General features: G+C 33.3%; 5 protein-coding genes and 2 pseudogenes across 6 annotated transcripts in view; 3 read left to right on the top strand and 4 right to left on the bottom strand.

The window, feature by feature from the left end:
* LOC18107115 (mitochondrial phosphate carrier protein 3, mitochondrial) overlaps positions 1–3,654 on the bottom strand; it is a 3,759-nt gene extending 105 nt beyond the window's left edge. Inside the window, exons 1-6 of the mRNA XM_006373044.3 lie at positions 3,158–3,654; positions 1,967–2,328; positions 1,835–1,878; positions 675–889; positions 474–598; positions 1–386 (exon numbers count right to left, since the gene is read on the bottom strand). The exon at positions 1–386 is cut by the window's left edge and continues 105 nt beyond it. Coding sequence (XP_006373106.3) covers positions 317–386; positions 474–598; positions 675–889; positions 1,835–1,878; positions 1,967–2,328; positions 3,158–3,466 — 1,125 coding nt within the window. The 5' untranslated portion in view covers positions 3,467–3,654 and the 3' untranslated portion in view covers positions 1–316. The remainder of the gene's footprint in view (positions 387–473; positions 599–674; positions 890–1,834; positions 1,879–1,966; positions 2,329–3,157) is intronic.
* A 3,685-nt stretch (positions 3,655–7,339) lies between these two features.
* Positions 7,340–8,386, bottom strand: LOC18107112 (pentatricopeptide repeat-containing protein At3g26782, mitochondrial-like; annotated as a pseudogene).
* Positions 8,387–13,663: 5,277 nt separating this feature from the next.
* Positions 13,664–21,184, bottom strand: LOC127903943 (pentatricopeptide repeat-containing protein At3g26782, mitochondrial-like; annotated as a pseudogene).
* Positions 21,185–22,700: 1,516 nt separating this feature from the next.
* Positions 22,701–25,679, top strand: LOC18107109 (probable glucan endo-1,3-beta-glucosidase A6). The gene is made up of 3 exons (XM_006373038.3): positions 22,701–23,845; positions 23,929–25,233; positions 25,526–25,679. Exons 1-3 carry the CDS (start codon positions 23,788–23,790, stop codon positions 25,561–25,563), a joined length of 1,401 nt encoding a protein of 466 aa, XP_006373100.2. The 5' UTR covers positions 22,701–23,787; the 3' UTR covers positions 25,564–25,679.
* Positions 25,680–28,013: 2,334 nt separating this feature from the next.
* On the bottom strand, positions 28,014–29,311 carry LOC18107108 (uncharacterized). Its single transcript, XM_024589308.2, has one exon. The coding sequence runs from the start codon at positions 29,173–29,175 to the stop codon at positions 28,264–28,266; it is 912 nt and encodes a 303-aa protein (XP_024445076.1). The 5' UTR covers positions 29,176–29,311; the 3' UTR covers positions 28,014–28,263.
* Positions 29,312–33,879: 4,568 nt separating this feature from the next.
* Positions 33,880–49,598, top strand: LOC18107107 (probable acyl-activating enzyme 16, chloroplastic). Of its 2 annotated transcripts, XM_024589339.2 has the most exons (19): positions 34,141–34,270; positions 34,996–35,113; positions 35,323–35,514; positions 36,755–36,869; positions 37,651–37,738; positions 38,431–38,642; positions 39,549–39,667; positions 40,794–40,943; positions 41,048–41,115; positions 43,508–43,613; positions 44,420–44,578; positions 44,935–44,988; positions 45,068–45,148; positions 45,590–45,727; positions 47,511–47,670; positions 48,207–48,286; positions 48,415–48,560; positions 49,150–49,207; positions 49,290–49,598. In XM_024589339.2, exons 1-19 carry the CDS (start codon positions 34,152–34,154, stop codon positions 49,380–49,382), a joined length of 2,256 nt encoding a protein of 751 aa, XP_024445107.1. In that variant the 5' UTR covers positions 34,141–34,151; the 3' UTR covers positions 49,383–49,598. The 2 variants fall into 2 exon arrangements, with proteins under 2 accessions (XP_006373098.2, XP_024445107.1); XM_006373036.3 differs by lacking the exon at positions 34,996–35,113 and having other exon boundaries at positions 33,880–34,270.
* A 12,358-nt stretch (positions 49,599–61,956) lies between these two features.
* LOC18107105 (selenium-binding protein 1) lies at positions 61,957–66,951 on the top strand. The gene is made up of 8 exons (XM_006373034.3): positions 61,957–62,085; positions 62,270–62,420; positions 63,207–63,402; positions 63,933–64,160; positions 64,415–64,646; positions 64,889–64,996; positions 65,105–65,377; positions 66,493–66,951. Exons 2-8 carry the CDS (start codon positions 62,288–62,290, stop codon positions 66,772–66,774), a joined length of 1,452 nt encoding a protein of 483 aa, XP_006373096.1. The 5' UTR covers positions 61,957–62,085; positions 62,270–62,287; the 3' UTR covers positions 66,775–66,951.
* Positions 66,952–72,089: the final 5,138 nt, after the last annotated feature.

The following is a 72,089-nucleotide window of genomic DNA, read 5'->3' as shown; positions in this document are numbered from 1 at the left end:
AGAAAATTGGACAGGACCCCCTCCCTATCTGTCCATTATTTTGGTTGCCCTGATGAGGGATGATGTGATCCCAACATCGAACTGAAATTCCATATATGATCTAGCTAGCAAAAGTTTTCATTATCTGTGAAGGATGAGAACAAAACCATCCCCCATGTCGAGAAGACAAAAATTGACTAGGTCTTTGAATGTGAAAGAATAATCTCTGTTGGCTTGGGAATCACTAAAGCAGCTCCATTTCTATTTTTATTATCCCTATAAGCTCTCCCAGGTTCCATTAGATCGATACAAACCAACCTGTCAATTGATAGAAACTTTACACCTTCGTAAGTTCAGCAGCTGCCACAGCAGGAGCGGCTGCGGGGGCAGGGCCACCAGTAGTAGGCCTGAAAAAATCACATCAAATCCTTTTAGCAGCAATGAAACCGCATATCAAGGCACAACAAAGCTTGACAATCATAGGAAATACTTACAATCCCACAAAGACTTTGAATGCATCATAGATACCCCACTGAGCTCCAGTAAGAGTTCCAATCATGACAATTCGGAGAGGCAACCCACGAGTGAACAGACCCCACAAACCTAGCTTCTTCACAGCCTGCAGAACCAAACAGTTAAAAAGGAGACCAGAAAATATTTTTTTTCCAGGGAATACACTTAAAGAAGGTACTCACATCACCAACAGTTGCCCCTTTAGAGTTGTTCAGGAATGAGACGAGATTATCGGCAGGATGAGACACAATAGCACAGAGCACACCAGCAACATAACCACCAGCAAAACTAACACCAAGTTGCAGAGATTTGCTGCACTGGTCCTTTGGTTTGGGGATGGAATACTTGTAGATCATCTCTACAATGGTCTCAAACGATGCAAACTTCATCATTGTATCTGCAATGAAAACAATTAACATTGTCAACAACCAGAACAACTAATATGACCAGTAATAAGTCAGATTGTCACACAGATAGCAACTAATAAAAAACTAACACTCGAATACAGCAAAGGTTCAGTGCTAGTGTTGCACATAAACCACAAGATGAAACCACACATGGTTTGCGAGATGGAAAACCATGAACCATGAACTTAAATGGTAGCATGAAAAGACAAATACCTCAACAAATAAAATCATAGTTCTCCCGAAATCTAAACACTTAATACATGATGCACACTTTCAGATGATTATACAAGTTCTTCTGACAAGCAGCTTGGCTCTGCTAGGCCTTGTGCTTACAAATTAAGCCGTTGTTGCTAATGTACACACAACCGCTGAAAATGAAAGCTGTATTAAAAAGCTGATGAATGTTTGGTTACGGTTATTATTTATGTGCAGCTAAGTTTAAAAACAAAACTTAAATATTTGGTTAATCCCATGTTTGAAATGCCATTGAAATACAAAATGACAAATAAGGACACAAGTAATTTTTTATCTATTAGGATGGATTATGAGATGATATAAAAAAAAAATGGAACATTAAAATTAACTAAAACAAATAGAAAACCAACATATTTTTGTTATTTAATCAAAACATCCCATCTAATAAAAACATTAAAATTACTTAACAAGAAGTGCTCATTTCAAACATATAGCCATGACCTAAAATGCAATGTCCTTCACAAGCCAAAAGAAACTATTGTCATAAATAATGTTGTAAACTTCAACATTTATAAAAATAAGATGGTCATAGTAGCAGTTCAAAAAAATTAAAATAGTATAAACAATTGAAAAAATCAACTGTACTGAACAGTAAAAAGCACACAATTATAAAATCTGACTTTCTTTGCCCAATAGAGCTTAAAATAACTATCAAAAAGTAAAGCAGACGTTAAACTTACATGGAATCTGACGACCCCAGAGGGGAACAAGACCTTTGTACAGCCTGAAATAAATGACAAGTTAGTTCCATATACAGCTTTACAGAAAATTAAAAATCAACAAAAAAAAAATCTTGACATTATAAAGCATACCCAAGTGCGCCTTCAGCTTTGACAAACTTAGGAAGTCCATCAGATAAACCTCTAGCAAACCCAGGCTGAGTTTGAACACGAACCTTCACTGCCTCAAAGGGGCAAAGAGCAATGTCAGCAATCACCTCAGCAGAAGCAGAACCAGCAAGGTAAATCAAGGTCTTGTACTTGGCTGCAAACTCAGGCCCGGCAAGATCAGAGTAGTACTTCTTGAAAAACTCATAGAAACCAAATTTGCAGGCCCCCTGAGCACTGTAACCAAGAAGGGTGGGCACCCAACCCCTGAAGAAGCCTCTCACTCCTTGCTCCCTGAGCAGAACTCCAAAACCAGATGAGGTGCTCTTGTACTTGGCAGGGTCTATCTGAAAAATCAACCACATAGATATTAGTTCATATCCTCAATATTTTAACATAACATTGCTAACCAATTTATCCTATGCTTGATGGTGCCACAAAATTGAAATGAAAAGATAATGCACATCAACTACTAGCAAAGATAAAACTCCAAATTCACATTGCTTCCAAATCCTGTTAACTTAGAACACTAAATAATAGATTATAAATTAGATTTGAGCACATGTAACAGTTTACAACGGATAGAACACAATAACAACAACAAATGAACCCCTTCAAAGACATTCTTCATACCACAATATAGTTGATAGATGGTGCACAACAACAAGAATCTCGAACCCCAGTTCCTAACCAGTTATCCAATAAAAATATCACATTTGCTCAAAATATGTATCAATGACTCTCCAGAGTGTTATGAATCAGAAAACTGAAAAACTCAAAGACACATTTAGAAAGTTTTCTAAAACAAGCATAAAAGATCCATGGAAACAAAGACGACACAGTTGAAAAATAAAAATATCAACAGAAAGCAACTAACACTAAAAAGCGCTCGACATTTCTCTCTATGCATCACAAAACAAGTCAAATGCTCAAGATGAAATATAGAATAAAACAGTCACTCTATATATACTTCAGTCACCAAAAAAAGATATAATCTAACACAAAAAAAACAATTAAACAGCATATCTGGAAATGTTAAATAGATTTGACTTATCAGAAACTCTAAGAACCACAAAAATCTATAAAAGCAAACAAGATCCAACAACAGTAAAGGTAATCAAAATCAACAACACAAATCTAAACTAAAAACGACAGAAAAGAGTAAAAAAAATGTACCTGCATATTGCACTTGACAAGGTCAAGAGGAGTAACAGTCATATGAGTAAGTCCACAGCTAAGAATACCACCAGCAGTGCAAGCAGCATAGAAAGCAGGCGAGTACATCTCGATCTTCTTCCCAGGCTCACTCGGTGTCGGGATCACAAATCCGCCACTGCTCTTGCTTCCCATAGTGACCGTTGATGACGGCGGCGGAGAAAGTGATGGTTGTTCGGAGTGGAGGCTAGAGAGGGAGAAAGTTTTAGCGGAGGAAGAAGAGGAGTAGAGGAATCTAGGGATTAGTGACTGTTGTCTGAGAGAATCCATTTCTGGAGACAAATGAGGGAACTTTTTTTTTCCTGCTGCAATAGAGAGTGAGAAACGAAGAAGAGAGGAGCAGCAGAGAGATGATTTTGGGGGGTTCTCTGCCTGTCTGCCGCCTGCCTCTCTCTCTCTGCCAACCAAATGCGCTGTATGAAGTGTTGCGGGGATCGATCGATTCCGGTTTTATTGGATACTTCTCAACAACCCTCGCTCCGTGGGTTTTTGTTTTTTAAATGGGCAGTCCTTTTCGGTTATTTACAACTGGAAAAGGCTAAAATATATATATATATATATATATATATATATATAAACACGATTACCCCTTGCATGTTTAATGAACAAACTCGAGAACAATGTTGGTAAAGCAGTAAACTGATATGCGGGCTTTTAACTATCAGGGAGGGGTGAAATTACAAAGTCTTATATTAAAGTAAATTTTATTTAATTTATATTGTTAGTAATATTTGCAATTATTTATTATGCATATTTATTATTTTATTTTGATTTTGATTTATTTATGTATTATATCTACACACACACAAAATATTAGCTAAAATTTTGTTTAATTCCTTGATGGATTGGAATATTGAAGTTCACTTGTGATGCATTAATATTTACTTTGAAAGATAAATTATAAATTGGTTCATTGATATTGAATGATGATTTTATTCATGTGAGGTGTTATGTTTATATTTTGAACTTGATAGGGTTGGGAATAATTAAAAGTAGAATTAAAAAAATCAGATAAAATATATTTTATTGGACAACTTCCCCTAAAATTAAAAAAAAAAGATAAAGAAAAATACTCGACATGTTACACTAGGCACCAGTGGTGGAGCGACAATGAATCAAGGCATGACTCATATGTTAACATATATATATATATATATATATATATATATATATATATATATATATATATATATAATTACAGCTACTCAATTTTTTTTCTTTTCCCTTTTGTTTCTTTATTTTTCCCTGTTCTGTCTTTTGTATACGCAAATTTCTCATCAATAAATTTTTTGTGCCTTTTACTTTATAATTTAGGTAATTTTTTTTAATTTTTTCTATTTATTTTATTGTCTAATTTTAATTTTATTTTTTTATAATTAGTTATTAAAAATATTAGGGTTTATGATAATTTAGGAGTTTCGTTATGAATATGTTTAAATATGTTCAAAATAAATGTTTAAATTTGTTAATTTAATCAATTAAGTGTTTTTTTTATTATTATAAAGAAATAAATTAATATTCATGCAAAACCACTATTCTTGACATCTCTTGCATTGACAGAGTAGTTTATTAAAATTCTAAGAGAACAATTATAATGTAAGTTTTTTCATTTTAAAAGTATTTTTAAATTAATTTTACTTGAATTAATATATATGTTTTGAATTGATTTCTAATGCATGTTTATATAATATAGTATTTGTTAATAATTTGCCCTCTTATTTGAAAAACTCTGACTCCGCTACTGACACTAACCATGATATGTTGCATATTTAATTAAGATATGATATCTATTTATATCTAAATTAGGATGTTCATTATAATTTTATTTTCTACAATCACGTATATAGATTTTTTTTATTATTAATATAGGTGTTCGGGTCAGTTTGCGCATATCTTAACTAATTTTACAGATTTTAAAGTTAATAACTATATAAATTTTCAATAATTATTATATTAGTAACCATAAAGTTCAAACCGTGTATATGATGTAGAGTATATGGCAAAGAAAATGAAAGAATTATTTCTAACTTGTTGGCCGTTACACGCACCACGTAAACAAATACGACCTTAAAAAAGATTTGTCCCATGAAAAGCAAATGTGTAATTTTCATGTAGAGCGGTGGCATATATTATAGACGGTTTAAAAAAAGACCGGCCAGCAGCAAGTGAGCGAGTGGCATATTCTTCACATATACTGGGAACACCAAAACTGAGTCAACTGTTTTCCAACTCTATGATCAACTTGTCAAATTATTTAGATACCATTTTCATCAACTTCTTTTCTCTACGGTTAATAAACAAGTGATGTGATTGAAATTAAAATTAAATTAAAAAAATGTTAATATATAAAAAAAAATATGAATGACGACCCATTAATTATTGGGCCACATGAAAAGAATATATTGAAAAAGGACGTGTACATGCACGCCTGCCTGCCCAGAGGAGAAGGCCCGCCGATGCCGAGGTTCCAACGTCGGAAATATCAGCAATAATTACACCCCATTAAAGGAAGATGGATTCATATCGACGGCGAAGAAGAGGCGTTTTACAGGTAAGAATAAATTTATATACCTTTCAAGATTCTTAACGTCCTTTTCGAAATCCAAGAGAGGTTCTGGTCCGAGAACACATCTGCTCTATGGAAATCATCGAGGCTTCATGTCCTTTTCGAAATCCAAGAGAGGTTCTGGTCCTTTTCGAAATTATCGTTGAAATATATTTCATTTCCGTTGCTTTTTTCCAATTCTCTAATAGTGAGGTGTGTCTTCACCTGCTTAAATTTCAGCAGCTAAGGAACCTTTGGATTCATTTACTAGTTCTAGAAATTTACAACTATGAACTAGACTTCTAAGAACTATTAGTGAAGGGAAGACAGCTAGCAAGTTCAAAACCTTTGAGCTTGAATTAGAAGTTGGCTAGTAAAACACATTAGTTCAGAAATTATGGATAATAACCGAGGAAACTCGAAAGCTTATTACAACTATGGCTTATGCCATTTTTTCGTACTCCCTAAATTGATGAGCTCAAACACTCCTCAACATTCCCTGCTATTTACTTTCTGTTGAAAAAGAAAAGAAAAACCGCTCCCTGCCGTGGAAGGGTTTTTTAAGTCACTTGGTATGTTTTTCCCATTATTGCAGACATGAACAAGGGAACGAAAGCCATGGTGACCTTTTGGAAGAAGATGGTGATCCTTCAAATAGAGTTTGAGTCATTACAAAAGGCGGCCGGAGCTTGTTGGAATGCTAGAAGGGTTCAACAGATCTTATCGCTGTTTAGCTGAAAAAATATGAAAGGGTTGAGGTCTAAATTCGATCGTGTGAACGATTCAGCATATTCTACAACCGACAGTAACAAGGATACATTAATAGAAAGCTCTAATAGTTCTAGCTTGGAGGTTTCAGATTCCGATCCTGAATATGTTGTTGAAGATCCTGAGATCCATTTTGACAACACAACTTTGACATAGAACGCCTGAACAAGATAGTGGATGAAATGATGTCCACTGAAGAATGCAAGATGAAATTAAAAACAAAAACTGAAATTGGAGAAAATCAAATGGATAAGAAAGCCACAGATTTTTGCCAAGTAGAAGATAACAGAACGAATATGAACGATAATGGGATAGTGAAGGCCACAGCAAGAGCCTTCTCAGAGGGTGGAAGTCATGAGTGGGAGAATATATGGTATGAACTCAAGTTTCAGATCACAAACCTTAGGGAGGAAAATCTGCGGCAGCAGGCTGAGCTAGCAAGGAGAAACATCGAAAAGAGACTGGTGATTGATAAGCTCTGGCTAGAGCTGGAACATTTTGAAGGTTCAGAACAGGTCCCTCCAGAGCTGCACCAGCTGTTTAAAAGTTGGAGGGGGAGCGCAACTCATTTCAGATAAGAGGACTAAAGGACTACTTTCGGGTAAGTTTTTTGTAGGAGGTTGTACATGATTTGACATTGGCTCATTTTCTGGTTAAGCAAGTATCTTATCATGTAGTTCATGCGACTCCATTTCTGAACATCAAAGCTATAAATACACATCCTGGACAGGTTACAGGAGCAAACTCTTCCCAATTACTCGTCGTGCTCCTTGTAATTCATGATATGTTCTTGTTCAAAGGGTAGCCTGTGTGCTAAAACAGAATGCTTCCTCGTCTCATGATTCTCTGCCTGAAGGGTCTAGTCTCCATGTCTGTCTCTATATAAATAAAACGTCCTTCCAGTAATTTCAGCAACAACCGCATCAAAATATGCATTTGGCCTCACCAACCTAGAACTATTTTTTTTTTCTTGGAAGTTCTCTCAAATCTGTAGTTAGGAGATAAACTATCAGCTACCTCCTTGGCTGCCTTTTTGATTGAGCAATTAGAGGTGATTGCAGTTCCAACTTACATAGTTGAATCGTCAAAGAATTCATTGTTGGAGCATGCTCATTCATCAGTGCCATGGCCTTGTTCTTCTCGTGTATAGATTTGTTACCAATAATCTCCACATGAACGCAAACGGTCCTTGAAGTGATGAAATCTCTTTGCATCTCTCACTACTTTCTCTACTAACAGTTTTGGAAATCAACTTAATAACAGAATGGCAGTCACCACAAACCCGAAGATTCCTGATAACATGAATAGTTGAACCAGGAACTGAGTTCATGACTCCAAAAGCAACAGCCAATTTCTCACTGTGAACTCGCACAACCATTTCCTTCTCCTCTTCATCAACATTATGAAGAACCGATGCCATATTAGGAACATGGGTAGTTTCTTGCAGCTTCACAGTGAGTTCCCCCAAATACTTGTAGATCTTCTCATGTTGAGGGTGCAATCTCCAACCAAGAATACATGTACCCTACCTTTGAGTTCACCAAAACAGAATCCTGGCGGTTTAACCTGTCCCTGATCTTTTATAACTATTCTCATCCCCTCTCAACATCTTTCCATCTTCCAGCATCTGCATATATGCTAGCAAGTAAGACATACAACCCACAATTACTTGGATCTAGTTTAAACAATCCCCTTGCAGAAATCTCTGCAAGCTCCACATTCTTGTGAATTCTACAAGCTGCAAGAAGAGAGCCCCATGGCATAAAATCACGCCTCACTTGCATGCTCTATATCAAGTTGCATGCCTCAATGAGATAACCAGGACGCCCAAGAAGATCAACCATGCAACCATAGTGCTTGACCCCTGGTTCTAAATTATATTATGTGAATTCTACAACCTGCAAGAAGAGAACCCCCTGGTACAAAATCACGCCTCCTGATGTAATTATATTATTTGATAGTTTCGACCACATTTAATTAGTGTTTTGCCTATGTTATATATATAAAATGCCTTGATATTCTTTTTTTTTATGTTTTGAAGGTACTTTTGGATGAAAGATGCAAAACGGAGTAAATTGAAGGTAATTGGCAGATTTGATGTTCAGTCGATGTTTTGTGCATAGCTTGAGTTCTAGAAGTCGAAATGAAGTGATTCCAGTGACATTAAAAAGCTAACATCCATACCTTTCTGTAAATTTAAGACAAGAAAAATAAAAAAAGAAAAGCATGGAAATCACAGTCTTCAAAGTCAAATCTCGCATTCTGCAAATGTTGACCTTTGGTCATTCAAAATTGAATATCTGGAGCCGCAGAAGTCCAATTGACGCAAACTCAATTTTGTTGGATTTCTGACTTAAAGAACTATCAACGCTCCAAATTTTAGCCAAAAACAATTTCATATGAGGGATATGTGATTTTTCAAAGATGACAGCTGAATTCTGCCATACAATATTGGATTGTTGGTGGCAGCTGAATATTGTCAAAAGAAGTTGCACCAACCATTGACAAAGGATAGCCACCATTGTTGATAAGTGCAAGAGGAGCTACCATTGAAGCCTATAAATAGAGGCATCATTTGGAGAGAAAAAAAGGAGAGCAAAGAGAGAGGGAAAGATAGTGCGGTAGAACAAAAGAAAGAGGGGTGGCAGCTAGAAGAGAAGAAACACAAACTCTCCCCTCTACAAACCATAAATCATGCTTTCTTCTATCTTTAGGAGTAGTTGCTCAATAGATATGCAAGGCTAAACTTGTTTTCTTGGTTGCAAGGATGCAAAAACCTTCAGATTTCAAGAACTGTGAGATTTATTCTTCCATTTATTTTCAGTTTGTATTATGAATGAGTATGCTTTTTTTCCTATGCATATTTCCTATGATTGTTTATCTTAATTGCTAAGAGCGGACTCTAAGTTATTATTGTGAAAAATCTATTGCCAAGTTTGATATCAAAACCGGAGTGGTATATGAACTTGCGAAGCAACTGAGCTTGATAATTGTGGTGGAACTACGTTATTAAACTTAGGGAGAACATTCGAACAAAACAACACAAGCTGCGGACAACTTGGTTGTTAAGATTAATGAATTTATCTAGTTCTTAAGATTGTCATTGAACTAAATCATTAGTGTGGACACTGTAATTGTTTGTTGGTTATGGTTAGTTATACGACATATCCCTTAATTAACCAACGTTAAGAAAAGATAAAAATTCAGAATATAAACTGGAGTTTTGTTTCAAGGATCGGTTCTGATTTCTGTAGGTGGATGTGTGCTTGCGACCAAGGTTTGTTTTCTTGATAAATTTTAGTTTTAATTGATTTTGTTTGCTAGTTTAATTTCTGCCAAAGTTTAGATCATTACAAATCAACCTCCCTAATTGCATAACATATAGCATAAAAATCTAAACTAAACCTTCCTCGTGGGATCAACCCCTTGTTTGCTCTATACTATTTAGTTCAGATTAATTACCCTAGCTTAAAACACACAAGATAGTATAGAGCAAGCAAGGGGTCAATCCCACAAGGAAGGTTTAGTTTAGATTTTTATGCTATACGTTATGCAATTAGGGGGGTTTGATTTGTAATAATCTAAGCTATGACAGAAATTAAAGTAGCAAACAAAATCAATTAAAACTGAAATTTATCAAGAAAACAAACTTTGATCGCAAGCACACATCCACCTACAGAAATCAGAACCGATCCTTGAAACGAAACTCCAGTTTATATTCTGAATTTTTATCTTTTCTTAATGTTGGTTAATTAACGGATCTGCCGTATAACTAACGCTAACCAACAAACAATTACAGTGTCCACACTAATGATTTAGTTCAATGACAGCCTTAAAAACTAGATAAATTCGTTAATCTTATCAACCAAGTTGTCCGCAGCTTGTGTTGTTTTGTTCGAATGTTCTCCCTAAGTTTAATAACGTAGTTCCGCCACAATTATCAAGCTCAGTTGCTTCGCAAGTTCATATACCACAACTCCGGTTTTGATATCAAACTTGGCAATAGATTGTTCACAATAATAACTTAAAGTCTGCTCTTAGCAATTAAGATAAACAATCATAGAAAATATGCATAGAAAAACAAGCATATTCATTCATAAAACAAACTGAAAATAAATGGAAGAATAAATCTCACAATTCTTGAAATCTGAAGGTTTTTACGTCCTTGCAACTAAGAAAACAAGTTTAGCCTTGCATATCTATTGAACAACTACTCCTAAAGATGGAAGAAAGCATGATTTCTGGTTTATAGAGGGGAGAGTTTGTGTTTCTTCTTTTCTGGCTGTCACCCCTCTTTCTTTTGTTCTACTGCACTATCTTTCCCTCTCTCTTTGCTCTCCAAATGATGCCTCTATTTATAGGCTTCAATGACAGCTCCTCCTGCACTTATCAACAATGGTGGCTATCCTTTGTCAATGGTTGGTGCAACTTCTTTTGACAATATTCAGCTGCCACCAACAATCCACCATTGTATGGCAGAATTCAACTGTCATCTTTGAAAAATCACATATCCCTTATATGAAATTGTTTTTGGTTGAAATTTGGAGCGTTGATAGGTCTTTAAGTCAGAAATCCAACAAAATTGAGTTTCATCAATTGGACTTCTGCGGCTCTAGATATTCAATTTTGAATGACCAAAGGTCAACACTGGCAGAATGCGAGATTTGACTTTGAAGGCTGCGATTTCCATGCTCTTTCTTTTTTATTTTTCTTGCCTTAAATTTCTAGAAAGGTATGGATGTTAGCTTTTTAATGCCACTGGAATCACTTTATTTTGACCTCTAGAACTCACGTTTTACACAAAACATCAACTGAACGTCAAATCTGCCAATTACCTCCAATTTACTCCCTTTTGCATCTTTCATCCAAAAGTTCATTCAAAACATAATAAATCCAAAAGTTCCTTCAAAACATAATATATATAGTTGAATGTGGGTGAAACTATCGAATAATATGGTTACATCAAATACCCCCACACTTAGCTCTAGCTCGTCCTCAAGAAAGGATAGATAAAATCAAATTAAAAATAACTATGAACAATCTCTTAATCTCCCATCAATGTCCAAGAATATATGCATTATAAACAAGAATAGAATCAAGAAGGATAAAGAGTATAAATTTCATGAATTCATTTACATACAAACTTCAAAACTCAATTAATCGTTGGGATTTAAATGAAATCTATGTCATGCCAAAGTGATAGGTCCTCTCATTGATCTACACTCCAACACTCACGTGTTTAGGGCTTATGTGTTTAAATCTCTCAAATTCAATCAATGAATATGTTCTACCATAAGCTTGCTCTTCAATCTCATCTTCATTACTTACATATTACAAGCAATGCATGAATCAAAAGGTCTTATTTTCTGGTTGTAATGGGGCTAAGGTTAAGGTGAGGAAAAAGAAAGTAAAAGGAAAGGTTCAAACCAAAAAAAATAGAGCATTCTGAAAAATGATATTTCAAACAAGATATTCCATCAAAGCACATAAATTTTCCATCTTTAATCACCAATGCTTAATTTCTTTTGATTTAAAGATCTTTCAACATAAAACCTTAAGAACATAAGGAAAACTTTTTTTTTCACTTTTGACAACTTTGCCATGTTTTTTCATCAAGCATCACTTCTTCTTTCTTTTCACATAATTTCCAACTATAATTCCATGAGATATCACAAGTATATGCTCTACTAATCTTTGGCTAGGGGAAATGGAAAACATATAAAAAAATTAAGGCATATACATGGGTAAATCAAAGAAAAGATAAACAAGCTCAAAACGGGCTCACTAAGGATAATATGCTCTAGGTTGGCTTTTTGGCTCGATTGGTTAAAATTCCTAATACCTTTATCATCTTCATGTACACATGTAATATGAATGTAATCTCAACAAGATATGAAGCAAGTTCTAGAGATACATATTATTGAAAGAATATACAATCAAAGAATATAATGTTGAAGGCTCAAAAGCTTGAATTGGTATAACACTATAAAGTCAACATGACATATTCTCAAAGTCAATCCCTAAAACAATTAAATGTTAAAATTTGTATGCACACTTATTCATTTGATTTATATCTTCATCTAAATCAACTAATTCTCATACATAATACTCATATTCTCAAAAACCAATGGGAGTTCAAAAAGATTAAACATAGATTTTTTTATAAAAAAAAATAACAAAGAAAACCAAAATTCTCTTAATACCCCCACACTTTAAACAACAACATTGTCCTCAATGTTGAAATAAAAGAAAAGAAATATAAGAGAATGACAAAAATAAAGTAAAATGCGAAAAATAAAAGATAATGGAAAAAGAAAGCAAATCTGATTTTTTTTCCTTTTGTGTTGGGTTGCCTCCCAGTAAGCACTTTTGTTTTATGTCATTGGCTCGACATGTGGCATGCTCATTTCTTCATAGATTGGTTCAGCTAACTCCATAGAAGCGGTGAGTTTTGTCGTCTAACCAGGAAAAAGTTTCAAACGTGAATGATAAAGAAGGATTTTGTCTCCAACATGAAACTCTTTTCTTGTAATCATTCGATCATGAAAACTCTTAGTTTTTTCTTTGTAAATCCTTGCATTCTCATAAGAATCATTCTGAATCTTTTCCAATGTGATTCCTGTCTTTTTAGGCACCAAAAGGATAGGCACCACCCATTTACTGTCTATAATGGGGTAAATGACTTCTACATCATGGGGGACAGTTTGCAAAGCCAATGCTGATTCATGCACATTTTGGGGAACACATATATGCCTCTCCACCTCTTCTATCTTGGTAAAATCATAGTCATAGCTCAAAGCTACGCTTAATCCATCATTACAATCAAAATCCCAAAGTTGCTGCACACACTTATCAACTTGGTCATAACATGTGATAAAATAAACATTGCTATAAGGATATGTCATTGCATCATGAAAATTAAATCCAATTTCTTCATCTCCTACCTCCATAGACAAAGTATCCTTACCACAATCAATCTTTGTATTGGCAGTTTTCAAGAATGATCTCCCAAACAATATAGGAGTGTTGTTTGATGAATCACAAGAATCATGTTCCATGTCAAGAATATAAAAGTCGCATGGAATAACCAAACTATCAATCTTGACTAGAACATCTTCTATCACACCAAGTGGATAAACAAAACTACAACTAAGAAATCAACATAACTAAAATCATCCAAAGTGAAATAAAAGTTATATAATTTGGTTTGACCCCAGCCAATATCATCTTATAGAAAACATTCAAAGCTTCTCTTGCAAAGCCATGCATTTCATAACCAGAAATCATCCATGACCTACAATATTTTCCTTCATGCTATCAAATGCATTTCTCGCCATTTCAGCTTGCCCACATTTGCATTACATATCTATAATTGAGGTACCCACAATCACATTACTCACAAAACCCATCTTAGTAACCTGTTACAAAAGATAAATAAATGACATATCACAAGCAGATGTGATAACTATAAATCAATGCAACAACGCAGACATCACCAAACATTTACCTCAACTATAATTCCCCAACTTGGCTAACGTTAATCTCACAGAAATGACCTAATACATGGAACAAACCATTCTAGTATGAAAAGAAAACGAAGTACCTGATCATGCAAACACATTCCCACACGTAGAGCCCCTTTATGTGCACAAGCTAACAACAAAGTGGACAAAGTCACCGCATTTACCACCACCATCCTTTAACATTCCATGAAAAACTTCGAAAGCATCAATCGATAACCCAATTTGGGCATACACAGCAATCATAGAATTCCAAGAAACCACATCCTTCTCCGTCATTTCATCAAACAACTTTCTAGACAAACCCACTTCACCACACTTTGTATACGCATCCAACAAAGTATTCTCAACTCCCACCATTTTATCCAGCCCAGCCTTTATAACAACCCCATAAACTCCCTCACTACTTTATTAGAAACACGAGAACGTGCTGATAAAACAGAAACCTTATCAACAAAACTTTCAATCTTATCACTATTTCCTTGACTCTTTTAAATTAAAAAAACTCCTTAAAAACCACTAACGCTTCATGGGCATCATCATTTTGAACATACCCGGTTATTAAAGAAGTCCAAGTAACAATATTTCTATGAGGAATTTCATCGAACAAGATTCTTGCATCACTTAACTACCCACATTTCTGGCACATATCAATCAATACTGATGATACAAAACCCAAAAACAAGAGCTTGTTGATGGGTTTGCTTTCCTGAGTTAAGATCAAACAAAGCGGAGAATGATTTGATTGCGGTTCAACTAATATCGAGCTTTCCCATTGAAAAGAAAGTACAGAGAGACTCGTATGAGTCACCGCCACGAGCCACCTCTGTAATAAGGGAGTTCCAGGAGTAGAAATTGGCCTTGTCAAAGTATTTGTTTAACCAGGTACTTGAGTTAGTGTTCAGCGGCTGCTGCTGAAAAGTGGTTTATAAGATTGTGAGTAATGGCAGTGAATGGCGATTTGGAACTTCATTCATTCTCTATTCAATTTTTTACTTAAATTTATCTGCTTTTGCTTCTTTCTGTTAAAATTTTTAAAGGGTGATGTTATGTATTTTTTTATATTCATATCATAACTCTATAATTAAACATAAATACTATTCATTTTAGAAAATGATAACAATGATGATAATAATAATAATAATATTGATAGTAGTTTATTATGATGGTGATGATAATGTTACTAATTATGATGATAATGATAATGATAATAATAATAATAATAATAATAATAATAATAATAATAATAATAAATATAATGATAACGATATTAATAATAATAGTAGTGATAATAGTGGTGGTAGTAATGGTGGTCGTGGTCGTGGTCGTGGTAGTAGTAATTTTAGAATGACATTTGTTTTATATATATTAAGATAATAAAATATTGAATTAACTTGGATCAACCTAGTTTAATATGTCAAATTCGTAATCTGAGTTATGAGACTATAATAATCCCATAGAAAACAAATCGAAACAAATTATGAATTCTCAACTAGATCAATGTTGAAGGATGAGATTAAAAAAAAAACATCTAAAACAACCTAAGTCTATCTGTTAATCCTATGACCCGAGTTATGAGACCAAGATAACCTTATAGAAAGAAAATTAAAAATAATATGATTTAACTTAGGTTAACCTGCTAAATGTGTGAATTTACTCATGAGAATAATATAACCCCATAGAAAAAAATCAAAATAAATTATGAAGCTCAATCTCCAATCGACCATGTCAGATCCAATGTTGAACGATGAAATTTATAAAAATTTAAATAAACAATGACATAAAAATAAGCCAATTCAACCCGAGTTAACCCATTAAGCACTATTTCCAGGTTATGAGACCGAGATAACCTAATAAAAAAAATCAAAACAAATAATGAAGCCTAATTCTGATACGAACCAAGTCAAGTTTGAATTTGGCTTTCAAATGCCTACTAATCAATTTATGAGATCAAACATATCTCTCAAACTATACATCGAATCGAGTTGAAATTTTACAGGGAGAAACAATACACATGAAAATATATTGTGGTAAATGGTCAGGTCAAATAGAGTTCGAGAACATATTATTTTATAGGGCTTAAGTTACTAGACGAATCTTGTCAAATCTGCTAGACTAGACCTTTGTGTAATTGTTTGGGTCATATATGGGGCTACAAGTGGAATTGTGTAGTGATTCACGCTGAGATGAAAACTAGACATCTCAAGCTTTCCAATCATATATGGTTTTTCTATTAATTCATCCAAACGAGAGAGAACAACGTGTGTTTGAAATCAGGATTGAAATCTATTGAGACTTGTTTTTATTATCCTATTTTATTTATTTATTTATTTTTGAATAATTATTTTGATTTTGGGTTTGTTCTGGCCTATTAGACAATTTTTAGGGGTTTATTTCATTATTGGACTTATGTTAGGTGATTACCAGTTTATGCTCATTAGCTTGCAACATATAAGGAGTCTATTAGGATTAGTTAGAGGAAACTATATTATGTTTTTTTGAGCTACAAATTTGGACAGCAACTTGAAGAATAAGTATGAGTTTTCTTTTGTTTATTCATGGCAAAACAACCTTTCTTTATAGGGACAAAAATCGTACACTGACTTATTGAAGATTAACTAGTTTCATGGTGTGATTCACATACTTAGAGTTCTTAAATATAAGGTTATCTCTATATTCAAATATTTTTCCAATACCCTTGGTTCATAAGTACAATGTTACTTCTAAGTCAGAGTTTTATCAGACCTGAATTTCAGCATTCCGGTTTGTTATTTACTTCGTTTGGGGTTGCTTGATCACGTGATCAAGAGGTCCGCATCAGTTGGTATCAAAGCTAGGCTCCAAAACCAGGTTATACCCATTATTATCTTCTTGTTGGTTTTGGTTTCCTTAGCTTTACTTGTCTTTGATTCAATTTTTATTATTTCGTGTCTAGAGTTTAGTAGTTTGCGTCTAGGGCTCCTTTAAAAAAGTGTTATTTTAGTTTTTTGTTGTCTCAGAATATATCAATAACATAAAGAGTAAAAAAAATATGTTATTTTAGTATGTTATTGTCTCAAAATATATCAGTAGTATAAAAAGTAAAAAAAAAACATTTAAAAAGGAGCAATTAAAATTGAAAAAAGTGGAGGATGGATGAAAAAAATATAGGCCTATTAATTCATACAAATAAGAAAGAACAACATGTTTAAAGTCAGAACTGAAATCTGTCAGAAATGTGCAAAAAATAAAGAAACATTGTTTTCTTATATATTATGGATTCCAGTCAATACAAGGATTTCTTAATCCTCTTGGAAGCATGTGTGACATCTATTGACTTACTTATTTTATAAGGATTCAACAACTATTATCCATAGTTTGCAAGAATTTCATATCCATTATGGAATGCATGTGGTGGTAATAAGACTTAGGATTCTTTTGTTATTCTTTTCCTTATTTTGCAGGATTTTCTTATTGAAAATAGAGATTATAAGAGGCTATTTAAAAAAGATATTCCAGTCATTTTCTCTCCTATTTTTAAGAGCATACTTTCAGCTAAACAAGAAAAGAAACTTCAGCATTCAAGACAATATCTTTCAAGCAAGGAAAGAGGATTAATGGATGATATAAAAAGACACTCTTTCATCTATAAGTTTCAGATTCGGCTACAAAGGATCCGATGCAAGAAGATACAATTTTAGGGTTGTTTTGATAACTTGTATTAATATGAATATTTCTTATGGTTTATTTATTTTTAATTAATATTTATGATAATTATATTTCAGTTTTAGGGTTTTTATTTCTATTGGGTTTGTTTTTCCCCCCAAAATCAATGTTTAGGCTTGTTTTAGGTATTAGGCTTGTGCTTAGCTGATTTTTAGTTAAGACCTATTGGTTTTCAACCCAATATAAGACCATTATGGTTATTATTTGAGGACTATATTATGTTTTGTTTTGTTGTAAATTTTGAGCAACCTTTAGACATTAATAAAATTCAGTTTTGCTTAAGCAAACTTCATCTTCTTTGCTAGGACAAAGTGTAAATTCATTTTATCAAGGTATAACTGACCTTGTGGCATCATTCACAATTATCCAATACTTCTTGTTCTTAGTTATAGGTTAACTCTAGGTCAAGGTTCTAGTCTAACAGATTTGATAAGATTCATCTAGTAATTTTGACCTTCTGAAATAATATGTTTCCAAACTTCATTTGATTTGAAAAATATATCACCATATATTTTCATGTGTATAGTATCTCCCTGTAAAATTTAAGCTCGATTCAATCTATGGTTTAGAAGATATGACCGATCTCGTAAAATTTGTCATCAAATATTTTAAGGCAAATTCGGACATGACTTGGTTTGTATTAAGTTCTCAATCAAACATATTAGTAAAAAATAAAATTAGAAAAAACAAGTTAATTAAAAAAAGAAAAAATGATTCAACTGGGTTAACCTGTCAAACTCGTGACTCGGGTAATGAGATAAGGACAACCCAATAAAAAAACAAATCTAATGTTGAAAGACCCATGATCATGGTCATGAGACTAGGATAATCTCTTAGAAGAAAATGACCCAATTTAACCTGGGTAAAAATACCAAAACTTGCAACCTTGATCATGGGATCAAGATATCCCTATAGAAAAAAAATCAAAATAAATTATGAAGTTCAATTCCTAACCGATTTAATGTTGAATGATGAAATTAAAAAAACTTCAATTAAAAAAAGACACTAAAAATGTCCCAAGTTAACTCAGGTTAACCTATTAAGTATTATTCTCGAGTTATGAGGTTGGAATAACCTAATAGAAAGCAAATAAAATAAATCATAAAGTCTGTTTTTCAATTAACGCAATATTAAAAGATGAAATTGGAAAAACAGTTAATTAAGGGAAAAAAAACTAAGTCAGTCTGGTTAATTCGTCAAACTCGCGATCCATGTCATGAGAATGAGATAACTCAATAAGAAATAAATTTAATATTAAATTTTTTTTTTTAAAAAAAAAGAAGCATTGATTGGAAAAAAATCAAAGAATAAACAAAAAAAAATCTAATTAATAGTGCTTTGTGATGAGGGGTACAGAAAAACCCCCTCCTCTTTTAGTTTTTTGTTAATGATAAGAATAATGATAATATTAGTAGTAATAATAATAATATTAACAGTGACAACAACAACAACAACAATAAATGATGATGATGATGATGATGATGATGATGATAATTATGGTAATAGTAAAAGTAATAATAGTTTATTTTAATAATAACAGTAGTGATAATAGTAATAATTATAATGATAATAGTAATATTAATAAAAATAATAGTAATGATATTAGTAATAATAGTATTAGTAGTAGTAATGATGATGATGATAATAGTAATTATGACGAAGATGACGACAACAATAACAACAAGAATGATAATAAAAATACTAATAATAGTAGTGGTAGTAGTAGTAGTAATTTTTTCATCTTTTATATAGATTAACTTATTTATTTTCAGATAATATTTCTAATATGTGTAACCTTGCATAATTTTTTTCTTCTATTTTTTCCAATTAATTTAATGTATGTATCTATTTCTATTATTGTTTGATTGGATAAAATATTAAATTTAATAAAAAAATTCAATAAACTAGGTAAATATCTCGTCTTACGAGATTAAATATCTTGAAATATACTTGTCTCTTGATTTTTCTAATTTTATTTTTAGTTATCATTAAAATATTTTCTTATTAAATAACAAATATAGTTCTCAGTTTATTTGATTACATATATATGTATGGACTTTTTAATTTACATGATTTTTTATGTATAAAAACACGTAAAAAAAATTAATATATATATTTTTTTATAACAAAAAAATTTAACTTGAGACAAAAAACCAGTAAAATAGCTTCACAAAGCACAAGTGAAGTAGCTAGTTTATCTCTCTTGCATGTTACACTACATGTGTACATATATTGCATTATCATGACAACTTTAAAAAAACGACAATCATACCAGTTTAGGATTTTTATTGATCAGTTAGCAAAGCAATCACAAAGTCAATAGTTTTGGAATAAGGGAAGATAAAAGTTGAAAAAGGTGCTGAGTTACTGATGATTGAAGCAAATTTAATAACAGAAGTTCGAGCAACACAATGAAGATGATCATATTAAGACAATTTGTATATGATTTAATTTAAAATTTGATAATTCATATATAATTTAATTTAAAATTTAAAGATTATGTCAAGACAATTCAGAAATAGGATGATGAGGGTATAAGATGGATCAAAGTTTAATCCGATCTCACAATCGAGATATGTACCTTGCTGCACTAACGGGCTGGTGTCTCCTTAGCATATCAAACAGTAGATTACTCTAACTTCATCCGATTCAAACACTAGAATTTCGGTTTTTTTATAAAAAAAAAAAGAGATGAAAAAATGTGCTTTTATTATATGATTTTTAGGAGAGATTCAAGGGTTTTCCTGCAATTGTCTGATCATAAACTCCATCTAAAACAGAGTCCCATTAGCTAATTCTTTTGACCCGCTTGATTTAGCCTGTGTGTTTTGTTGTGATACTATAAATCACAGTTGTTGTAATTCCACTGCATCATTTGCTTAGAGCTCCCTGTAGACTGTAATTCCAGTTGCTGAAAATGTAATAGCTTTTTGAAATGGATAATCTCTTTGGCAACATCAAGATCTATTGCACAGATTCATAATATAAAAATGGTTTTAATGACTGAATGTCTCACACTAGTAATTTAGTTAATAATAAATAATGACTAATGAGTCCATACAAGCTCTTTTGCACACAATAGGGTACAAATTCTACGCTTCTGCACAGTAAAAACTACCAGTTTCATTTCATATAAGAATATTGCAAGAAACAAAGTAGTATACCAAATATGGTGATATGACCGTTGAACACTGCTGGACTTGAGGAACTCTTCCCTATGAACTCACCTGAGATTGGCACCGGTGCCAATTTTCCTAATCTTGGAGGAGCTGCAGGACCCAGATCCCATTCGTCAGTTGGAGGAGGGAAAAAAGAAGACATGTTAGGAGCATTTACATATGGCAAAACAGCTGGAGAAGCTCCAATAGTAGGTTCACTGGTTAGAGCAAGCACACTGGCGAAGAACATGATCATTGGTATAACAACAGAAACCTTTGTAATGACAGCCATGGTGTTAGAATTGTATGGCAGACCTTGTCTAAGGCTAGATATTGAGTGAAGGGAATGCGGGCAGTGAAGTGTTGAAGGGTACCTAGATAAAGATGGTGGTGTGACTGCTAGCTCAACATCACGGGATATACAGTGACTGCTTTAATTCTGCCGGCAAGGTTTCGAGCCCTTATTTATAAGAACATTTTGTTTTTCTTGACTTTGTCTTTTTGTGTCACAGTGGCCTTTGCAGACAGACACAGTAGTAGTGGAGCCATATAAGGCTGTAAGAAAGGATTATTCTTTTATTGTTTCACGTGGTAAGGGGGGAGAAAGTGGAAGGGGGTCTTATCAGTCATGTTATCTTTGCTTATCCATCTGAATATATTTATTGGTTTCGTCAAATATAAATATATTAAATTTAAAATTGTTTAGGAATACAAATTTTTTATTAGATAGATTTAAAGTATTTTAAAGTTTATAAAATAATCACGTGAAAATTAAATGTTCTTTTTAGTTTTAAGTAATTCCTTTAAGATTAGATTGTTATAGATTACAAGTCATTTAAATATTCAGTTTCTAATAATAATTCACACGAATTATCGATAAAAATCTCTTAAACTGTTTTAGGAGATAAAAATTGTTATATCTTTGAATACTAACTTTTTTTTTGTTTTTCAAGTATTTTGTATTGTATTGTACACTACTATCTTTACATAAAATATTTTCTATTTATAGAAAAAAAATAAAACCCTATAAATATTTCGTGTAAACACCCAATTAACTATAATGTATATATAGGCTTAAAGTAGATAAAAATTAAGCTTCAAATCTTTGTCACTTTGAAAAAGTGTGGTTGTGGTTGTTTTTTAAAATATTTTTCATGCTAAAATACATCAAAATGATGTTTTTTTATTTTTAAAAAATTATTTTTGAAATTAGTGTATTAAAATTATTCAAAATATATAAAAAAAAATTAATTTTTAACAAAAAAAAAATTAATTTTTTTAAAAATATAGCTTAACCCTTGTTTCCAAACGCTTGTAGTGGTAGTGGCAAATTTGTTTTTCTAGGCTTTGGAGGTTTCTGATGACCCTACACTCAAGTTTGACATTACATTTTATTAACATTATGGTAAGTGTTTCTAACAGTAGAGATCGGAGATGGATACAATCAGGATCAAAAGACTGGTCATTACTCAAGAAATTGTCTCTTGTAGCAGATGTTGTTCTCCGAAGGATTTTTTGCTTTCCTCTATGCTCCAGAAAACATTTACAGATGTAAAAAACATACAAATAATATATATTTACACCAAGTTTTGTACACAGCTTCAAATGGTCCTCCAAAATCATGGAAAATGAGCTACAGAAAAATCCTCTTGTTATAATTGAGAAGCACGATCAGGATGGTCCATCTCCTTTCACCGTCAATGGGAGAATGCCCCACTAATTTATAGAATCACGTAATGTAGACAGAGTCTAGCAAAATTACAACCACTGCAGATCCAATCAAGGTGAAACTTGGAATGCGTGATTTTCACCACCAGCAGAATCCAAAGCTGAAATCTAGCATTTATGTCAGTCTAAGTGATTCCATGGAACCATTGCAATAGCAAATTCAAAACTTTACTCCAAACCAGAACCAGAGGGCAAAACAGAATTCCAAGCAGAACCAAACTCGAACTGGAATAACAGCAGAACTTGAAAGTAAGAAATGTAGCAGCACCAATGAAGCGGACTCTTAAAACCATTGGCAAACTCAAAGTTGCATAAAGAAGCATGGAAAGTTTCACCAATAAAGGACTGGTTGGCCGGTAAAAGAAAAAACCAAACTACAAACAACAATCCAAAAGATTGCACATGCCCTTGTACTGATGATGTCTCTAAAATCACCAAGGTTCAAGGATTTTAGGTGCAGGCAAATTGGCTATGAAGCAATTTCTTATAGCAGACAGAGGCGGTTAGAAATAACTCAGTGTGACTGGAATCTTTGTTGTAGCGGAGACTTTGCTGGAAGGTTGTTCTCCCTCTTTTTTCTTTTTTTTTTCTTTTTCTAAGGCTGCTTGTTTGTGCTTTCATTCTCCGCTTTCCCTTTCTTTCTTTGCTTTTTTTTTTCTTGAGTTTTGAGGTGGATACACAGTGCTGCAATTCTCCATCCTTTCTATCATCAGAAAATCAAAAGAATCATACATTTTTCTTCTTGCATTTGGTTTCTAATTCTTATAAATTAAGCAGACGTGCGGATGGCATGATGTTTCAAAGAAATCTACATGGCCATACAAGGCTATAAGTTGTTAATCATTTCACACAATGGGAAATTCCCATCCACCCTTTGAACTGTCACAGAAACAGGAGAAACTTACCGAATCAAACAAGGTCCATCACCTACTTCTTTCAAATCATTACCTTTATCTTTTGCACTTAAAATATATTATGTCCATCGGTTATGTCTGTTTTTTGTTCCTTGTTTATTTGACTCACTTAAGACCCTCGAACCTTTTAAGTTTCTTTAATAAACCCCATACAAAGATAGCAGAGTCCATTTAGCTCGAGCATCAAGAGTTCTTATAGAAGTTCCAATAAGAACTCTGTAATGGGAAGACATACTATGCTTCAGGAAACGAAATGACAAGAAAAATGCGTGGCGATGCTCTCCTTTTCTTCTCTCTTCTTGTTCTCTCTGGTAAGTTTTCTGCCACCAAACATGTCACTTTCAGTTTTCTTGTTCATTTTTCTTAACTAATTCCAGAATTTTCACTTTGACAGATGCAATGCCTTCAGGGAAGATTGGGGTGAACTATGGCCTGCTTGGGAACAACTTGCCATCTGCAGGTCAATCCATAGAATCTCTTAGAGCCATGAAAGCTGGCAGTGTAAAGCTCTATGATGCCAACCCTGAAATCCTGAGACTCCTAGCAGGAACTGATATCCGGGTCTCCATTATGGTTCCCAATTATGAAATCATCAACATAGCCACCAACCAGACCTCCGCCAACAAATGGGTCGAAGACAATGTCCTCGCTTACCACCCTGAAACCATGATCCGTACCATTCTTGTTGGCAATGAAGTTCTCAGCTATTGTTCAGATGAAGGAAAACGGATTTGGAATCATCTTGTGCCTGCAATGCGTAGAATCAAGATCTCTCTCAGAGCTCAGGATATCCGTAACATCAAAGTAGGCACTCCGCTAGCCATGGACGTGCTGCAAACAGCTTTTCCACCATCCACTGCGACTTTTCGGCCTGATATCTCAACTACCGTGATGGTGCCATTGCTAAAATTCTTAAACAGCACCAAGTCATTTTTCTTCATTGACGTCTACCCTTATTTCCCTTGGTCTGAAAATCCCATCAATATAAACCTCGATTATGCGTTGTTTCAATCAAATATCAAATACACTGACCCCGGTAGTGGCTTAGTCTACACCAACCTCCTAGACCAAATGCTTGACTCCCTTGTTTTTGCCATGACCAAACTTGGATTTCACAGTATCCGGCTTTCGATAGCTGAAACTGGCTGGCCTAATGCAGGCGATATCGGTGAAACTGGTGCTAGCATTTACAACGCAGCTACTTACAATCGGAATCTTGTTACGAAGATGACTGGTCAGCCCCTAATCGGCACCCCAGCTAGACCAGGTTTGTTCATACCAGCATTTATCTTTTCCTTGTACGATGAGAACCAAAAGACTGGCCCGGGAACAGAGCGGCACTGGGGCTTGTTGCATCCAAATGGGACGTCTATATATCAAATTGATTTGACAGGGAAGAGAGCATCATCAGACTATGAACCGCTACCTGCAACACACAATGACATGCCCTATGAAGGCAAATCATGGTGCGTAGCAACACCGGACGTCAATCTGACAGAGTTGGAAAGAGCATTAACTTTTGCATGCAGTCAAGGAAACGGGACCTGTGAAGCCTTGACCCCAGGGAAGGAATGTTACGAGCCATTGTCAGTAATTTGGCATGCCAGTTTTGCATTTAGCTCGTATTGGGCTAAGTTCAGGAGCCAGGGTGCCAATTGCTACTTCAATGGACTTGCTGTGCAGACCACCAGTGATCCAAGTGAGTCTGCATGATTTTAAGTGATGGGTGGGTTTGAGGACCGTGAACAATCCTCAAACACATTAACACCAACATAAATATTAATTACCCTATGATTTTACCTCGCTTGCACGACTATTTTACAAACGAATAGAAAATTAGTCAAAAAAACATCAATTGCGAAAGCATGATTCACCTGAACTTGATATCTAAGCTACATTTCTTATTTGCCAAAGCATGATGCAAGTTTGCGACATGAAAGACTCACTTTGTTACTCTCTTCTTCTTTTTGTGATATATTTTTTTTATGTAGGTCGAGGATTATGCCAGTTCCCCAGTGTGACTATTTGAAGACAATTGAAGCCTCTGTAAGCAGCACAAGGACATGAATCTCAATTAATCAAGTCTTGTTTCAGAACTTTCTGTTTTAGCTGAAACTAGACATAGGCCCGAGGCCTATTATTTCATATTTGTTTTTTTTTTTTTAAATAATGTTTATATGATGCAGTCCCATTTTATAAAGGAGGAAATCCAATACAGGAAAGGAAACCAATGTTGTTAAATTTTAAGCTAATTAAAAAATGATAAAATTGAATAAAAATAAACAAAAAATAAATAAATATCAACTCAAATTAGCATGACAAACATGTAACACATAATAAAAAGTGATCGAATCTAAGTTAGCCCAAGTCATGAGATCATTATAACCTAAAAAAAAAAATTAAAGTAAACACAATGCCCTTTTATATATATATATATATATATAAAAAAAAAAACTCAATGTCGAACAATAAAATTAAAAAAAAAAAAACAAATTTCAACCTATGATAACTTTTCAAACATGTAAACCATGTCATTAGATACTATACATGAAAAAAATCAAGAAACATAATCTTCTCCAAGTAATCGAATATTAAAGGATTAAATAAAAAAAAAATTCAATTATACAAAAGAATCCAAAACTAAAAATAGCAATTAAAAAATAAAAATAAAAATAAAAATAAAAATAAATTAAAGAACAATTATAAATTTTCAATCGAATGTGAAATTTAAAAGAAATCAAGTGAATAAAAGGACAAAAAACAAATTAGAATAATAAAAATCAAATTAGAAAAAATAATATATCATAAATCTACATAATTATAAAAAACAAATATGAAAGGATTAAAAAAGAAAAACCCTAATATTATTTTTAAATTTTTTGCTTCCAAGAATAAATCAATAATCTCACCGTGCATTCAAGATTGAAGGCAATTGATATTTCTTGTCAAGGATAAAAAAAAGTAATTTCACTGTAAAAAAGGTAATTTCACTGTCAAAGCCAAGTACAAAGAAATAATTTTACTAACGAGTATAAAATTCAGCGTTTGGAAATCACCCTTCCGTTTTGGTTTATTTTTAATAATATTTATGACAGCACGAAAATGTAATGCAGAGGAGTAGGTTTCTGACCTCAAGAAAACGATGAGCTCTTTTTCATAATGTAAGGAATGATTTACAACATCTTATCCTGGGAAGATTCCTCTTGTACAAAGTAGATGACTTTTGGTCACCATTCCTTCATCTTTACTTCCTGTGCATTTACATCAAAATGTTTCATATTGGGACCCAACAGATTCATCATGTCCGTACGAAGACAGCTAGAAAATCATCAAGAACACAATAATGCAGTTCTGATTCATCTATAGCATTGAACTCAGCAACTTGTAGCCATGTGCCTAACACTGGGAATTGGGGGGGGACATTAGGACAGCAACAAACAGCAGCAAGATAACCTACAGAACAACTTGTAGAATACCAAACAATATATCCTTGACTAACAGACACAGATGCTTGCTTTGCCAAGAAGCAGCTACTCCTCTACCAGCTTCAGGACCACAAGAACACTAATGGAGGATAAAAGCTCCTCAAGAAGAAGGGGGGGAAAGGACGACATAGACTCGTCCAAAATCTCCACTCAAGATGCAGGATAATCATATGCAAAGACAACCACCACCATGCACTGAATGATAATAACTACTAATTAGCACAGACCCTTCCAACAGAAAATTGCTGACTATGAACTGAACCCTTGCAGGATTAAGGACACAACAATTCCACTAGGACTACAGTCCCTGAAAGAGCCAAAACCCAAGATACCTCTCCAAACAACCTGATCATGATCCCAGAACCAATAAAAATCAGATATTGAACAACAAACGGCGGATTATAATTATGAAAGCAAACCATAAACACCCCCACTCAGAATAACAAACACTCAGCTCTCCTTTAAAAGAATACAAAATACTGTAATGACTTAGCAAAGCATAGCCATCTTCCTCTCAAAATCTGCATCTCAAAATCTCCCCAAAGGAAATCAAAAGAAAGAAAACTTTTCATCTCACTTCTAAGAATAAACACAGAAAGGACCCTCACCAGGATTTGAGATACCAGACAAATCCTAGAGGAAAGATCTAATCATGTTGCAGCATATCTAGTTCCTGAAATTAAAAGTAACAGCAGCCCGCCACTTTGTCCCCCTCCCTCCATAAACTTGACTTTTCTAGAGCTTCAAAACACATTATATGATGGGGAATTCTCTAATCAGCTAATAATAAGTCACCACGTCCAGTAACAATGTCACACTCCAGCAAAAGCCCAAGGAACCACAAACCAAGTGAAATATGAAAGAGACAAGGGTATTAATTTAACATGAATACATAGACAGGTTCTCTACCTCAAATCTAGATTACCTGTTGTTGATGCAAGAAAACAAAATGAATATGAAAAATCAAAATCAAAATCAATGTACATTTCCCACAAAGTCAGAACACAACTTTCACATTAGCAAACATTAAAGGAGAACATCAGCATTCTACTGCAAACATATTTTGAGCATTGTAAAATAAAATAATGCAAAGGAGAAAGATTAGTACTTGCTTTGTTAAACACAAAGCAACAGCCTAATATAATGCTAACAAGTCAAACAAAGTCTACATGAAACCACAAGCACTGTAATTATAATTCAAAAAACAAGCTCTAAACCAACCTACATTACATAACATCAGCCATCTAGTGCTGAATATTAAGCATAACCTTAGCTTCAGTCTGCTCCTCCATCAATGAATCACTAGCATACTTGCTCAACAACTCCATTTTCTTCTTCTCCAAAACCATCCTCTCAATCTCCTTATCGTCTGGCAACGGAACATGCACAACAAACTCTCTCTCCTTTTCCTTCCTCTCAATATCCTCTCTCTCCCTCTCCTCCCTCCTCTCCTCCTCCACCACATCCTCCTCCTCCTCAAACAAAACCTCTGCTCCAACACCAACTCCAACACTCACAACTTCCTTGGCTCCTTTCCTCGCTTCCTTCCTTATTGCCTCCATCCTCTTCCACTCCTCCACCGCACGCATTCTCATCTCTTCCTCCGCAGGACCTTCAACCTTCTCCAATATCCCATCCTCCTCGTCCCTATACCCATAATAACTCGCGTCAATCCTCTTGTAAATATCATACCTCGTCCGCCTCTTTCTCAGCTCCGGCGGTTTCTCAAACAACTCCCTGACACCCGGCAACTTCTTCGCCGCACCAAAATACCTATAGCCAGGCCCACGCCCGCTAGGGTTAGGCACATCAATAATATTTCCTTCCAAATCCGTCATTTTAGCAGAATGTTTCGCATAATTAGGACCGCCAAGCTCAACAATACGGCGTTCCCAATGCGATTTCTCGCGTATTAACTTGTTGATTTCGTCGTTTAAGTCGCGGAGGCGGTGTTCGCCGAGACCTTCGTTTTGAATCTCGGCGACTTTGCGGCCGATTTCGCGCATGATTTGCTGACGCCACCTGTCGGCTTCGGCGAGGTCGCGGCATTCGGAGGCTAGGTATGGACGGCGTTCTTTAGGTTTCTTTTTTTCTTCGGCTTTTAGTGTTATGAATCGATTGAGCATCGACTGAGCTTTCTCTTCGTTTCGTGCCATCTTGATGTTGAATTTCTTTTGACCTAATTTTTTAAACAAAGTTTTGCGCTCTGAATTCTGATACACACAAACGGAGAAGAGCAGAAGCCAGTGAGTAGAGAGAGACTGCAATAAATAACATATGCTCGCACCGCAGACGACGTCCTATTACGAAGGGGACACGGTTAAACGACGTCCTGTTCTGTTCATAAGGCAACGATGTCGTATTGTTAAAAAGAATGCCAGTGTTTTATATATATATATATATATATTCAACTGCCAATCCTAATCCTACCGTCTGTTATCATTTCCTTAATTGTAATTTTATTGGACTTTAGGATTTGAAATTATGGGGGAAAGAAGACTTAGGTTCGTTGCTTTTATTGATTTCATGAGTTAATTTACTTTCTTTTATCGTAATATATTGTAAATACACCAATCTTAGCTTTGTACATTAAATTTTAAGATTGGATACATACCACCGATGAGATTTAATTTTAATTCACTTATATTATAGATATCAATAAATATCATGTATGATTTGTTTTGAAAATCAATTTTCAAGGCTCATTTATATAAATTTTTGAAATAATTACAAAAAAAACCTTATATATTTTGATTTATATTTCACTTTTAATCTAAGATATAAAAAATTATAGTTTATCTCTTAAACTTTATACACACAATAACACTTAACGTCTTAAAAAATTAACAAAAAGCTATATGATTATTTATAAATTTACTATTATATTCATTTTAATGACTAAGAAGCCATTGGAGCATAAAAATAACAAAATTACAACCATAATTTATAATTACAATGATATCATCCATAATTTCTTGAACATAAATTCTCTTTAGATATTTCATCAAACAACTTTTAGGCATTATTTATGTTTTTTTTTTCTATTGTATTCGGAAAGAAAGGAACTAAAGAATTCATAATAGTATTGCATATAAGGAAATAACACAATTCATTCATTCAAGAAATATACTTTTAGATCCATCCAATAAAACTCAACAAAACAAAAACAAGAATAAAAATAGAATTCATTAACAACTTTAAAATTGATCTTTTCTAGCATGTTGATTTTTACTTTTAGATCCATCCAATAAAACACAACAAAACAAAAACAAGAATAAAAACAGAATTCATTAACAACTTTAAAATTGATCTTTTCTAGCATGTTGATTTTTACTTTGTTGGTATCTATGAAATTAAGTCTAAGTGTGTTGTTATTGAGGCAATTAATTTTAAGAAGTATACGAGGAGATATAGAGGTTGGATCCTTATAATAATTAAGCACATGATAACTAGCTTCCTCCAAAACTAAATATATACATATGAGAAAAGATGGTAAAAAAATAAACATAATTAAAATGTTAATACTAACATAATGGCTTATAAGAAATCAAGAAAGCACATGTTGCTTAGCAATTAATGACCTCAAATCATAACCACTCAATTTATTTCTCGACTTTAAACAGCATAAAGATGACATATGAGAAAAATAATCATCTCAAGTAAATTGTACCCCCTTACTAACAACTAAACAAAAACAAGAAATAACACATATAATAGGTTTTCGTCTCTGATACTCGTACTAAGAGATTAATTATATAAAAAAAATGAAGATCTTGCTTTAGAATTTGCATTTCTGTATGGGTGTGTTGTGTTTTTAGAGAGAGAAAGATGCAGAAAGAAATCGCTTTTAGGAGAGAGAAATAACATGAAAAAATTATGCAGATTTACATTTATTATATATGTGGGCAAATGTGTGTTTTTATCTAATTTGATTTTTTTTCATTGACTATAAAGGCAAACCATAATTTCTCAAATATTAGATTGAAAATGAAAATTAGACTAAAGTATAGAAGGTATTTTTTGTAATTATCCTTCTTGTTTTGTTGAATATCAAGTTCTAATGACCTAGGTTACTAGATAAAAGATGGCAATATTAAGAATAGACTAATTATGAAGAAGATAATATAATTAGAAGAAATCTTTTAATTTTATTGAAGAACACACTTGGATATTATATAGTCTTACAAAACAAACTAAAACAAAAAAATAACAACCCACATCTAACAAATCCTAATAACATGGCATAACTAATTCAATCAAACAACCATGTCTTAACAATGGAGATTTATTGTCTTAGTGGTTTGTTACCATTAACATATGTGTAACATCCAGAATAACAAATCCTAACAATTCCTTCTTTAAATTAAATGTTATAAGAACTCAGTTTATATCTATCAAAACAAACTCCTCCTTCAAGAAAATATCCAGCTAGGGTGATTTAGTCATTACATTAGTCAGTTGTTTCTATGTGCTATAATGCACCAACTCCACTGTACCATCCTTTATGAGTTCTCAAATGAAATGGAAGCGTACATCTATACACTTGATATGACTATGCATTACTAGATTATTTGAAAGTTTAATTGCAGAGCTATTGTCACAATGAATAATAGTTGATTTGCTTTGATTTCAATCTAGCTTTTCCAAGCTGGGTCCAACTTACACACTCTTTCATATTATAAATCAAATTTGTGCCTTAAAGGTTCATAACATATCCTCATCAAATCTTTTTTTGTAAATAGGTTTTTGAATTTATGATTAAAGTTGTTAACAAAATGTTAGGCACAATACCGATGGTATCCTATAGGTTCATGTTAAATTTCTACTACATATACTTGTTAATATGATATTATACATATACTTGTTCTATCACCTATAACGTATCTCTATGAGAAAAGTAAAAACCATCTCCAATTATAATTATTTTATTCATCAATAATTGTTAAAGTTAAAGGGAATATCAAATTATGTGCATCAAAAGCAACTACAATCAATAATTTAACATCATATAACCCATGCAAATATGTGTCATCAATACTGATTAGTTGCCTACAATATTTGAAACCTTCAATACAAGGCCTAAATGACCAAAAAAATCTCTCAAATACCACTGTACTATCATAAAGATTTTTTTTATGAGTTCAATCAATAGTTGTTCAAGGATTTGATTCTTTTATTGCCAACAACAACCTTGGTAATTTTCTAAATAACTCTCCATATGAACCAAATAGATACTCAAACACCTTCTGTTTTGCAACTCATGCTTTGTCATATGATATTTTATATTTGTAATGTAATTTTATTTCATCTTGAATGCTTGCAATCATCATTGAAAGATCATTCATCACAAGGGTTAATATAACATTAACAATAACATTTGCATCGAGTTAATGATGATTTTTTTGGATAAAGGTCGAGGTATATATATGCGATCTTTTTAACTTTTTTTATTTATTTTAAATCTCAAATGAATTCGATCTTTATATGATATCCTCCATGTAAATATCACGTATATTCAGGTGCTTGCACATATTATAATTGAATAAAAATCGAGGTTGGCCGTTGAACTCAATATTTAAACGAATGTGCAATGTGCCACCGTTTAACTGCATCAACTAAATCATTTTAACTACCGAATTTCTGTCCAACTCTAAAACAGATCCTCCTAGCAAACGTCTATGACTAAGTGCCCAATCATAAAAAACAAAAAAAATGTAAACCTATAAGCATCTCTAGTTTTAGGAACAGAAGAGAGGTATTAAGTTATCATCAACATTATCATCAACATTTATCATCTCATTCAAGTCTAACATCTCATCAACTTCATTGTCACTAGAATCAAAATAGTGAAATCTATGTTGATTTGCTAATGGATTGTCAAATATTGTATTATCAATCCTTTGTAGCAAATCATCTAATAATAAAACTGTTTTTCTCTTTACTAACTTATTTTGAAGGACTAGCAGATTGTGATGCACTTATACCTATTCGACTAGAAGTTAGGGCACAAAAATAATTTGATCAACTACTCACACACAATATCATTATATTCAATAAACTTTGGATAAAAGAATCAATCATTATCTTAAAACTGTCATTACATACAATTGGTACATGATAATACCGATGTTTACTAACTTGACACCTTCAAGTTATATCAATGTCAAAATCATTATAATTCCACCAAGTCCATGACAAATATTTTTATTTTATTTTTATTTTTGCATTTGACATGCCTAAATTATCATTTAACAGAAAACTACTCTCGTCATTGTATGTCATACTACTTTTCACATCAAGAACAAAAGTTCCATCGTAATGATATAATATAAAGATGTTATAAGACATTCTATATAAAAAAAATATTTAATAATTAAATATAAAACTCATATATTTAATAACAATTTAATATATTTACTTTGCTTGTATGAGTAGAAAGTTCTGGAGTGGTGACGATAACAATGATTTTTTAAGAGAAAAACATTTTAAGGTTAATTACTCATATAGTGATGAAAAAAATAAAATAGAAACTAAAGCAAAGCAAATAATGTGCTAAAAATAAGATTTCAAGTAAAGCATGCGCAAGTTCTTATTAAAAGTCCTGCGAAGTAGTGTGATTATTATGTATAGAAATTTGAAAGAAAATATTAGGGAAAAAAAGTAGACTTCATCAAATTCGGTTAATTACTCACCATTTAATGGTTAGATAGGACTCCTTAAGAGTAATATCAAGAGATTTAAAGATTAGGGACCAAAGTTAAATATTAATAAATATATAGGGACTAAGATTATACTATACTCTCAAGTCAACACGTCAACACCTATATATTTGCTCCCTTGGTGACGGACACCAAGATACCCACCTAAAACAAAATCAAAATAGATTCAATCGCCCGCTAATTTCGTTCTTTTCTTTTTCTTTTTTATTCTAACCCTTCATATATTATTATTACACACACATTAAAGACATGATCAACATTTGTCTGTGTCAGTTTAGTGGTGGTTGCTGCTTTGGTGAATCCGATGACTACTGCCACAGTGCTTTCTGTGTCTTCCTTTCCAACGAATCCAATGTCAACGGTTTCTTCAACTTTTTGCTCTCATTTTGGTGGTACTGATTTCGGTAAAAGGCATGCTGCTTTTCAATTCTTGGTCCCTCATTATAATTTCAAGAACTCCAAGATTTTCCATAAAAGATTCAGTAATGGGCTCTCTTCACGTCGAGGATTTCGACTTTCTTGCGAAACCAAGGTAATTCATGTACCCTTTTGAATTTAGCTTGTATAGAAACAAACATATCTTGTGATTTATTTTTTTTTTTGTGGGTTCTTTACGTGATGTTTTATATGTGCAAACTCGTTTCTTTTCTTTTGTATTCAGGTGTGAATTTCTGTTATGTTCTTAAGAATTGTGCTATTATTAGATGAAGTGATGCCCATCACTCTTTAGCTTTTGTTTTTAGCTGTTAACAGCTGATTTGTCTTATCAGTTATGTTCTTGTTTTTTTGGTATGATTGAATATTTGGAAATAGTTATATTTCTGACTAGATAAGCTGTCAAATGGATTGGGAATAGGAGATTGTTCGAGGAATTTAGGTTGGAAATATTTGTTCTTGCAAGAAATTCAAAGTGTAATTGAGATTTTAGGCCAATTGGGATTTGCGGAAGTTGTGGATTAACTGTGGTCCAGGGTCTCAACTGTTTTCTTGGAATGTAGGTCCTTCAGTGCTCATATGTCATGACAGCACTCTAAATATATCTTATTACATAACTGTGCCACCCGCTCATCAATGTCATTCTGATTTCAATGGTTGCCTTCAAGTCTGTTGGCCTGAATTTTTCTCTGCTGGTGGACCATTTCATTATTTTCTAAACATTTGCGGAATAATATTTGCGTATTTAATTTTCAACTAATTAGACACCAACTTTTTTGGTGAGGAACTTCTGTTTTTGAATGATTTTTCTATTTCTTGTAGTTATTGTGACAACAACATAGTACGTTTTCCATGGGTATTTACTTCATTGGTCATGTGGGTATGGCAGCATTATCTCTTTACCCGGACAAGGCAATTTCAATTGTGGAAAAGTGGCCTTGTGAGTTGAGAAATTAAACGAAGAGAAACCAGCTTCCTTAATGCTCTCCCTTAATATCATGTCATGAATATGCTGTTTTTTTGATTAATGAAAAGGCTTTCGCTCTCGTCAATTTGTTTTTAGTTTAAAGTTTATTGTATTCTCACAAGAAATATGATTAGGAGTGCTTAGGTTTATGGGTTTTTTTTTTCTTATGATTTTTCCTTTAGACAGAGGAGATTAAGATAAGAAGGTGTTCACCTTACCTAGAAAGGACCCTAGTTTCCAGCAATGGTGCCTTGACCTCTGATGATTGGAGAGCTGTTCCTGACATTTGGAGGTCTTCAGCTGAGAAATATGGTGATCGGATTGCAGTGGTGGATCCATATCATGATCCACCTACAAGTTTGACATATAAACAGGTAAATTTCCAATATAAATTTAGTTTGTTGTGATTATGTATCTCCTTGAGAAGCACGTGAAGCAACAATTTGTGTCCTCAGTGTAACTTATGTTCTTTCTACACACAGCTCAAGTGATTGAATGTATCCAAAAATCACTTTCCAGTATAGTGCTTGGAGCTATAAGATTATGAACTTAATTCATAACAAATTTGAATTGGTGCAATATATGTCATGTTAGCTATATGACCCATATCAGTTCTTTGACTACATTTATATGCACTGCTGAGATGCATGCTTTTTACATGATTTTAAGTCAGCTTGGAATTTGCAGACACAAACATGGATACTGTGCTCCAGTATGGGTGTGTTCTTTTACTTGAGGATATTTGAAACTTTTATGGTTCATTGAGATGAGGTTGAGCTTTGAAAAAATGATCAAGAATCAGGGAAATCATATTTTTTTTGGTCGAGCACTAAGAAAATATTGGCAGTGTTATTAAAAGTTTCCTGGGGACTATCGATCATTATTAAGCAATATGGATGGATGGTGGTCTCTTTGGTCTGATAGGACCATATCAAATCTCAACAGACTACTCTAGTTCTGGAGTTCAAAATATGATGCACTTATAATGATTTATGTACACTATACATCAAATGCTTTACTTTTAAATTGTTAATGGTCTTACTTCTTAATCCTCTTTTAAAACACAAATATATTGGAAGTGCTCTCCCTTCAGCTCTCTGCATTTTTCCATTTCCACAGTAAATCGTAACAAAATGAGGTAAATGGATGAAGTTAATTGTTATGATGTAAATGATCTTACAACCTCAGAAAAATTGGGCTGGTAAGAGAATAGGTCCTTTCCCACAACTAGGTTCCAGGTCCTTATACTGAATAAATTTTTCATTAAAAGATACACGCTCCATTTCTATGTTAGAAAAGAAAATAACATAAATGTTTCTGCGTTTGATTCTATATTTGTTTTATCTATAAGTGAGTTGCTTGCTATGTATGATACTTGATCTATATGCGTACAATATCACTGTTATTTGAAGAAAAGAGTACACATTGATTCCATTTGTTGTAATAAATTGTGAAGGTTTGTTCCTGCTGATTGGTCTGTACCATATTTTGAATTGGACCCTTGTTCTTTGCCTGATATGGAATGAAAGTTCTTTCATGTTCTTGGAAAACAAGTTAATTTGATTAAATTAACTGCTTTCTCATCAAACAGTTCCTTTTCTTTCAAAATTGCAGTTGGAGCAGGAAATTTTGGATTTTTCTGAAGGCTTGAGGGTTATTGGAGTTAAGCCAGATGAGAAACTTGCACTTTTTGCTGATAATTCATACCGGTGGCTTGTTACAGATCAAGGTACCTTGCAGTTTAAAATATGTTTTCCTTATTGCTAAAGTCAGTATTTCTTCCTTATCCTATACTTTTCTCTTCCCCCATCCCTTATGGTTTATGTCTTAGCATTTTCACTATGCAAGAGCATTTCAGTTTTACCTTTAAGAGGGTTATTGCCACTAGCAGGATGTTTTTGGCTAGTGTTTGTCATTGTTCGTAATACCGGAGTAAAGAACTCAAAATAAAATAATTTGACCCTTTTCTTTATTACCACTACAAATCATTTGCAAGGAAATGGATAATTGTAATTTGCAATCATTGAGTACATGAAACTTTTGAATAGCCACTTTCTGGTATATAATATTTCAATAGCCGCTTTGAGCCTTTCCTAAAGGCTTAAAAATTCTTTATATATATTAAGATGCCATAGTGCTCCTAAAACGTAAAATGTGACAGATTTAGAACCTTTGAACATTTTTTATCGAACTTTTTAATCCATATGTGCCAGATTTTTTTTTGCCTTGAACAAATCATGGATTCAACAATGTTCTTGGGCCCAGAGAAACTGGGAAATTCATTGTTAAAATGCTGCCTGTACACATGGATATCATTAAAATAAAAAAGAAGCCTGAATGTCCAGGGTGTTTAATTGTGGAAGGGAAGAAGGTGTTCCATTTTGCAGTGTCCATGTGCTCCTCTTTGAAGAATCTTTGTTGGCTTATTATTTCATTTGACGCATAAAGTACAATGATGCATGGTAGTCGTACCTTTAATTTTCTATATATCTTATTGATATTTGTCCTAGGTATGATGGCCATGGGAGCAGTTGATGTGGTGAGGGGATCAAGATCATCTATTGAAGAGCTATTACAAATATACATTCACTCTGAAAGGTTTGCAAGAAAACCTTCCATTTTATGTATATCATTTCTACATTTTATACATGGATGATAACTGAGGATGGTTAAGTGTTCATAGATTAATTGTAAGCCAGTTTAGTTTTTTGTAGAAGCTAAGGAAATGTGTATACAGGATTTCGATACTCCTCCTGCCATTTCCTTAATTCTGGGGGTAGAGCTTGTAAGTTAGGGGCTTTAGGATTTGAAATTACGGGGAAAGACTTGGGCTTATGGTAATGCAACTATAGGATATAGAAGATAAAGAAACAAATGACACATTGATAGGAAAAATAAAAAATGAATAAATTTGTATTTTGGTTAGTACTTGGCTCAGAGTATTAACTTTCAAGTACTAAGATGAGAATAAAATGGTGTCTTTGTAACTTTATTCTGTGACCCCCGCTAAGCTACTGAGCTTGTGCTTTTCTACAACTGGCTGGACTTGTCATACACTAAAAAAATTTGTCGATTTGGATTGGGTCAGACAAGGTTGGTTTTGGCTGGCAGTTCCATAAAACACCAACAGACACACTTGCCTAAGATGCATTGAATGTGTTTTAATCAATGATATTCGAATTGCTGTGATAATGGTATTACAATTATTTTTCAAGAGTTTCAGGATTCCTTTTGTATTCAATCTATGATTGCACTAGTGGTATTGCTGATTTTCTGAATTATTACTACAGTGTTGCACTTGCAGTGGACAATCCTGAATTGTTCAATCGAATTGTAGAAACATTTTGTTCCAAGGCAGCTCCCAGATTTGTCATTTTACTTTGGGGAGAGAAGTCACACCTTGCCATCAACAGAATGGAGGGCATACCTATTTTCAGTTACAAGGAGATTATAGATTTGGGGCAAGAGAGCTGTAAAGCTTTCTCAGACTCCGATGATGCGAGTAAGTTGATCAATTTGAAAATAATTATGAAGAGTGTATATATGTATTATGTTACCAATCATCTAGCACACTTCTTCCTGTGAGATCCTTGAGTTTATATTTTAAATCCCCGTTTCATATTACATGAAGAGGTTTTCTTGTTGGCTGACTGCTGTTAACGCTTGACTACTTAAAGCATCTTATATGTTGTAGGGAGAATGCCAGAATATTTGAGAAAACTCAAACGCTGAAACAGTTTTCCTTTATGCCTGGATCATGATGCAACCCATAACCAGTTAGGTAGATCCATGTGTATCAGACAAAATTTCCATATATTTTTCATGGTTCCAAGCTTGTGCAGTTGAGGTATTTGTTAGGATGGAAACAAGAATCTAATAATGAATTCAATTGCCACGCTGCTCAGATTGGCTTGTTAGTATGTTTTGGTCATATTAGAAGCATTAGTGGTGATTTTTATGCTCAAAGTGGCTTTACTTTCTATTTAGCCGATCATGCATATGCAATACATCTGTAGTTTTTGTGTTTGTGCATGTGCAAGCCAGTTTGTGGATCAACGAGGCTAAGAAAACTGTCTCTGTCACTATTGTTCATCATGTCATCATTGTTCACGATATTACAGAGTTACAAGGAAGATGTAAACTTTTATATCACTTGTCAAGCAGTGATTGCATCATTGTGCTGCTTTTAGTGGAGGGTGTTGTGTTCAATTTATATAGCTCACCTGCCTGTCCAGTTTAGTGTATGTTACTGTGAAATACATATAAAACACAAAATAAACTTTATATTATTTTTTTGCGAAATAATATAGTTCTATACTAGTTGAAAAAAAAGAAGGGAAAAAAAGAACAACACCTCACTTTCCTTTGATTGATTATCTTATGAATTTTCTATTGATAATGATTGCAGGGCAGCACTATAAATATGAAACAATAAGCTCTGACGATATTGCTACACTTGTTTATACTAGTGGAACCACTGGAAATCCAAAAGGTGTCATGCTTACTCATAAGAATCTGCTGCACCAGGTTTGTAGTTATTCTCTATCTTTATGCTTATTTCCTTTATTCGTTTAACTTTTGGTTGATGTTCCCTGCTCCAAATTATTCTCTTGCAAATCTTCTTTTCTAATGATAAATATATATATATTTTTAATCCTAGCAAAGAACTAATTCTCAATTCTACTCTAGTGTGTACACTTAATAACAGCGATAAATCAGAGAATAGAGGAAAACAATATGTAAAAAGAGCTATTCTTTTCCCAGATCATTATCTGCTGAGCTCACCTTTCCTAATAACCTTGCACTGTACAACTAGCCTCATCAAGCATGCTATGATATTCCCTTGCACTCAATCCTTTGAAGGCACATTAATCTAGGAAGCTGAAAGGAGCTCCTTATTTTAATCCTATTTTGCTTGTCTTCAAGAGAAATCCTTGTTTCTTCAACGAATATTCATTTCTCATGCCCCAAATTCAAATTCAATTCTTTAAAAGTCCACCTTCTTCATCAAACCATTCGAAGGAGATCAATGGTTAGAGATTCAATTGGGATCTAAATCCAGTCGAACCATTACACTGTTACAGTATATCATTGTGCATGTGTTGCTATTTCGTTTTGAAGATGTACAAGGTTTATAGGAGCTGTCCTGTCCTTTATCTTTATTGATATTTCATGGTATCCAATGAACACAAGTTCTCTCAATGTCAGTGGAAACAAACGAACATGTAAATTTCCTTCGTTGTTTGGCCTCTTTTACTTGGAAAATTTTCAACTGCTACACTGAATTTGGAAGAGCAAGCCAGGAAAAAAAAACTGAGATTCTCATCTACTGAGAAAAATCATTATGGGTGAGAATGTGGTCATCAATATATAAAAGAAGAATGAGGCCATGACCATGACATAGACAAACAAACATGAAAGAATCCACAAGGCTATATCGGAACCCTTTATCAAAAATATAGTGAGGAGACCATCTTTTCGTTGTGACATGCTCTTCAGATTTATGGCTTCATAGGGGGCCTTTGGTTGACTGAGAATGACAACGGCTTTCAAAACTAAGTAGGGCCCTTTGAATTGGGTCTTTAGTTACAGTTGAAATCAAAAGTTGGTTACCTTAATGTTGAGTCCATTAACAATTTCCTTTGTTTTCCAGATAAATAATTTGTGGGATGTTGTGCCTGCTCAACCTGCAGACAGATTTCTGAGTATGCTTCCACCTTGGCATGCATATGAGCGAGCTGCTGAGTATTTCATATTTACACATGGAACTGAGCAAGTATACACTACTGTCAGGAATTTAAAGGTATTAACCTTTCGAAATGATACAATATCTTATCAGTTGCCATCACTCACTGTATAGGCTGTTCATTTTTACTATGGTTTAATTGCAATGAATTTTACTCATAGGTTGATCTGCAACAATATCAGCCACATTACTTGATCACTGTTCCTTTAGTATTTGAGACTCTTTACAGGTTTGTCCAGTGTATTTTATCTTTTTTTTTTTGCTGCAAGTCCAGTATATTACATCAATCTAATGCATCGCTACTTGGAGAAATTTGTAGGGTTTTGTTTTGCTTGATACTTCACATGGAAACTAATATTTCATTTATTAAGGTCAAGAAACTTGCAAAAGAGAAAAAAACTACCTATCTAGTGATTGTAAAAATATCATCTAAGCCACTGGTTGCCAATGTATTAAAAGATCGATCCAAGTAAAATAATGGATTTCAATGAATATTCAATACATTTTATGCGATCTAACTTCCAATCTTTTACAGAGAATAGAAAGGGAGAAGGCAGACCCATCCTAAGGATTACCACTTAATTTGGGTCAAGGATTTGTTTGAAGTTGATAAAATATCATTGGAAAGCATCATGTTTCTATGAACTTAAAATATGTACATTTTTATATATGTACCACACACACACAAACACCCATTGATTTAGCATGTTTCACACATGTTTTAAAGTGTCTGCATACCTTTTAGTGTTTCTTTATCATCCGAATAAATTCTCCATGTGAAAGATTCCTGAGCATTTATTAAATAAAATAGACTTTGTTTCATTATGGCTTTTGATTTGAATAATGCAGCAATCATTCTTTGGGATATTTTTTGTTTTATTTGTCTTTTTAATTTTTTTCACTGGAGCTATGATCATTGAATGGTCACTTTGCAATATATAAAGCAGGATTAGTTTTCATACTGAATTGCTGACTTGGGATAAAACTGAAATATGACTCACTAGCTACTTAAATTAGCCGTGGGTTTGATTGCTAATAAGTCTAAGCCATTCTTGTATTCTGAAAGGCAAGGGTAGGTGGATGTGGGGGAAGCTTACATATAAAATACTATTTCTTTAGAAGTAAAGAATTAAAGCAAGAAAGAAGGAAGCTTTAAAGAAAGAAGCTAAGAATTAAAAGCAAAGAAAGGGAAAAGCCAAGAAGAAAAGAGAATCCAGGAAGGGAAAAGTCAGCCATTTTTTATTTAATCATAAAAAAATGATCGTAGTGTCAAGAAAATCACATATAAATAATAAAACCCTAATCATAATCAATTTGGGCTTAAAACCTACTAACTAATAAAAGTCTAATAAAATAACATAAATTGAAGTCCAATAATAAAAATAAATATAATCTGATAATTTGGGCTTGGATGAGCCCAATCTTCCAATCCAATAACACAAGGGTTGGGCTATCCTCCATCATTATAGATCATACGGACGTGTGAATCATGTCTTGGGTCTAATGTTCTCATCAACTCTCCCGGGGTAGGAAAAACTCGACCCCGTCGGGTATAGGTCAAGGCGGCTCCGATAATATTCCCAAAGATCATGATCAAGCTTCTGTGATGTCTCTTTGATAATTCAAGTACAATATGAATCTGGTCATCTAGCTCATGTATTGAGATTCGCTGAAGTTCACCATCCCTGAAAAAAACAACTTGTGCATCCAAAGTTACATTAATATGTTCCTTTTGTGCCAAAGATAAGGATAACAAGGAAGAGATTTCAAAAGGATAACAAGGAAGAGGTTTCAAAAGGATCACCAGTGATAGGCTGTTGTGTTTTATATATAACAAGGTCTTTCATGTCAAAAGTAGAGCTCTAATATCAAAGTTGAGTGACAGTTTAATGGCATAATTATTTGACTCAATTATTTGCAACACTTTGAATGGTCTAGCTCTACTTGCAATTTATGACCGATTTTCAAAGGACACCATTCAAGTCTAATTTGTATCATGAAATAATCTCCAACATTAAGTTCATCATGATACTTATGTAAATCAGCTCGAAATTTGTATTGTTCATTACTTACTTGAACATGTTTTATGATCTCAACATGCAAATTATAAACTCTACATGCAAAAGACTCAGTTGAATCAGACATTTTAGAGTAAGGAGACAAGATTTACAAGCTTTCTAGGTTCGTAACTATGAACACTATATGATTGAGGGTGTGGAGTGGAACAAGCATTATTTGAAGCCTTATTAGATATAGTCTGGACATAACCTAGTAATTTGGGCTTGGATGAGCCCATTCTTCTAATCCAATAACACAAGGGTTGGGCTATCCCCTGTCATCATTGATTATACAGACATGTGAACCGTGTCTAGGGTCTGATGTTCCCATCATCATCTCTTTGACAAGAAGCCCAAATTCTTAATTACTAAGGAGAGGTTGAACTAAGTGCAACCCTTCTAAAAAATTTGCAGCTTCATGTTTCTTCTCTTTTACCATTGGATTTGCTGTGAGCAGCTTATGTTATTGAATCATGAATTGCCTGTTTTGTTTTGTTGTACCATATGCTCTCCTCCTGGTCAGGTGAATTATTTTCTTATTCATGTGTTCCTCAAACTGTACAGTGGGATACAAAAACAGCTTTCTACAAGCTCCGCTCTTCGTAAGATTCTTGCATTTATGTTCATAAAGATCAGCTTGACATACATGGAGATGAAAAGAATTTATGAGGTTTGATAGTTTGAAATTGTATGCCTCTTTTATTCTTCACTCTATTTCCTATATTTTCATAGCATGTAAATAAAAATTTGTTAGGCTCCAACTTTATTACGTTTCCATGTATTTTTTAAGGATGATTAAGTCACCTCTTGATTTTGTTATATTCAGTTTTAACATTTTTTTTTTGTCTTGTTATGAGGAGATTTACTTTTTGATAAAAGATATGTATAGTTACCTCTCCAGTAACCCTCACTATATAATCAATTCAATTCTTTTTATTATATAATTGAATCAGTGGAACAAATTCAGATATACCATTGCTACCATCTGCTTCCAAGTTAATATTGCTCTTTTGACTCTTGCATGATGTAACTGCTTCTCTTGTTACCATAGAACTGCTCAAGCACACTGGCATGCACTGCTTCATACACTGAGTGTCAGAGAATTTCATGAAATCCAGTGGGAGCCTGCCTATTATTTTTGGCTCTGCTCTACACTTAAATGCTTCCATAGGATGTGATCTTAAAACATGCTTTGCATGCAGTACACAAACTGATCTAGCCGCTGGTTTCCTGGACCAAATTTTCTTGATGAAAGAGGCTGGGTGCCAATAATTCATGGATCCATGTCTAGATATATTGCATGTTGGATGCTCTTTGGGCTCTTCTGAATAACATTTCTATTTTCCCTGCTTCAAATTGATTAACACCTAGTTTCATGCTCAATATATTCCTTGCTTCAATTTCGATCAGGGTTGTGAATGAGACCTACTTTCCCACTCAATTTGCTGCTTAATTGAATTTTATTTTCTTTGGCAGGGAACTTATCTTGTGAGGTCTAGGAAGGAACCACCGTATTTTGTTTCAATGCTGGACTGGTTATGGGCAAGAATCATTGCTGCAATATTGTTGCCAGTACATATGTTGGCTAAGAAGCTTGTTTACAGTAAAATTCACTCAGCAATTGGAATAAGCAAGGTTTATCTAATAAGTTCTTGTTTGACTTAATGCTTCATTATAGCTCTCCTTTATCTGATAGAACAATTTTTCTTAGACCTCTCCACTTGGTTCTTGAAAAAATGATATTGAGTTGATGCCAATTCTGAAACAATTTATTCGATACTTGAAGATGCATTTGATGGCTTTGAACTGATTCCCTCATCCTAAAAATAAATGATGCCAGCTAGACAGTGGATATTTTCCTTTGAGGCTGTGATGATTATTTTTTTTGGTCACTGTTCAACAAGAAATATCTATTATGTTGTTGAACTCCTTTTTGCTTAAATATATACATGGATCTTTTTTAGCACTTAGAAATATCTGCAACCTTGCAGGCTGGCGTAAGTGGAGGTGGTAGCTTACCTTCACATGTTGACAAGTTTTTTGAGGTCTGATGCTTATTACTCTTGACTGGTTAAACAAGATATTTCTGATACTGTCTCTTATAGAACTCCTACATGTGCACAGGCAATTGGTGTTGTAGTGCAGAACGGATATGGTATGACGGAGTCATCTCCAGTTACTGCTGCTCGACGACCTAGCAACAATGTAAGATACATCCATTATTTTAGATTGTTGAAACTCTTGCACCTTTTCAATAATCCCAAAATTTATAGGTGGAATCATGGAGAGAGACCTATAGCACATCAGCCCCATACACTATGTCCTAGAAATGACATCTTTGCTGTCTTATCACATCAGTTTGGAGTGGTTATGCACTTCTAGCTGTTCACTCGTGTTAATTTGTCCTCTTTCTTGAATGTGGTACAGATGGTTAAAGACGGATTTCTTTTTTTTGCCCCCTCTCTTATATTCTCCACAGTCTCTCTGAACTTACATTAACCAACATCTGCAATTCAGCATTTGCATGTATCTTCTTTTTCTGTTTCCTCATAGGCTACTTTCAGTCTATTTCCTTACCTTTTGAATCATATATATCTACCATTAGCTTGCATGGATGTAATGCTGTTGTGAATTTGAATTTTGAAGGTTCTTGGTTCAATTGGGCTTCCAATTCGGCATACAGAATTTAAGATTGTAGATGCTGAAACTGGCGAAGCTCTTCCACATGGCTCGAAAGGGATTGTAAAAGTTAGGGGGCCACAAGTGATGAAAGGCTACTACAAGGTAATAATTGCTTCAAGAGAAGACAGTTTATTAATAGCAACTGGAAGGAATGCTTTGATGTTTAATGAAATAGTTTGATAACATTTTTCCTTTCTGTGAAACATCAAAAAATTAAGCTGACTCATGATATCATATTGCACGCAGAATGTTCTCTGAGGTTCTGAGTTTTATATAAACTATTCTGCTTGATATACTTTCAAATATTGATCAATTCAGGTTGCCCTCTGCTCAGGGTTGGGATTTTAGTTTTGGATACAAGTAGAGTAAACTGGGGTTTATTTGGGGGCTGAATTGGACTGTTCAAAGCTGTCTGATCAGTATCCACAATTTCGAATTTTCCAGCAATACTATTAAGTTGGTTGATTTGATGCTTCTTTAATTTCAATTCTTGAGAGTCTCTGTAAGAACTTCATGATTTTTGTGCATTAGGGGTTCCAATGGAGCTTAACACTAAAAACATTGCAAACTTGTTATGAAACATTATTTAACATTGTCTTTGAAATTTTGAAGCTTATTTTGATTTGTTGGATATTCTGAATTCTTGTCTCTTTATACATGTGTAAGACTTGTGGTAAAATATATTTTAACCCATAAGAAATGAGGACTTTGTAATTCTGCAAGAAAAGCCTCACTAGCTTCTCAGTGAATATTTTTAATTAAGACTGTACTTAGTTCAACTAAAGTTAAACTACGCTCCTCAATCTAAATACTGCAACCCGTGTCTGAATAGCATATCCCTACATACAAAACTCCCCATTTTTTAAAAAGTTTTGTAATATTGTACTACTAACACAAATAATATAGCTGAATCCTGTTAAAGTACTCTTTTGACATATAGAACCTTTGACCTTTTCCATCCTTGATCTTTTTTGGCTGGCTTAAAGAATAGGCATGATTAATCCATGAAAACACAGTGTACTAGCTAGGACACTCATCTCAAACCGGGTCTCTTCCTTGAAAGTTGGGTTGGGGGGGGGGGGGGGGTGGTAATGTAATGGCTTGCCTCAGAACAGTGTCATGAATCATGTTGATGAATTAAAAGAGGACTTCAAACACATGGGATATGCTATGTTTCACCAGGAGCACCAAAAATCCAAAAAAGGAAAAAAAAAAGGGTCTAGCTTTGAAATGTGTTCTTAGCTCACTTACTAAGAACAGTGCTAGTTCTATCTCTTGTGCACAAAGAAGTGTAGTTAAAGGATGTGAGGACCTTCTATCATTCATAAGCAGTCGTAAATACAATGAGTCTTGCGTTTGTTTAGGGACAGAGACCAACCATTCTGCTGTCAATGGCCTTAAATTTGAGAATTGATCTGTTGTCATGTTGCCCATCCTACTTGAGTCCTTTTTCCTGTTTTTGGTAGTAAATTACTTGTTACTCTTTTATGCCATGGTAGTGATAGTTCTTTCTGATCTTCAGTAAAAAATATAATGGTTGTTGGCATATATTTGCAATCATTAAATATGTTTCACTAGCCTATTTTCTTGGATTAAAAAATTCCTGTGAGTTTACATAACAATCATCGTGATGAAAATAGATAATATACATCTGAAAATGCAGTTGCGATCATCATCATGGTTTGAAGATGAATAGTATGAGTTTGGATTGTGAAACTAAGATTCCCATTACAGTACACTAAAAAGCATTATTATTCAAGTTGTAAAATTTTGTTTCTGATGCTTTCAATGTGTAGTTTGTATTTAAATTGTTGTGTCAGGATACTATTTCTTTCTCACAGTTTTAGTTAATTCAAGTGACACATTTTTACTAATCTTTGACTAGAATCCATTGGCCACAAAGCAAGCCGTAGATGAGGATGGTTGGCTAAACAGTGGTGATATAGGTTGGATAGCTCCTTACCATTCAAGAGGGCGAAGCCGTCACTGTGGAGGGGTTATTGTTCTTGAAGGCCGTGCTAAGGATACTATAGTTCTTTTGACAGGTATACTGGAAGCATATGGCTTTCCTTCTATACCACTGCTATGACCACAACTCTCTTTCTCCTCTCTCAAAAGTGACAAGTGTGATGCTAAAAAAAATAGCGTGAAAATATTTTATGGTCTCTAGATAAATGCATGAGATTTGACCCTGTTGTCTTACCATTTCTCATTTTATCTTCTATAAATTCATCTAGAGATGTTAGTAGTGTTAGCAGCGTCAAAAAGTTCCATTTTTTCCATGAGCATTGCTTATTTCAATCTTCTATTTAATTGCTTCTTTTTTTGTAGTGTACCTTTTCCCAATCTACAGATAATTACCAAAATATAACAACGTTTTTGAGTAATTATTATGCTCTTGGCTGTGGTACTGAGTTTCATTTTCTTCTGAATGGAGATATAATATTGCATGGGTATTGCCTTTTCCCATGAACAAAAATACTCTATCTTCATCATACTCAGGTTTTCTTTTCCAGTGTATCATTCTGCCTATCAAGAGTATCATAAATTCTACTTCTGAACTTGTTTGGAGAAAATATAGGTGAAAATGTTGAGCCCTTGGAGCTTGAAGAAGCTGCAATGAGGAGTAGTCTTATTCAACAGATTGTTGTTATTGGCCAGGTTTGTTTCAATGATCATTTTCCTCAAGTCTTGAGCACCTTTGGGCACATTTCAAATTTAGTCCTCACCTATGGTTTTCCATTCGTAAGTTGGTAGTCTATATATATACTATCATAAATCGTTTGTAGGATCAGCGTCGTCTTGGAGCTATAGTTGTTCCCAACAAAGATGAGGTACTAGAGGCTGCAAAAAAGTGGTCCATTGTAGATCCAGATGCCACTGAGCTGAGTAAGAAACAGATCACCAGCCTGCTAAATGAAGAATTGAGGAAGTGGTAACACTCTTTTACTTATTAATCTGAATAATCTGATCTATAAAGACATTTTGTACAGTTCTTATGGTAGTTTAGAACAAAATAAAAGGATACTGTGGGTGCAATGGAAAGACAAGGGAGTTTTGTGCCAAGAGAGGTGGTGGTGCAAAGTGATGGAAGATGAAACATTACACTTGTGATATTTTCCTGCACTTGCAATCTGCGTTGGGAAATTTTGAGGCTAGAGTGGGATCAAAAGTACAGGGGATGGCAAAGAAAAAATGTAGAAATTGATTTCATTGCTAGAGATTTTTAAAGACTTTACTTTCCTTCATATCTTTCTTTTATCACTAACTAGTTTAAGAACAAACTAGTTTCTCAATCATTGCTTCAATTTGGGGATTGCCCTTATGTTTTCCTTTGATTCGGTTGTTGTGGGGATTGCTTCTTTGTTTGTGCATAGCTATGCATTTGTGTTTATTAAAGCTATTTATCAGGTAGTTCTCTGTTCCTTTATAATAGATGCAATAGTCTTGGAGTATTTGGAAAAGAATTGAATTTATTTCTATCATGTACTAATCATTGTTCAATCCCATGCTCTTACAAGCAGGACATCAGGGTGTTCTTTTCAAATTGGACCAATCCTTGTTATCGATGAGCCTTTTACAGTAAGTTTCCCACTTGAGTCTAGTGGCACTCCCATTCAGGCAACATCTGCCATTTTGCTCAATTACATATTTTATATTGCAGATTGATAGTGGCTTGATGACCCCAACGATGAAAATCCGAAGAGACAAAGTTGTAGCACTATACAAAGAACAGATAGCCGATCTCTACAAGTAGTTGATGTATCAAATGCGTATACGAGGATGATGAATATGGAAAAGCATTGTCTGAAGCCCTCATTAAGTAGACACAATGTGTGCCTGTACATGACCTGCAATAACTGAGTGTCAAATGGGCAATAAACTGGTTAGAACAGTTTAATCTGTGAATAATAAACTGTCCACTTCAGTGATGATACTCATTGGAATGAAATATTTTTGATACCGGCTTAAACTGGTGTTTCCAGTTGTTGATAATTAATACCAAGAGCATCTAACCTTTTCACATGCGCTTTGCTTTTGTTTTGCCAAATAATTTTTTTTTTTAATATTCTGCCATGTGAAATATACTGTTATGGTTCATAAGAGAAGTGAAGGCTGCTGCTAAAAGCTGATTCAATAAGACTGGTAACAAGATTGACGGGAACTATCCACACGTGATTCATCTGCTGAATGTGGTAGTTGACAGTTAGAGTAGTCAGAGCAGTTAAGATTGACATGCGAATTAGTTAATTTGATAGAAGAATAAGCAGCTTGTGTATATAAGCATTGTAAGCATTTTCATGGAAGACAAGTAATAAGATCAAAAGTAACATTTAGTCTCTCTTTTCTTCCATTTTCTTCCTCTAAACTTTCTTCTAAGTAACTTGTTAAGGTCTAACCTTGACAATTGGTTTCAGAGCCTATCCAAGGCCGAGAACCAACTCTGACATTGTATAACTCATGTAATGGTGGAAAACAATAATGTGGAAGCAGTTGAAAAGCATTGCAGGAAGCTTGATGAGCAGATGCAAGAAATTCATCGGGAACTGTGGGAATCTATAGCTGATGATTAACAAAGATGGCAGGAATCTTTGGTTGAGTTAAATAGCGATGGTTGGAACAAAATAAGAAAACCGAGCAACTCAACTTGCAAATGGAGGCATTGACGAATCTTTTTCAATCATTCTTGGCTAGTCAGGGAGTTGGAAGGGAGACTGATACTAAATCCAAGGGGTTCATGACTAACCAAGTGAATGGAAGGGAGATGGGGGTTAATGTGACGTGGGGAAATTTGTTTCATATATTTGGTATAGTAATGTTTGTTGTATTATTTCATTAATGGTTAATACATTTTAGGTTTTAAAGAGTCTAAGATGTAATTTAGTAAATTAAGTATAATTTTTAATTTGATAGTTGAATCAAGTTGAAATTTTGATAAAAGATTCTAAATATTTTATTTTTTATTGGGTTAAAATTTTATGATGATTGAAGATCATAAAGACCTTCAAATAAGATTTATAAGTTAACGTGCATGATTGTTTTTATTTATCTTATTATATTTAGATTCTTTTTCATATTTAGGTTAGGACTTTTAATTTATTTAGTATTTTACTATTTAGAAATCCTAATGCTATATGGATTCTATTAATTAGATAAGTTTTAATTAAAAATTATTTCATATAAAGGATTTTAGTTTTAATTAGGAATCATTTCCCATCAAAGATTTTAAAACTAATATAAATAGGGAAATCTAGTTTATTTTGAGAATAAGATTATTATTAAAACTTTTAATAAAACACTAGATAGTTTTTTTTTCTAAATTTCTCTACAACTGTAACCTTAGAACTTGAGAACCCTAACTTTTAACCATACTTTACACCGTGTTAATTGGTATCACAGCAGGTTGGCCTCTTTGATAGACAAAGACGGTAGCAGCCCACTCTGCAATGCAGGAGTGGAGGCTCTTTCCGTTGCTGTGTGGACTCAGGAGCAAACACTAGATCGTTTGGAGCAAACCATAATAGATCTAGATTGGCTAATGGATAACGCAAATAAGAATCATGAAGAGGAGAAGAACTTGCCTAGAGACTCACCTCGAGGCGGACCAAACCTATTCTTGAATTTGATGAGATTTCGTTCTATGATGAGAGATTTTTTAAGAAAAGATTTATTAAGTGATTGACAGAGTTGAAAGCTTACTTTTATTTCAAAAAGGTTCTTTATCATTAAAAAGTAGGAATTGTCGCACAAAAACTTTCTTGAGGTGTTAGAGAATGGTAGTTTGAATTTTTAGACTTTAGAAATCATATTAGCATGCCTTTAATTTTTTCTTGGCAAGATTTTAGACAATCATTAATTTTGGAGTTTCTACAAGATGATTATGAAAAGATTTTATATTGGGTAGAAAGTAAATAGATTATTGTTATTTACCTTATGTTAAACTTTCTCGAAAGGCAAGGAGGAAAAACATGGAGGAGTTTGGTGAAAGCAAAAGTTCAAAGTTATCTAATCATGTTGAAGATAACATGACCAAAGAGGGTGTTGATAAATAATAGTCTTTTAACCTTAAGTTGAAGAAATCAATGGCAAACAATGATCTTTCTGTCATGGATAAAGATCTTGCAAATAAAAACATGGAAGACATGATGATTTCTAACAATTCTCCTAAAGGTATTATCAAAAATTATCTTGAAGTTTCTTTATATTCAATTATTAAAGTATTGGAGGTAATAGATGATGATGAAGTTAAGTTTGAAGTAATAGAATGCGAAAAGGAACTACAGGTGAACTTCATAGGAATAAAAAATATAACATTAAATATGATTTTTTCTTTTGTATGTACACATCATAAACTAAATCTTCAAGTTTACATGTAAAAAACAAGCAACTTCGTGACTATGTTGGCTATAATATTATATTCTAAATATCTTTTCATTTGGAGTGGTCGAGTTTAATTTCTGACAAATAACTCGAGGGAGAGTTTTTCAAAAGTAAAGGAGATTGACGTTAGGAATTTTCTTCCATATTCTTGAAATAATAATGTTTATTGCATTATTTTATTAATGATTAAGATTTTTAGGTTTTGAAGAGTGCAAGATGTTTGGTAAATCAAACATAACTTTTAATTCAACCATTGGATTGAGTGACAAAAGATTCTAAAGGCTCTATTTCTTATTAGGGTAAAATTTTATGATGATCATAGATCAATAAAACCTTAAAATAAAGCTCCAAAGTTACTTTGTGGGATTTTTTTTATTTACCTTATTGTTTTTGGATTCTTTTTCCTATTTAACTTAGGACTTTTAATCTAACTAATATTTTACTATTTAAGAATTATAATGCTAGATGGATTATACTAATTAAGTAAGTTTTAATTAGGAATCTTTTCCCATTAAGGATTTAAAGACTATTATAAATATGAGTGTCTAGTTTATTTTGAGAAGAAGATTATTATTAAGACTTTTAATAAAACACCATATAGTTTTTTCTAAATTTCTCTACAGCTTAAATCTGTAACCTTAGAGCTTGAGAACCCTAACTTTTAACCACATTATACGTCCCACTATAATGTTAGCTCAGATGGAATTTTTCCTGGCTATAAAAGATCATTTTTTAAGAGAGATGTCAGGGAATTAAGATCATCATAAAACTAGTTACAATGTAGCTTTGCCAAGAATAGACTATCAACATTATATGGTGAGAATCTTAGGGGATGGTTAAGAAAATGTAAGAAGTATTTCAATTTTAACTTTGTTCTTGTTCATCAATGGGTGAAGTTGGCTTCTCTACACTTAGATGGCAAAGCAAAATTTGGTTTGAAGGTTTTATGAGTGGAAATGAATATTTAGCTATTTAGAAAGATCTATCACAAGCTATTTGTAAAACAGTTGGAAGTAGGGATGGCATAGTAGAAGAGTTCAATAAATTGTGCAAGAACAAAGTGTAAAAGATTATGTGGAGAAATTTGAGGAGTTGAAATCACTGATGAATGCATCTCTTCTTGAATCCTACTATGTGTCTGGTTTCATTAGTGGCTTAAAAGATGATATTAAATTGATGCTTAAGATTCGTAGGCCAATAACACTAATATAGGCTTTTGAATAACAATGTCATGGCTAGGAATAACAAATTCATGCAAAGGATCGCTTTTATTATTACAATGGGAAGATCAACACGTAATCTTTCATCTAGATCTTTTAATCAATCCAAGAATAAGGTGTCATAAGGATCAAAACTGTCTTTGAATTCCTTATATGAACAACAAAAAGGTTAGATCAATACTTTAAATGTGGTGACAAATACATGTTTGGTCATTATTGTATCGTTAAGGGATTGTATATGATAAAATGAATAAATGATGATAAGGAGGAATTTATGGAAGTAAAGGAAAAGCTTAATAATGTAGAATTGATAAGAAATGAAAAGGTTGATGATATGGATCGTCTTTAAATGCAATGGTAGAAAGCTATGCTCATAATACAATTAGAATTAGCCAAGGAAAAGAATTGGTTATTTTAATTGATAGTGAGAGTACCGACTGTTTCATAGATGAATATGTTGTTAGAGGGATTAAGGTTGTCATTGATAAAAGTCATTATGTTAGTAGTTATAGTGGCTAATAAAAATGTTATGCTATATGATGCATAAAGTCTTGGATGTACTTGGTTCATACAAGGGTATGAGTTTAAAGCAAATATGAAGGTACTTAAAGTTTTGAGGGTGGATTGGCTAATAAATTATTCTCCAATTCTTTTTTATTTCAACAAAATAAAAATATCCTTTAGGAAGGAGGGAAGAATGATAGAACTAAAGGGCATTATAGATAGAGCAAGTTCACAAATAATAATAGTAGTAAACAAGGTTTAAAAAAGCTTGAAAGAAACTGTGATGGGATTTGTTGGACAATTTTTCCTAATAGAGGTTATGGATGAACCAAAAATCTTCATAAAAACTATCAAGGTTAAGAAAGTATTGGAAGACTTTGCTACTATATTTAAGGAGCCAAAGAGTATACCACTAATGAGAAGATTTGATCATAAAATTTCTCTTAAGCTAGGAGCACAACTAGTTACTTGTAGACCTTACAAGAGTACTTTTGTGCATAAATGAGGGATGAAGAAGGCCTGAGAGATGATGAAAAGTAAAATAATTTAGCATAATATTAGTCTTTTTACATCACCTGTATTACTTGTGAAGAAGAAAGATAACACTTGAAGGTTTTGCATATATTACAAACAACTTAATGAGTTAACCATTAAAAACAAGTTTTCAATTCTCTTGATTAATGACTTGTTGGATGACATGTTGTAAATATGAGGGTTCTTTTCAGATTAGCCTATATATAATCTTTTTGTATTTAGATTAAATCTATTCCTTTATATTATTGTGATTACATCATGCAGCATCAATGAAACCTTAGCCTCCTCCTCTTTTATTTTTGTACTTCTTTTTATTTTTTTGGATTATTTAACATAGTATCAGAGTATGATTTCATGGAACGAGACTTAATCTCAAACACAACTTTCATGAATCCAATTTTGGGGTTTTGTAGGGGGTAGCACGCCCCTGTAAGGGTTTGGAGGGGAGCCCTGAATTTTTTTTAGAGTGATTGTATAGCTTCAAGAAGATATTTGTTTAGTTTCTGCAATATGATATTTCATTTTCCTTTCTTTTGCATTCTGGTTTTCTTTGTTTGTTGATTATGGCTACTAAAAAAGATGATTCGCTTCAATCTGTAAGTGTGAGGTTTGATAGAAAGAATTATTTGTATTGGAGTTATGTGATGAAAAATTTTCTTAAAGGTAAAAAGATTTGGGGATACTCACATGCCCTTACCAAGTGTTGGTTTTGTTGTCACACTTCACTTGTTTCTCTCTAATGTTTATCTTATTTCAAAAATCATATTGAATCTTGCTTATGTTGGTTAGTTATGTGATTCTGGTGATTATGTAGTTATCTTTTCCTTTCTTTTTTTATTGTGTACAAGATTTGCAGTCTTAGAGGCTGATTAGAACATATCGTAAGAAAAAGGGACTATATATTTTCGATGAGTTAAAAGTGTCAGTTACTGTTACTACTGCTGTTACTAGTGTTGATTTGTCTTATTTTCATTTAAGTCCTTCTTTTAGTTCTTATTTATAGAATTCTCATTTAGATCATGTTTTGCCTTCTCATTTGAGATTTTTAGTATCCACAAAAGCTTTAGAAAATTTGCAAACTTGTGATATTTTTTATTGTAGTAGGTGTAAACTGGTAAAATTTTCTTCTTTACCTTTAAATCGAAGTATTTATGTTTCTTCTTCTGTATTTAATTTGATTTATTTTGATGTATAGGGACCTTCTCTCGTTGCCATAAAAGGAGGGTCTCGATATTATATTTTTTTTTATTGATGATCATACTCGTTATTGTTGGGTTTATTTAATGAAACATTATTTTAAATTCTTTGAGATATATACAACATTTTGAGCTCTTGTCAAAACTCAACATTCTGATGTTATCAAATGTTTTAGTTATGATTTAGGTGGGGAAAACACCTCTAATAAAGTTTATGAGTTGCTTGCCTTAGATGATACCATTCACCAAACTTCGTATACAAATACTCCTATGCAAAATGACATTACTAAAAGAAAACATAGGCACATTATTGAAGCTACTTGTTCTCTCTTGTAGTTTGCTTCTATTCCTAGTGTGTTTTTAGGAGAAGTTGTTCTTACGACTGTAGGTTTGATTAATATAATTCTATTTTCTTATATTTCATGTTTTTCTCATTTTGAAAAATTATATGAGTATGCCCATAATTATTCCTTCTTTAGAGTTTTATGTTGTACTTTTTAGTTCTTCATCCTCATGTAGAACGTAGTAAGTTGTCATCTTGATATACTATTTATGTCTTTCTTGGTTATGGTGAAGGTAAAAAGGGATATCGTTATTTTAATTCAATAACTCAGAAACTTTATAGGTTTTATCATGTTATCTTTCTCGAGCATATACCTTTTTTTTCTATTTCATCAACTACTTATAGCTTGACTAGATCTGATTTTATTCATATAGATTTTTTTTCTAAGGATTCTGATAGTTTATTATCTTAGGTTCGCAGTACTTCAAATACCATTTCTCGTGTTTGACCAATTCGTACTGATCATTCTGCTAATACTGGTACTTTACTCTCCGATACACTTGAAACTCCCTTTTTTTTATGGTCCTTCAAACTTTGTCTGATATATACATCAATCTGATAAATATTTGGGATTTGGTTCCTCTACCTCCTAGTAAGAGTGTTGTTGGTTGTCGTTGGATGTATAAAATCAAGACTAATTCTGATGGTCTATTGAGCGATACGAAGTTAGGTTGGTTGCAAAATGATACTCTCAACAGTATGGTATGGATTATGAGGAGACATTTGTTTATATTGCAAAAATGACTACTAGTTGTACTTTTATTACAGTAGCTTTGGTTTGTCAGTGACTTATCTCTCAACTTGATGTTAAAAATGTCTTCTTGAATGAAGATCTTCAAGAAGAAATTTATATAGAGCTCTCTCCTAGTGTTTCACATGACTCTGGGTATGTTTGTAAGCTTAAGAAAGCGTTACATGGTCTTAAACAAACACCTTATACTTGGTTTGAGAATTTTTTTTGTTGTGATATCTTCTCTTGAATTTGTTTCTAGTAGTCATAATTTTACTCTTTTTGTTAAGTGCACTGATGCAGATCATATCATTTTATCATAAAAACACAAAAGAGAGGTAAATTAAGAAATCAAAGTGTGTTAAAGGAGAGAATTGAACAAGAAATTGATTAGATTTAAGGCCTAACACCTTAAAACAATTTGGTTAAGGGTTCTTAAAGGGGAGAAAGAAAAGTGAAGAGAAAGGGGTATTTTCAAGCTTTCAACCTTTCTTTTCTTTGAGTTGGGAAGTAAGAAACTCTCCAAAAATAATTGATTTAAATGGTTTTGTATGTAATGTTGAATGTGTAGTGTTAGGGTATAGGGATTCTTGAAATTGAATGTTAGATGATTTTTTTTAATTATTAATTAATGTTTAATTATGTGAAAAATGATTGGATAACAACTAAATTTGAAAGAATTGAAGAAAATTTATTCCTCCTCTTAGGCAAAGCTTTTGGCCACATAGAAAAAATAAATTGGTGTTTGGATTATTTAATGCAAATGATAGATTAATTGTGGATTATTTAGAATTGTGTGCTTGAATGAAAAATGGAGGGTGAAGTGATTGAAAAACAAAATATATGCCTATGGGAGGAGGGAATTTCAGCTAAGACAAAATTAGTTAAAATGGTTAAATTACCATGGAGTGTGATTATTAATGTGTAAACTAAATTATTGATGGATGAATAATAGATTTATATTAAGAAAAATTGAAATGAAATATTATTCTGTATTTATGCATAAATGTTTTGCTAGGAAAAAGAAGATGAGAAATTTACGGGTTCCTATTTTTTAAAAAAATATTGGAAAATTTGTTTGTGATGTGAGAATGAGAATTTTAATTATGTATGGATGAGGATTCAAAATTTATAAAATCTGTGTTGGTACAAGTGAGATCGTGGGTATGACTCAATAACAGGGACGACTAGCACAGCTTAGGTTCGAGGTTGATATTAGACACCATGACTTTTTATTATTTATTTAAAGTTAAGCATGTTATTGAAATTTTGTTTAAGTTATAATTTATAGTATCTCATAATATGTCGAGCTAGTTATCCTAAATATTAACTAGCTCCCGAGCATATCAAGCTACTTATCCTAGAATATGAACTAACGCCTAATTTGGACATAGTAAGCTAGTTATTTCAAAATAGAGGGTAGTGTCTAGATTGGACATGTTAGGTTAGTTATTCTAGATTTGAGATTTATATTTATATTTGAAAAATACAGATAATTATTGTGGATAAAGTTCTATGTGCAATGCAAAGAAAGATTCATTATGAAAATGAAAAGTTGTCCAAGAAAGGATTGGAATTATTAATGACTTAGAGCATGTGAAGTCTATAAATGATTGACTTATTTAAGTTGAATTAATGAATTTTTACTTAATATATATTTTATCTCATTATATTTAAGTGTGAATAACTTTATATGAAATAAATTTTAGGTATCTTGTAGCAACACATTGATCCATCATTTATTTTCAGGGATTCTGCCTTTGTATTAAAAAAAAGTGCAACGTAACAAGTTCTTAAATCATTTTGCAGTGCTTGGTTGCTTTATTTTCTTGCCTAGTCAAATTCTCAACGTGGTGGATAATGATAAAGGGCAAGGTGTAGGAAATGGTGACACAAGATACTCGTCAGCTAGACTGAAGTACAAATATTATGAAAATGAAAAGTTCTCGAAGAGAGGATTGGAATTATTATTAATGACTTAGAGCATGTGAAGTATAATTGATTTATTTAAGTTGAATTAAGGAATTTTTACTTAATATATATTTTATCTCAATATATTTAAGTGTCAATAACTTTATATGAAATAAATTTCAGGTACCTTGCAACAATACATTGTCCATCGATTATTTTTAGGGATTTTGTTTTTGTATTAAAAAAATTGCAATGTAAGAAGTTCTTATATCATTTTGTATGTAAAAAGTTCTAAGATGATGTTTTTGGATTTATTTTGGAATATTAGAAATTATTATACATGATTTAATTTTAATTAGTTCGATACTTGAATGATTTAAATTAGGTTTTTATTTTAATTTTATTTTAAATCCTTAAATAAAATATTTCCATAATTAATGCTTAAATTATATATAGTGATAGTAACCATAATAAGTATCAACAATAGAAATTTTCTTTTAAATTGAATCATTAATTAAAAATGCTAGAAATTATTATCGATGATGCTTAGATTGTTTAGAATCTTGGATAAAGGATGGTTCCGATCTAATGATTCGAGTTATAAGTTTGAAAAGTTAATGTTGGTTGACGTCCTCTTTTTTTTGTTATACTTATTCTCTTTTAAGTTCTTATCATTCGATATTGTTTTTCTTAGAAGGTTTTTTTATTTTTTTTATATCAAGTTATTTTAATCTCATGACCTAAACCACGAATTTGAGTGGAGGGTTAACCTGGGTTGACTCGACCTTGATTACCTAAGTTACAGATTTATCATACTAATTCAAGTTGATTTTGACCAATTTTTTTGTTATCCTTTTATATTTAATGAGCTTAGAATTTAGTTACATTGTTTTTCTCCATTTGAAAAAAAAAAAGATTTTTTCTCAACTTATTGTTATATTTTTTTTGTCTATTTGTTGTGGTTGTCTATTTTTTTATTATCTAATTAAAATAAAATAAACTTATTTAATTTAGTTGGATCTATGACCCAAGTCATAAGTTTTTTTTCCATCTTTAAAATGCATTTATGATACTTGAATATTATTTTTTAAGAAAACAAATAATAATCCAGTACTCATGCGTGAATCCATGTCTAGTTGTTCTCCTATTCTAAATAATTCACACGATTTATTTGATTACTTGAAGAGAACCCTTTAATAAATTAGTGTATGAACTAAATAGAATTTTTTTAAGCGAAGAAAAAATAATGCTTAAACATTATAAGTGTATTTTTTTAAAAATAAAAAAACTAACGACTCAATATTAGAATGAAAATTGAAAAAATAATGACTGCTAATCCCTAAAAATCAAAATATTAAAGGATAAAATCAGAAAAATAAATCAATAAACCAAAAAAGATTTAAAAAATACCAACAAACCTGGGTAATGAAATTAAAAAAAAATAAAAATTATGAATCCAATAATGAAATAGAAAACGAATTAAAATTTGATAAAATAGATAAAAATCAAAATAAAAAATCCAAACATTGAGGGTCAAACATCAAATATCATCAAAATATTGAATTGAAAGGTACAATTAAAAATTCATGAGGCCATAAATTCATAAAAAAATTTCATCACCAAAGGACCCGAGGTTTAAAGCTTTGCTCGACCAGATGGGTTGAGTCATGACCTAGGGGACCCGAGGGTTAAACCAGGCTAGGTTTCAAAAGAAATTGGAACAAAGCCCGAAAAATATTTGATGCTTATATTTAATCAATTAATTTAATTTAATTTCAAAAGCAAAAAACCTTATAAAAAAACTAAATTGAACAAAGCTCAAAAAAGGTAACTCGGGTTTCTTTAAAAACAAATGGAAAATCCTATAGGAAGTGGAAAAAAATAAGAAAATGTTTGAGGATGAAACTGAAAAAAAAAATATCTAAAAAAGGAAAAAAAAACCCAAGCGAATCCGAGTGAACCTTTTAAACCCAGGTTTATCTCTCAAAGCTGCAACCCGTTAAATTCCACACCTGGACTCAACTAAGATTCTCAATATCAAAGAAAAAAAATTCTTTTAAGAGAGCAAGATCTAACAAAGAGCATAAAAAAACCAAGGTAATATCATATCAATTTAATATCAAATGATGAAATAAATTAATTTAATCTAGTTTAAAAAATATTCTTTTTGAAAGAGGTAGATCTAGTAAAAAAAACAAAAAATCCTCGAGGCAATCTGTGTTACTCTTAAAAAGTTAGAAAAATCCCATTGAAAGTGGAAACAGATACCAGATTATGAAACAAAAAAAAAGATTAAAAAAGGAATGAAAAAAATCAGGCTGACCTGGGCAAACCTCCTAACATCAAATTTATATCTTAAACTCACAACCCATTAAGGTCTAGAGCCAGACTCAATAAAAAAGGTCAACACTCAACAAATTTAATGTTGAAGGATGAAATTGCAAAATAAAATCAAACTAAAAAAAAATTAATGTTAAAAATTTTGATAGGAAAACAAATCTAAGGAGGATGAAATCGAAAAACAAACTAATTCTATAAACTATTTTAAGTGGAATAAATATAAATTAAAAGAATGGAGGCCAAATTAAACATATGAAAAAAAATCCATGGGGAATGGAATTAAAAAACAAAATTCTAATTTTACAAATTATTTCTAATAAAACAAATACTAATCAAAAGATCATAGACCAAATCTAGAAGAAAAAATAATTGAAGGGTTGCATTGAATTTTTAAAGGATCAAATTTAAAAGATAAAAAAATCAATATAGGATGAAATTGAAAACAAATTATTTTTTTATATAAACTATTTTAAATAAAATAAATACTAATCAAAAGACCAATGACCAAATTTGAAGACAAAACTAATTAAAGGGCTATATTGCATTTTTTTTGGGACAACACACTTTCCTAGAATGAGAGAGAAATAAAAAAATAAAAAGAAATAGAGGTTGATAGTGATCCACAGACGCAGAAGAAACATGCACCACTGGGTCAGGTAGAGACCGTCGAGAGGATTCCATCACCACCTTGAAAACCACAATTTAACCATGTAAATTAGTTGCCACAAATTTACTAGACCCCGTGCGTCATTGAATTAATTATTTAAAATAATATTATATAACTGGTAAAAAACATAACACCCCCTCCTCAATTCAATAATAAATATATGTTATTTTGCTTTTAAGTATCAAAATATATTTAATGTGAAAAAAAATATGTGAATACAAATTTATCCCAATTAATTAAGCAATTCTCTTAAAAGAAATAATTTTCAGTTTTGGAAAGAAATGTGTAGATGGATAATAGGGTTTCAATCTATAATGTTACGAGTCTGAGACCACATTAACTTTGAGTTTTTTTTTTTTTTTAATAAACCCGGAAACGGATGAAGATACTTTCCAAAAGGACTTCCATGTAAAGCAGCCACCGTCAACCTCAGCTTCAGATAAATCCTAAAAACGTAAGATAATTGAAGAACACAAAGGGTACGGCGCAATTACCGATACCATCCCCTTGGACGCATTCAACAAAGGAATCCGACATGAGGCCAAAATAAAATAAAAAGTAAAAATAGTATTGCCACCACGGTTTACGCAAAAAATAGAAACTGCGTCACCTTGGAATTGGAGTTTTTCTACGAGTTTGTTTCTCTTTGTTTTTTTTTAATGTTTTTTCATGTTTATCTTTGATATTATCTGAAAATATAAAAAATATATATTTTTTTTGAATTTTTTCAAAAACGTTACTGTCAATGTCTGGCTACATTTTGCCATAAACTTTTTTCATGCTGCTTATCATCATCATATCATCTCATCGTCATTCAGACAGGGAGAAAGAAAGAGATGGCTACAGGCACAGAAGTGGTGAGTGATAATGGACATGGATGCTGCAAGAAAGGACCAGGTTATGCGACACCACTTGAAGCAATGTCTGGTCCGAGGGAGTCACTTCTCTATGTCACTTGTGTTTACTCTGGTAATTATTATTAATAACTTGCTTTATTTCTTTCTCTTTCCCATCATGTTCTTTTTACTTATTTGATGAGGAATATATTTATATGATTTGTTTATATGGGCTTTTTAGGATGGAGTAGGCTTCACCGTTGTGTTTGTGTTGTGATTTGATTCTTGGGGCTTCTTGAGATTTCTGCCTTGGTTTCTTTCTGATGAAAAACTTTTTGTGACTTCAGATCTTTATTGCCAGTGTTTATCTTCAAAATTTCTGTTCTTTGGGATTTTTTTGTCAACTTTCTGGTTACATTCACGATTTGAAAAAAGAAAGAAAGAACTTTCTGGCGATGTGATCTCTGAATCTCTGATCTTTAATTTGAGGAGTTCATGTATAACTGGTGCAGCTGCTTAAAGTTTAAATTTGGTGGGGCTAAAAGAGTGCTATTGTGAGCCTTTCTTTTTCACGGGTGCTTGACTATTCATAGACAAAGAGGATTTGGCAATAGAAATACTAGGAATTCATGTGCTGCTTTTTCATTTTGATCAAAGCATCCAGTTGGATTCCTTGACATGTTTTTTTTTCCAGCAAGTAGTACCTAGGCAATATGCTGGGCTATCATAAAATGGAGACATAAATATGTTCAACTTGAATTTTTAGAAAACACTTCAAGTTCCTTCCTTCGTTGATGGACTAATTTCAAATGAGTAGATGTTCTTGAATTATATCCTGACTCCTAGATATCATCACTTTGGACAAGCTTATGAAAATTAAGTGATGAGAAGGAATGTAATTCTTTCAATATCTATACAGGAACGGGAATAGAGAAGCCTGATTATCTAGCCACAGTGGATGTTGATCCCAACTCACCTACTTATTCAAAAGTTATCCACAGGCTACCTATGCCAAACGTAGGAGATGAACTGCATCATACAGGATGGAATTCTTGCAGCTCTTGCCATGGAGATCCATCTGCAGCAAGGCGTTATCTGGTCCTTCCTTCCTTGATGTAAGATACTGTAGCTAATTTTGATTTCTACAGCTTCTCTTTCTGAATTTTAATCCTGACAAGAAAGAGAACTGCATTGGTGCGAACTAGGAGCTATGCAGGTAGATATGTGCATCAAACCAACAAACAGTAGTGCTAACATTGTCACTTGAGGATGCTTTCATAGTATAAAATCAAAATGAATATAAGAACTCATTCTTAATATAAAAAAATTAACCATGCTGTTTAGGAATTCAAACAAGAATTGGGTTGTGATCATTCGTGTGTGCGTTAAAGTTTTGAAGACTTCATGCCAACAATGTCGTGCCTACTTACTGAAATACTCTTCCACTGTGGTTTGAGATTCATCACTTATCACTTGTATCCAAGAGGTGACGCATGCTTTGAAATTCATGAATTTCAGTCAGTTCTTTGAAATCAATTTTATTTTTTATTCTAGTCACATAACTCTGCCACCTAAAGTTCAGCAATCATTTCATTTTTTTAAACTAAACACTCATTATGTTTCTAATGCAATCTACTTCCAACAGATCTGGTCGCATATATGCAATTGACACCCTAAAAGATCCAAGGGCTCCCTCATTGCATAAAGTTGTTGAGCCTGCAGATATTGTAAATAAGACAGGATTAGCATATCCACACACATCCCATTGCCTTGCTTCTGGAGATGTCATGGTATCATGCCTTGGAGATAAAGATGGAAATGCAGAGGGAAATGGATTTCTTCTACTCGATTCAGAATTCAATGTAAAGGGGAGGTGATTACCAGTGCCCCTAACCTAACAGATTTCTCTTAACACTTTTGCTTTCATTAATGCATGTGTTTGGTGATTCATTTATTCCACTCTACCAGTTAATAACTAAATCAAAGTTGCCCAGACACATGAAACAGGATTGATTATGTATCAACTCTACATTTAATCCACTTGAAAGTGTGCTGAGATGCTAAGCGTTTAGAAGATTGAGAAAATGTGATTTTTGTAACCTTTGAATCATATTCATTCTCAATCAGGTGGGAGAAACCAGGGCACAGTCCAACGTTTGGTTATGATTTCTGGTACCAACCTCGACACAACATAATGATTAGCTCATCATGGGGAGCTCCTGCAGCCTTCACTAAAGGCTTCAATCTGCAACATGTGGCAGATGGTCTTTACGGGAGGCATTTGAATGTCTACAGTTGGCCCAATGGTGAACTGAAGCAGACATTGGATCTTGGCGATACAGGACTCTTGCCATTGGAGGTTATTTCTTTAAATATAATCAACAACTTGTTCCTATGATTTAGAAAAGGCCAATGATCATTGTTCCTATGATTTAGAAAAGGCCAATGATCATTGTTCCTATGATTTAGAAAAGGCCAATGATCATTGTTCCTATGATGTATGCACAAACTCACTTGTTTGTATCTTTTCTTCATTGCTACAAAGCCATTGTGACATTTCAAAAATAAAATTTCTGACGTATCTGTTTCACTGATTTGCAGATAAGGTTTCTGCACGATCCTTCTAAAGATTCAGGGTTTGTTGGGTGTGCCTTAACAAGTAACATGGTTAGGTTTTTCAAGACCCCTGATGGATCATGGAGCCATGAGGTATGCAAATGGCGGACAATATTGCCTGTTTTCAATGTGGATAACATTTCATTTAGTTGGATAATGTCATTCTATAATGATTGCTTCTCCCAACCATTTGTCTTTCAGGTGGCAATATCAGTGAAACCATTGAAGGTGCAAAACTGGATTCTCCCAGAAATGCCAGGGCTTGTAACTGATTTTCTCATCTCTCTTGACGATCGGTTTCTGTACTTTGTCAACTGGCTGCATGGAGATGTCCGACAGTACAGCATTGAGGACCCTGAAAAACCTGTCCTGAAAGGACAAGTTTGGGTTGGGGGGCTGATCCAAAAAGGAAGCTCTGTGGTGGCTGAGGGTGAAGATGGAAAAACCTGGCAGTATGATGTTCCTGAAATCCAGGTTAGTATGATCATCAGCTATAAATTACTAACATCTATATAGGATAATCAAATTACATGCATTTAAACTAGATTCCACTATCACAGCAATGTCAACTGAAATGCATTTGGCCCATCTCTTTCAATACAGACAGCCAGCCTTTGGAATAGTTTCCACACCAAAAACTCATGCCAGATATGTATTTGTGGAATAGCAAATAGCTATAGCATTTCGTATGGAAGCTTTTGAAACAACAAAGTTTGATATGCCTTTCAGGCATACTTTCTTATTAAAGAGATCAACTACTTGGTGTCAAAGAACCATCTCAACCCAATAGCTTAAGCTTTTAGGTGAGGTCTCAGGATATGATTTATATTATTCTCTAACACCTCCCTCAAGTGAAAACCCTTTGGGCTTGAAACTTGCACAGGTCCACATTACTTTGTGCTTAATTTTTATCAAATAAATAGGGATGGTGAGATTCAAACTCGAGACCACTTGGTCATCAAGGCTCTGATACCATATCAAAAAACCATCTCAACCCAAAAGCTTAAGCTGTTAGGTGAGACCCCAAGATATAATTTATATTATTCTCTAACAAACACCCCCTCAAGTGAAAGCCATTTAGGCTTGAAACTTGCACAGGCCCACTTTACCATGTGCTTAATTTTTATCAAATAAATGGGGATGGTGAGATTCGAACTCGTGACTGCTTGGTCATCAAGGCTCTGATACCATGTCAAAGAATCATCTCAACCCAATAGTTTAAGTTTTTAGGTGAAATACCAGGATATGATTTATATTATTCTCTATCACTTGGTATCTTAGGCAACTAATTTTACATGCAATTGTCATTGGGCAGCATGGTGCACCAAGCCCACCAACTTCCTTGTTCATGCGTTGTGATGCTACATTTTTCCACTGGACTAATGTAAAGTGGGAGTAAATTAATTGGGAATTTGGGATGAAAAAAAATTTGTTTCTCAATTTTCAGTGTATGATTCTGGACCATAAATCACCGATGTAATAATGTTTTAGTCTTAGATATCTTCTTGAGAGCTTTTGTGTATCTGCCCAAGAGTCAACCTTAACGTATCATGTGGTACAGATTGATAAGCATCATAATTTCTGTTCAGGGACATCGATTGAGGGGCGGGCCTCAAATGATTCAGCTGAGTTTAGACGGGAAGCGACTTTATGTCACCAACTCACTTTTCAGTACCTGGGATCGTCAGTTTTATCCGGAACTTATGGAGAAAGGATCTCACATGTTACAGATAGATGTTGACACTGAGAAGGGTGGTCTTGCAATAAATCCAAACTATTTTGTGGACTTTGCAGCTGAACCTGATGGTCCTTCCCTAGCTCACGAGATGAGATATCCAGGTGGTGACTGCACATCAGATATATGGATCTAAGCATCCTAAATGGTTCGGCAGTGAGGGGTTACGTGAGAACAGACATTAGAAGTTGTAGTTATGTGACTGTAAATTGCAATGGCATGTTGTGGCTTACTGTTGATGGATGAGTAACTATGTCTCTTCGAATGCTTTAATCCATCCTTTTAATAATAATAATAATTGCCGTTTTCATAACCAACTTGAACTCATGGCTGATCTGACCGTATGGCCACTGATTGGTTTGGTCCCTCGATTCTTTGCTGGTGTATTTGCTTTGAAATCTCATTTGTGTTTGTGCCCTTAATATCGTCTAGTAAAATTCTCTGATTTATGAAAGAACAGGTTACGTTTTTTCAGAAAGAAGTTACAAAATGTCCAGATAATGCACCGTGGCTAACTGCTGCTGAACATAGAGCAAAATCTAGATTCTAAAGCGCAGCAAACCATTTTCTGTGGGCAGATTGTAGTCTTGTACCACTTGCCTACAAGCCAGCCTTCGGCTTCACATCTTTCTTGCAGATTTATAGCGAAAACTACTGTTGTTTTTTTAGTAACCATGTCGTTTCTAATAACAAAGTCAAAGATATAGACAAAATGATCTCTTTCGGAGTAGAGACAAAACAAAAGAAAGATGATATCTCTATAATTGAAAGAGGGTGGTGGGATCAATATGTTTTAGGTTCACGTGATTAGACAGTAAATACATAGCACTGAATTAGATGCAGCATCATAGAATTTCCATCAAACCACGTTCTAGCTGTAACACATGTACTCTGAGAAGAAACCTACAGCCTCCTGAAGACGACTTACTATAAAGAGAAAAAACCTAGCTTAGGCATCCTTGAAGTACTGCTTGCATGGAAATTTCATAAACCCTTTGGCCCTCACAGGTCATTGGAGGAAATACTAAAAGGGAAATGAACAGGAGTACACAATAATTGAAATGTCTTGATAGACACAGTTCACTACATAGGACACAAATAAAATGGAAAATCTAGTGGAAGAGACCTAACTTGTGATCCAGAAATGGAACCAAAGAGGAATAGGTCTTATTCCTTGCAACAACTTCTTGCAGCTTTATTGATAATTCTAGCTCTCAGCTCCCAGTTTAGAGTTGCTGCTATGCAAGCAAGTTCTGAAAATGTGCAATGCAGTGGTTCTATGGTAGAACTTAGTGGTCAGATGGCAGAGGGGGGATTATCAATGGAATCAGAGACAAGTCGAAGAACTGTTCGGGCTATCAAATTTATTACTCCTGGAGCTTTGAGGCCTGATGCACCATTCTGTGCCAAGGTTACAAGAGGTGAACCCTATAGTAGTAATTGCCTACCTCCACCGTCAAACTCCTACAACAGAGGGTGCAATAACTACAACAGGTGCAGGTCATGATTAGTATTGTTTGGTCTGTATAATGTGATTGTGTGGAGGGTAAATTCCTCTTCAGGAACTTTCTTTATACAATAATTTCCCGTCATTAAGGGTCTGTTTTTATGTTCTTAAGCTTTGCAATCACAAGAAAAACGATTAGCGGAATTGGATTTGTAGACACTAAACAACTGTTGAAATCAAATACATCAACTTTTGCTATCATTGGTAGTGATATGGCTGCATTAAAAATATAGATATTGCAGGACTCCATCAATCTATAATTTCTATTTTCCTGTCGAGGGGTATCGATCAATAAAGATTGTATGTTCTCTGCAATAGCCCAGCAAAATGACCTTCAACATTCTGTTCTCTTTTACTCGAGTCAAGCTGGCATGATGGTGGTTTGTACTGGAGAATACATTTCCCAGCAGCAGGACAATGACAGCCATTTACATTAGCAATGAGCTTATCCTGGACCATTACGCCTTCAACGCTCTCCGATTGGTCCTTGACACAAACACCTCAGCAGCTAATCTTAGAACAAAAAAGTCTCAATCTGCTTAGAAATTGGATGGTAGGATATGTTCAACTCTTGACATTGAAAGTAACTATAGGGGAACCCGTTTCTCATTTCTCGATCCCTCTTTTCTCCTAACATTATTATCTGCTCTTTTCATTTTTCTGGCTATTCATTCAATTCAGAATTGATGTTCTTATAGTTATTCATTGGTTCTCATCTACCGACCATTGAACATATGTGCTAGCTAGTGCAGTAATCAACCATGCTTTACAAATCAACATAAGGTGAATCATCTCAATTTTCAATATAAGCATACTTGACTTCCACTAAGTAAATGTGAAACCAAAATAAGTCTTCCTAGCTAAATTTGGTAACATAATAAAATATTATATGAAAAAACGAAAAATTGTGACACCATCATAGCTAGGTTTGGTGAAGTGCGCTCCCTCACTCCTGCTGCATATCCCTAATGCGTCTTCCACTAACTACCACCTTTTCAGAAAGGAAGATATTCCCATTTTAATCCATCACTCTATATTTAAGTGTTTGAAACTGAAAAGAAAGGCAAGCACAAACACCAGACAAAAAAATAAAAATAAAATGGAACCAAAGTCCTTCCAATATTTTTGTTTCCTTCTAGTGATCTTCAGCCTTATAATAGCGCAGCTCAGCGACAGGGTTTCATCGAAAACTAATGAATGCAATGGTTCAATAGCAGAATGCAGTGAAGAGTATGAGTTCTTGATGCCATCTGATATTAGTAAAAGGTTTCTTGAAGAGAAGAGAAAGTATATATCACCTGGTGCTTTGAAGCCAAACCGACCAGTTTGTAATGGTGGTGCTAGTGGTCAGTCATACAGTAGCAGTTGTCTTCCACCTCCATCTAATCCTCCTTCTCGCGGTTGTTCCAAGTACTATCATTGTAGGTCAGATAATTGATGATCCAAATCTTCTGTTCTCTTTTTGGGTTTGTTTTTTATTTTTCAAGTTTTGTTCAGTAAAACTAGACTCTATTTAAGATCTAAGCTTCATATTTGTGATTTTGTTTTTGAAATACCAAGTATCATGTTTCATGGGGGCGGGGGATTGATTAAATCAATGCATCATTTCATCTCGTAGGAGAAAAGAAGAAGAAGAAGAAGATGATCCATCTGTTACCCTATATTCCTGAGTTCAAAAGGAAAAATTAGGATTGTATTCCTTTTTCATTTTAATCCCAGAGGGATATATAAAGTGAAACATAATCCATAGTTCAAATTTCATCTGTTTCATAGTTGTTATACTATCAATTGAAACAGTTGTTCTTGCACATAACACATAACATATATATATATCCAGATGATGCATGGAGCGGCTTTGCTGTGAGGTTATGAGTGTTGCATACACAAGGTTATACCTATACTTCAATACCAAGGCAATTCATGAAAATTTTACTTCTCATGGTCTAGTCTTGAAGGGCTAATTATTATTATTATTAATAGTATTATATCAGTTGATGAAAGTTATTAACAATGATAGTAGAAAACAAAAGTACTGTTTCTAGTATTACTAAGTCAATCAGTGTAGGTTTCTTATTTGCTTTAGTGTCCCCTGCTCTTAATTCAGTAATGTTAAGATATGCCTTGTCTCCTGTATTGGACTGAAGGCTTATGGACTTCTGCATACCTTAATAATCAGTTGTTAATTACTACACTTTAAGTGGTCATATGACAATGTTATGCTTGGGAGGTCAGTCTAGTTGCTGTGTTTTTGAAGCTAAGTTAAAAATAAAAATAAAAACCTTGCGATATGGATAGAAGAAAATGGAATAACTTTGGAATGTGCAGCCACGGGGATTCAAGTTCTGAGTGGAAGTTCTGACTCTTTATATGGTCTTTTGTGAATGAGAAAGAGAATTTGAGGTTTGGTGAGATTAAGCATCAAGATTTGAATGCTATTGTAATTCCATGTTTCGTAATGGAGTTTTGTGAGAGCTTCTTATGTATTTTATTATGCGAGAGAATGGGAGGTTTTAGCTTAAGGGCTTGTTTATTTTTGTGTTGAAAAATGTTAATTTTTTTTTTTTGGTTTCATATCAATATTTTTTTGATGTTTTTAGATCATTTTTGTAACGACCCGACTTTTTCAAGGCTAAAATCGTTGGAATTTTTTTTTTGAGTCATCTGGTTTCTGGGTGTTTTTCACCATATCATTCTTCAGGTTTATCATTGCATTCTGTTCATTAACAAGGCACAATCTATGTGGGATAACGTAAATCAACATTTCCATATAATGGATTCTCAATACACGTGTCCATAATATTATATTTACATACACATAGGTTTATATTATATCATATCGACATACCCATAAATTCACATTCTTGTTCAAATCTCGTTATCATCACGAGTTCATATAAGAGTATCGAACAACAAGTTACACAACTAGTACTTTCGTTATCCTGACCTCATGTAATTTCACAACACGACATCCTCATTAGATGTATGCCTCATATGTATATTCATACACATCATATCAACTTGTTCGTACATTCACATCCGTGTTCCATTTCAATTTTTCATTACTAGTCTTTACAAAAGGGGTCGAACGACTAATTGAGTGATTAACACATTCGTTCATGCAGAACTCATATCACCCATAACATATGAATATATAGTTCTTTTTCAAAATGTGTAAGACGTGAAACGAATTTCCTCATGCGCCATGTTGGTATGATGTCCCTGTTATAGCACAAGATAATTTCCAGCATTATAGGCAATTTAAAGAAACATAGTAAATAATATTAACATTACATTTCATTTATGAACCAAAAGAGCATAATTCTTTCATTTCTCTTTACTTATGTAAATACCACCATTAATAATTCGTCAATTACCGAGGCTAATTACAATACTCAAACCCAATTCATCTCGAATACCGTTAGCCGAACTAACATTATTCTTTGCTAAAGCACAACAATCGTAGTTCTTTCATATACTTGGTATATACAAAACATAGTATACATGAATGCATCAATTCTTCAAACTAACTCATAACTCTCAAATTCGGCCATCCTCTTAGGATGCCCTTAGCCAAAGTCAATTGTTTATTCATCTTGGTCATCCACTTAGGATGCTATTAGTCGAAGCTAGTCATTTATTCATCCTGGTCATCCAGTTAGGGTGTCATTAACCGAAGCTACTCATTTATTCATCTTAGTCATCCACTTTGGACACCATTAGTCGTAGCTAATCATTTGTTCATCCCGGACATCCACTTTGGACGCCATTAGCCGTAGCTAATCATTTGTTCATCCCGGTCATCAATTTAGGATGTTATTAGCCAAAGCTAGTCATTTATTCATCTCGGTCATCCACTTAGGATGCCATTAGTCAAAGCTGATCATTTGTTCATCCCGGTCATCCGCTTAGGATGGCATTAGCTGAAGCCAATCATTTATTCATCC

The sequence above is a fragment of the Populus trichocarpa genome, chromosome 17 (assembly GCF_000002775.5).
Source record: "Populus trichocarpa isolate Nisqually-1 chromosome 17, P.trichocarpa_v4.1, whole genome shotgun sequence".
NCBI classification, from domain to species: Eukaryota; Viridiplantae; Streptophyta; class Magnoliopsida; order Malpighiales; family Salicaceae; genus Populus; species Populus trichocarpa.
This window is presented reverse-complemented; position numbering and strand designations above follow the sequence as displayed.

Coding starts and splice junctions, on each gene's coding strand:
- LOC18107109 (XM_006373038.3), top strand. CDS start 23,788: ATGACAAGAAAAATGCGTGGCGATGCTCTCCTTTTCTTCTCTCTTCTT. Junction 23,846..23,928: donor CTCTCTTCTTGTTCTCTCTG/GTAAGTTTTCTG, acceptor TCACTTTGACAG/ATGCAATGCCTTCAGGGAAG. Junction 25,234..25,525: donor GCAGACCACCAGTGATCCAA/GTGAGTCTGCAT, acceptor TTTTTTATGTAG/GTCGAGGATTATGCCAGTTC.
- LOC18107108 (XM_024589308.2), bottom strand. CDS start 29,175: ATGGCACGAAACGAAGAGAAAGCTCAGTCGATGCTCAATCGATTCATA.
- LOC18107107 (XM_024589339.2), top strand. CDS start 34,152: ATGCTGCTTTTCAATTCTTGGTCCCTCATTATAATTTCAAGAACTCCA. Junction 34,271..34,995: donor GACTTTCTTGCGAAACCAAG/GTAATTCATGTA, acceptor TATTTCTTGTAG/TTATTGTGACAACAACATAG. Junction 38,643..39,548: donor CTCAGACTCCGATGATGCGA/GTAAGTTGATCA, acceptor TAATGATTGCAG/GGCAGCACTATAAATATGAA.
- LOC18107105 (XM_006373034.3), top strand. CDS start 62,288: ATGGCTACAGGCACAGAAGTGGTGAGTGATAATGGACATGGATGCTGC. Junction 64,647..64,888: donor CAGGACTCTTGCCATTGGAG/GTTATTTCTTTA, acceptor ACTGATTTGCAG/ATAAGGTTTCTGCACGATCC. Junction 65,378..66,492: donor ATGATGTTCCTGAAATCCAG/GTTAGTATGATC, acceptor ATTTCTGTTCAG/GGACATCGATTGAGGGGCGG.